The sequence below is a fragment of the Mizuhopecten yessoensis genome, unplaced genomic scaffold (genome assembly GCF_002113885.1).
Source record: "Mizuhopecten yessoensis strain PY_sf001 unplaced genomic scaffold, ASM211388v2 scaffold10969, whole genome shotgun sequence".
Taxonomy (NCBI): domain Eukaryota; kingdom Metazoa; phylum Mollusca; class Bivalvia; order Pectinida; family Pectinidae; genus Mizuhopecten; species Mizuhopecten yessoensis.
In genome coordinates this window covers 633,437-685,698 of record NW_018408812.1, presented here as the reverse complement: position 1 = coordinate 685,698, position 52,262 = coordinate 633,437, and the positions used below count along the sequence as shown (strand labels likewise).

At 36.4% G+C, this 52,262-nt stretch overlaps 3 protein-coding genes across 4 annotated transcripts; 1 reads left to right on the top strand and 2 right to left on the bottom strand.

Annotated features, from left to right (window-relative positions):
• Nucleotides 1-7,730: 7,730 nt before the first annotated feature.
• On the bottom strand, nucleotides 7,731-28,476 carry LOC110464168 (zygotic DNA replication licensing factor mcm3-like). Of its 2 annotated transcripts, XM_021519237.1 has the most exons (20): nucleotides 28,323-28,476; nucleotides 27,589-27,701; nucleotides 27,022-27,144; nucleotides 25,503-25,719; nucleotides 24,560-24,634; nucleotides 23,586-23,669; nucleotides 22,728-22,807; nucleotides 22,102-22,210; nucleotides 21,322-21,452; nucleotides 20,272-20,426; nucleotides 19,607-19,815; nucleotides 18,853-18,942; nucleotides 17,800-17,884; nucleotides 16,184-16,313; nucleotides 14,659-14,812; nucleotides 12,880-13,020; nucleotides 12,591-12,700; nucleotides 11,664-11,770; nucleotides 11,198-11,321; nucleotides 7,731-10,632 (listed from the first exon to the last, which is right to left on the bottom strand). In XM_021519237.1, the coding sequence occupies exons 1-20, from the start codon at nucleotides 28,389-28,391 to the stop codon at nucleotides 10,431-10,433; spliced, it is 2,508 nt and encodes an 835-aa protein (XP_021374912.1). In that variant the 5' UTR covers nucleotides 28,392-28,476; the 3' UTR covers nucleotides 7,731-10,430. The 2 variants fall into 2 exon arrangements, with proteins under 2 accessions (XP_021374912.1, XP_021374913.1); XM_021519238.1 differs by lacking the exons at nucleotides 27,022-27,144; nucleotides 27,589-27,701; nucleotides 28,323-28,476 and adding an exon at nucleotides 26,797-26,947.
• Nucleotides 28,477-28,742: 266 nt separating this feature from the next.
• LOC110464171 (tRNA-splicing endonuclease subunit Sen34-like) lies at nucleotides 28,743-36,950 on the top strand. Its single transcript, XM_021519243.1, has 6 exons — nucleotides 28,743-28,921; nucleotides 29,683-29,820; nucleotides 30,272-30,372; nucleotides 32,115-32,334; nucleotides 34,778-34,942; nucleotides 35,348-36,950. The coding sequence occupies exons 1-6, from the start codon at nucleotides 28,855-28,857 to the stop codon at nucleotides 35,533-35,535; spliced, it is 879 nt and encodes a 292-aa protein (XP_021374918.1). The 5' UTR covers nucleotides 28,743-28,854; the 3' UTR covers nucleotides 35,536-36,950.
• Nucleotides 36,951-38,429: 1,479 nt separating this feature from the next.
• On the bottom strand, nucleotides 38,430-44,882 carry LOC110464172 (F-box only protein 43-like). Its single transcript, XM_021519244.1, has 5 exons — nucleotides 44,692-44,882; nucleotides 42,709-43,629; nucleotides 42,262-42,379; nucleotides 41,215-41,352; nucleotides 38,430-40,850 (listed from the first exon to the last, which is right to left on the bottom strand). Exons 2-5 carry the CDS (start codon nucleotides 43,623-43,625, stop codon nucleotides 40,611-40,613), a joined length of 1,413 nt encoding a protein of 470 aa, XP_021374919.1. The 5' UTR covers nucleotides 43,626-43,629; nucleotides 44,692-44,882; the 3' UTR covers nucleotides 38,430-40,610.
• Nucleotides 44,883-52,262: the final 7,380 nt, after the last annotated feature.

The following is a 52,262-nucleotide window of genomic DNA, read 5'->3' as shown; positions in this document are numbered from 1 at the left end:
TAACATGTCTTTATTGTTAGATCACCATATCCCTTTATAATGCCAAATTTGTCCTGGACAGTATAGCATGGTTTTACCCTTGTATATAGTACACTGTATATGCCAGTATAGTATATTGTATCAGATGGCAGACATCCTGCATCCTCATTGGTTGAATCATAATCATGTGAACGTCGGTGATTTGTGGTAATGACTCAGTGTTACTATTTTTAGAATCAGCAGGTCAATATGTACTTTTATGACATCATTTCAATTGTAATGTCACAATGCTTTCTGACCAATGTAGTAGGTACTTTCCACTGTACATTTTCCCTTGTTTACTGATTAAAACATTATTAAGCATCTAATATAGCAATTAAAGACTTCTATCTCAGTGAATGTGTGGTAATATGGACCCTAGAATGTGTCTCGGTCAATATCACTTTCTCAGGTTCATGTAACCACACCTCCACCTCCACAATAATCCATAATTGAGAAGTCTATTGTACATTACATGTAATCTGTATACGCTACATAAAATACATTGCAATTATTACATTATGTATATACATCAGCGTACAACAGCATATTTTATATAAGTAACTTCTGTTCATGTATTTTGTATTATATTATTGTTTCATGGTGACTGTTAACCTCTGTTTTATGTTGTGATATGTAAATGTTCATGTTCCTGTCTTGATAAAGGGGCAGATTGCCCTGAACATTTGATCAATTTCTTTGTCTGTACTGTGGTAATTACTTCTTTGCCCATATATTTATTTAAGTAATACGCATCCAACCAACATTTGTTTGTTCGGATAAAGTGCCAGTATTGGATCATACTGTCGTTATTACTTACGAGACCTTTATATATATACATTGTATATAATTGTGTAATAATTGTATATTGTATATAAAATATAGTACATTATTTTACGTCACATTTTTATCAAGTTCCATTTAGTTTTTTGAAATGACATGATAAAGAAAATCCCCTTCTCATGCCCAGTAATATGTTTTTTTGCAATGAAGCTTTTGTTTACGTGATCTTGGAGATTGTTTATATGAAATGAATTGATTATTTCTATATAATTTGTGATATATACAATGTTACGCGATACAGGGTATATGTTGTTTTGTATTGAGCCACAACAAATTCATTATTGAAGCTTGCGAGAAAAGCATGTATGTTGATAGCAATATATCGTTCGCGGTCCGCAATTCATCTATAGTGTCTATCAACAGGGTAGAATTATATTGTTGTAAAATTTAAACTACAGAAAGTCCTCGCCGTTTCCATGTAAAGATAGAAAGAAGGTTTATAACATGGTGACAATATACTACATAGCATTTTGATGTTCACAGAATCAGAATATTTTGGTTTTGTTACTGGTACGACAGCAGGATTTCTGTTCAATTTGATACTCTAAAAGTGGAAATTTTCACTGTGTGGAAATACTTGCATTTTTTACATTGAGTAAATTAGCCCAAAATACCCACTTGAGATTATTATTTATATGTAGATCATAGATAATTAGATCATAGTTAAATAGTATATACATATTTCAGAACCAATGCCAGAAATTTCTGCTGCCCCCATTGCATGATCGTAAGAGGCGACTAAGTTTGGGATCTTATCTTTTCTCTTCTTTCTAAATAACTTTCTTCTTCCTAATGTCTCCCTTGACAATGCCTCACTTTTGGCCGTTAGTTGAGCGTTTACCCCCGTGAGGAAGGCTTCGGGTTCTGTCCCCTGGCCGAGACATACCAGAGTCTGTAAAAATGGTAGCTTCTACTCCTGCTTAACGCTCAGCTATTTAGGAGTGGGACAACTGGTTCGCCCGTTTTCAGTATAATGTGACTGGGTGGGGTGTCCTGCTGGGTGTCTTTGGCAGTATGTTTCAGTGAGGTAGCACTATAAAGACAGCATTAGTTCCGCACTATCACAAGGAGACAAACAAGAACATATCGCAGCCTCCAAAACGCATACACTATACGCATGCATCTTGCACACAGGGGAGGCCGTCCTTAAATGACCATAGCTGTTGATAGGACGTTAAACAATACTAAACCAAACCAGATCTACTCCGCAATCTATTTATAGTCAAAATGCGAATATTTCCACACATACATTTTTTTACTTTTAAAGTCGTCAGTATACTCAGATTAACTCATTGCAAAGAACCTTCACAGTATTTTGCTGCATTATTGTCTCAAAAGGGGGATATTTGTAATATTGTTTGAGTCATTTTTGATTTCATTACCCGAATGACCAGGGATGCAATAGACTCGTGGCCCCATCATGGCCGGTTGTTTAAATATTGTATTTCTCAATAATGTCTTTACTGCACCATATGTATTTATAGCAGCATCAATTGTTGTCATCATCTTGCTGTAATTTTTTGTCGTCTGTCAGGGTTTCATCTCATTCATCTTGCCAATTAAAGTGTTGTCTGATTTTATTTTGCTATTGATGAGAAATTTTACTGAAACATCTACATCCTGCAGTATGACTGAGTTGAAGAGAATGTGAAATTTGAATATATGTCAAAGCCTCAGTAATCCAGTCGCCATTGTCCCCAGCAAGACAGCATCATACTGAAACAATTTTTAATGGAAAAAGAGTTAGCTGGCCCCTAAAACATTGTCTGGATAGTGTAGCTACATGGCCCCTAAAACATTGTCTGGATAGTGTAGCTACATGATTTGAAGGGCCTGAATTTAGAGCTAAAATGTGGGGCAGCCATGCAGATAAGTGGGCGCTGCATGATAGGGGCTTAACAGTAGGGCAGCCAGATTAGTTGGTGACTGTATTTATGGAGCTGGATCGAGGGACAGCCAGATTAGTAGGGGCTGGATAGAGGGGCAGCCAGATTAGTTGGTGCCTGTTTTTAGGAAGCTGGGTTGAGGGACAGCCAGATTAGTAGGGGCTGGGTCGAGGGACAGCCAGATCAGTATTGTCTAGATGAGTATTGAGTCGGAACTGTAACTATATCTTTCTTAACTCTGTAATGTTCTTTCTGTAAACATGATACATATTATTGCTGGGAAATTGTAACTTAATTTTGAATACTATCAAATATGTCTAATTAAGGATACATGCTACCTAATTGTTACAGGAATCTCCTGCACAAAAGAGTTTTTAACAAAAAAAAAAGAATAATTAATGAAAAGTAGTTTGGACTACAGTTTATTTATAAATAAACATTTAAGGGTACACTTGAATGCCTGTATCATTATAATATAGGGGAAATAACTCCACCACAAATCAAAGACATAAGATGTGACATAGCACATATTTTTAAGGGAGATAACCCTAACACAATGTTTTAGTTAGTAGATGTCCTTATTACCAGCAATTTCATGTAGTGAAATGAAAACAGTATTTTTTCTCATCTTTCAAAATAATATATATCCATTTAAACATAAATTGATTAATGATATGCCAGTAAGGTAATCTAGCTTAAGGATATTCTGTATTGGTAAGTGTGGGATATCTTGTGTGTATTAAGTTTTTTGTTGATCAAATTATTTTTTAATGTACAGGGTGACATATTCAATATTTTGATATCAATATAGGTAGAGTATGTGGATATGAAAATGATGTTGAATGGCGATTGATTTTTTCCGTTATAGAAAACTGTCAGGCCATATATTGTACAACACATATTGTGTTATATACACTGAACTGAAAATGCAGAAAATGTTTTGAATTTACAATTTTCGTTGTTATTTTTCCCTTTGATTATTTATTATTGATGTACACATCAGTATGTAGATCATTGTTTTGTTCAAACTCTTTAGTGTATTTGAAGCCAGTCGAGTAGAATGTTCCTCCAACTTGCCTTTACTTGTCCAAGACTGGTCGACTAAAATTTGAATCCATTCATTAAAATATTTAACGTATTCCTTGCCATGTTGTTCATATTATTGCCAAATAGATAGAATCTCATGAACGCAGATAGAGTCATTGCTATTAATTTCCATAATAGAATTTCTGATCAATTTTGTCTTGTTTCTTAAAATCTAAAATTTTGGAAGTTATTAAATGTTATATATAAAACATTCAAATTGACATAAGAATAAAAACTTGAAAATTTTATTGTAAATTATATTGCAAAAGTTGTTGTTTTTGCTAAAATATGTTAGGAATCATTATAATATATGATCACGTATATGTAACTAGTCGAGCCCATTTATCTAGCTATCCTTGTTCTCAGATAAGGTGGCTCAGCTTGAACATTTTGAAATTGTAGTATAGAAAATAGGAAATATCTTCCCAGAAAGTTGAGCTGGATAGATAAGTGGCACAATAGTATTAAGGAGACTTGACTGTTCAAGTCTAATTTAGTTATAGTGTACCAACCATCAAATGGTTCATGACAAAGTATCATTATTGTAATAATCACAGCATATTATCACCCTAAGGCTGCCTTAAGTCTACAAATATTGTATGTTGCACGTATCCTATGACTGTCAAACACCTAAAAATATTGTATGTCGCACGTATCCTATGACTGTCACACACCTACAAATATTGTATTTCACACCCTATATAAGGCTGCATCAAGTCTACAAACATTGTATTTCACACCCTATATAAGGCTGCATCAAGTCTACAAACATTGTATGTCACACCCAATATAAGGCTGCATCAAGTCTACAAACATTGTATTTCACACCCTATATAAGGCTGCATCAAGTCTACAAACATTGTATTTCACACCCTATATAAGGCTGCATCAAGTCTACAAACATTGTATTACCCCCCTATGTAAGGCTGCATCAAGTCTACAAATATTGTATTTCCCCCCTATATAAGGCTACATCAAGTCTACGAATATTGTATGTACTTTATAAAGAACGAAAACTCTGGATTTGGACAAATCTTAAAACAGGTCATGATTTTGCTAAGTGTTTTGTATAAATCTTTGAGTCAGTAAGAAATCCTCAATGGTCTGAAGTTCACAGAATCGGTTAAACTTTTCTAGTTCCTATTATGTTAAAACAAACAGGGTTATAAGCTTTATAGGCCTATGAGTTTAATAATTATTTTTAAGTGTTATATTTGTTTCCCTTATTTTAGGCGAAAGTGGGGTTCAAATTTTCGTATATCCATACCAAAATGTTTCTTTAAAACAATAATGTATGCCCAATTTTCCACCAGACAAGATGAATTATACATGCGTGACCTACTTTTAAAAACCAATATCTCTGTATGTCAATTACTTTCAACCAACTTTGCAAATGGTTGCCTGCTGGGTATACTCGTAGCAAGTTGAAATGGGAATGTGGACCATGAATATTAATAAGGTTACAAACATTCTTCACCCTTCCACCCCTAGGTAAATTAAGTGGACTCTACCATGCAGTGGACTCTAGATACAGGCATTTCCGTCTAGATATTGATAAGTTTTCACAAAAGTGTTGACCCAAAATAAAAGCATTTTTTTTACATGAAGCAATTTTTGAACAAAATTGGAATTTGAAAATGAAACTGGTAAACCGATTCCAATCTCCTTATTATCATTATCATTATCAATCACAAGATTGATGGATCCTGAATTTTTGTACTGATTTCATTGTGAACCTGTTAGAGACCACCTTAGTGTTAACTCATATTTCACCCCTGAAATTTCATTAAGAACTATTCTAACCTTTGAAATGGAATAGTTCAAATGTGTCTTCATGGGTGTTCTCTTAATACATGTACGGATTTGACTGTAGTTTGTACATCCTTAGTTGTAATACTTCAGAATAATACTTGGTAATGATCCCGACTAAATGTGTAAAACGTTCATACATTCACAAAGTTTTTATATTGCACAAGCCGTAATTGATGACAGCAGTAAGACACATTGATATGGTACAACAGACAGTCTTGATGAACATTTACCTGTGTTATTTCTACATTTTGATATATATTGTTGTTGTTGTTGTTTTGTAGGTATCAAAATGGGTAAATAAAAAAATCTATTATACCAATTTGATTTGTTTTTTATATGTTTTAGTATGCGTTTATTTCATTTTTCTGCTCCACGATTTAATCTCTGAAACTGGAGGTATGCTAAGGTTGCCGTCCATCCATCCCAAACGTAAAAGAACCATTAACTCTAACAGGACAGTTTATTTCTTTGAAAATTCACTAATAGAAATTTGTGTATATCATATGAACAGATGGAATAGCACACATCATTTCAGTAATTCATAATTAACAAGGGGCCCTATAGGCAACTGGTATTAATCTCGCACCAGTAACCTCAAAAGTGGGCCAAGGGCAAACTTATTAAAAGAGCTAGGTTGAGATCCAGTCTAAACATCACAACCATGTGCCGTTTGGTGATCGAGAAAAGGTTGTATAAGATTTTAACACGGTTCACCCCTGTGACCTTGAACATCTGCCAAGGTCATTCATTTGACTAACATTGTAGCCCTTCCTAGCCATATATCATCATCCTGGGTCTTTTGGTTATTGAGAAGTTATAAAAAGAATTTAAAATATTTGATCCCTGTGACCTTGAAAAAGGGTCAAAGTCATTCATTTGGACAAACTTAGTTGCCCGTCATCCAAGCATGCTACCGGCCATGATATCATCACCGTGCCTCTTGGGTCATTTATAGAATACATTGTTCAACAAGAGGACCATGGGCCTAAAAGGTTACCTGAGTAAATTCTGAAGTAGTCTGCATGTTCTTTTTTTTTACATTAGCATTGTATGCTGTATGGTATATGAACAGATGAAGTTGTAAATGTCAAGCTAGCCAATCACAGGCCAGGTTGGCCATCTGGAATTTTACAATCAGCATGAAAAGTGACACAAACTTGGTCAAAACCTCATAAGGAACACTTCTACTAAGTTAGAAGTCAATCGGAGAAGCCTTTCTTGAGAAGTCAAAAACATCTCAGTCAATGAGAGGTCAGGATGACCATCTTGGATTTTCTTAACGGCACAAAAAGTAAGAACACTGGTTTGGAACCTCATTAAGAACATTTGTACAAATAAAGAAGTGATTTGCTGAAGATAATTTTGAAAAGTCAAAAAATGTCTGGTCTCAGCAATTCAGAGGCCAGGATCGGCTATCTAGTATTCTCTGATTGGCAAAAATTCTAAATTTCAAAGTCCCATAACTCTGCCAGTTACTGTCTGATCCGACCCATTTTCAACTTGTCCGGAGATCTTTTTGATATAATTATAAGCAGCATAGAAAAATTGATCGAAATTCATTTAGACAAGATAAAAAAATTAGCGCACGACGACTAGACGAAGACAGGTAGCAATCATAGGTCATGGTGACCTAAAAATCTTTTAACATTGGAAACCAGTGACCTTGAAAATGAGTCAATGTCATTCATATAAAGAAAAACTTGGCATCCCTTCTTCCCAGCATGCTGCTGGCCAAATATCACACTGGGCCTTTTGGTTATTTAGAAGAAGTTGTTTAAATATTGGAGAATATTGGTACACAACATCCCACTGGCATTGTACACTGTATGGTATTCTCTCAGTTTTTCTCCAAAATATCCAATCTGAACAGGTGTAGATGACTTTTCAAGGTTTTTTAGTTTGAAATTATTGTAATACAATACAATTTTCATGATCAAGTTATAGTTTTCGGACCACAATAATCAGCCCTACATCTGTCCTTTTATGCTATAATAATGTCGGTCTGACTACAAGGTTAAGGTTAGCTCAGATGACTCTAGGTTCAGTAAGAACACCACAATGATCAAAATGCAATGGACTATGAAATTTAGTTTTTAAGTTTATTAGACATGAGACATCTAATTATATACAATTTAAACTTTACTTCTTGCCTTATACATAGCTGAATATTGACAGGTCAACGTTTCACGCTGAATATTGGCAGGTCAACATTTCACGCTGAATATTGGCAGGTCAACATTTCACAATCTCCTGCCATGGCCAGTACATAGCCATGGCATTATATTTGATGTGCCATGCATGCATTCGCGAGTCTAATTCCTTACCCCCTGTACAAGTATACAGGACTCAATTTACAAAGTTCTGGGCCTGGTTCGTACCACCCTGTACAAGCATACAGGACTCAACTTACAAAGATCTGGGCCTGGTTCGTACCACCCTGTACAAGGATACAGGACTCAAATTACAAAGATCTGGGCCTGGTTCGTACCACCCTGTACAAGCATACAGGACTCAACTTACATAGATCTGGGCCTGGGTCGTACCCCCTGTACAAGCATACAGGACTGCATTTACAAAGATCTGGGCCTGTTTCGTACCACACTGTACAAGCATACATGACTCAACTTACAAAGATCTGGGCCTGTTTCGTACCACCCTGTACAAGCATACATGACTCAACTTACAAAGATCTGGGCCTGGTTCGTACCCTCTGTACAAGGATACAGGACTGAATTTACAAAGATCTTGGCCTGGTTTATCTATGCCTGGTATGCTTAATGAGTCATTATAAAATTCCAAATCAATATATTATTATCTTATAATCCTTAAAAAGGCTTTTCCAGTAAAAATATTCACCCGGCCCCAGACTCCCAAAATATATTGCCTCCATGGCTGGATTTGAACCTTCCAGTTTTTCACATTTACGCAAGTTCTGAAATCTGGAGTCCAGGAGCAAAAGAAATGTTCCCTGGAAAAGCCTTATAAATAAATCAATATATTAAATAATCTTAAATAAGAATTTTGATGTTGTTTTATTTTTTTCTAAACATAAATGTACAAGGCATAAATTTAGTGACAAGTTGTGGTTCATCTATGATAAGGCTGTGAACTGGACCCAGAATGTCAAATGAACTTGATCTATTTGGAATTAAACATGATTTCCCCCTCCTCTCAGACAGTTCTAGTGTGGGAGAACATGTATAATAGATTTCTTCATTTATGTTCTACTAGATCTTACTTTCAAAGTTAATTTCCATAGAAAGCAAATCTTAGAAGGAATTCTAGAGACACTAATGTCTTACCAGGCAGTTCATTTTATCTAGATATACCAACACTTTGACCTTATTTTTACATCCGAACAGCAGTGTCAATACTGCCTGGTTCAATATATCAGGCAATGTTCATGCAATGTAGTACACTGTATTTCTACAGGACATGTGTAAACTATATTACAAATATTTACAAAAAGCTCACACAAATTACAGTGCATAATCGAGTCAAATACTATTTTACAACTTGCAACATCAGGAAAGACAATAGAGGTGTCACGATTCACCGCGATGCACTTATGTTCGATTCGATTCAAGATATATTTTTCCAGATTTTCGATACGTCACGATCTGAATATTAGTGTATGCCGCTTCAGCCAAAACGTCTGAGATGTTCAATTTCATTGGCTGATCTTTAAACCCTCAACCAATCGGCTGCGAGGATGCAATTTTCACAAAGCATTCATAACAAAATGGCGGACCGTGGTAAAGAAATGAAAATTTGTGACACGCTGGCAAGCTTCAAATCAAAAGTGTGGAAACAGTTCGGGTTTCCGTGTATCGACGGCTTATATATGTCATTTTTTTTATATTTTAACATAAAGGTGTATCGAATCGTGGTACAAATATCAAGAAACGTATCGAATCGTGGGTAAAGTGTATCGTGACAGCTCTAAAAGACAAGTAGCACATTCACTGCAGAACATGTTTAAATTGACATCCTGATTCTCTCCTGTGAGCAAAACAATATCAAAACTTATAATATTTGTACAGGCATTGCACATATGTGAAATATTTACAATTTTACACATTGGATTAACGGTGAATGATTTGTCCTACATTAGTTGATGATAATATTACAGTTTATCGATCATTTCATAGCAACAGATACTCGGATATCAGTGAATACCACTTTTAAAAGAGTAGCCAAATGAATCACTATTGGTCGATAATAAATACTAGATTGTGGTGTTCAACTTCAAATCTATGGTATCATAATCTCCAAACCAATGTTTAAACAGCACTATATGATATTCTTGAATGAAATATTCTGTCATCTTCACTTTCAGCTTAAAAATATATATCTTTGATGGCACAATCCAAAACTGGATCAACATGAATAGTTCTGCTCTCTTAAATGACTGACATAACATGCATACATGTACATTGTGAATCAGAAGAACGACATCTATGACTGCGGTCAAAATTCAACATCTCCGATTGTTTGAAACTACTATGCATATCTCCCAATGTACGCTCAAAATCAAGAACACAACATTGGCGATTTTACGCTCAAAATGAAAACGAGATTTCTCCGCGTCAACAAATGGATACCCCTGAAAGTTACCTGCCAAGGGTAAATACAAATTCAGAACACATCTTCATTGAACGTAAATTCAAATTAAGGAACACATCACTTATAGTCTATGTTTTAGTGTATTGTTTCTGAATGAACACTCAAAGATCACTGATGATACACACTCCAAATAAGGAACAATATCACTGAACGAAGGCACTAAATAAGGAAAACTACATCATCAGCCAGCATCACCTGGTTGGCGTCCATCATTTGTTCTAGAGCGGTAAACACATTGTCCTCTGAAAAGTCACCCTCTGTAAACTCCTTGGCCATGTGTGCTTTGACCTTGTCCAAGGACACGGACTGGGCATGCTCAGCTTTGAACAAATTAAATAATGCTGCTCGGAAAGTCTTCATCCTGAATAGAAAAGGTACACAATTAATTTAAGGAATGATAGAGACATTGTTATTAGGAATTAGATGGAAATCATACATGTTGTCCCAGGGGATAGGTACCTGTGTTGCCTCTAGGGATTGGTACATACATTTTCTGTGTCCTACGAACACTTTCAAAACACCCGTTTTCTACTCCCTATGATTTTCTCATGCCAGAATCGAAGGCTTACAGTTAGCTATTTTATTGCCAGCCTCATAAACAAGGGTAACGGAACTTAGATCATCAGATAGTTATTCTGCGTAAAACCTTTAAATTGTACCGCTACGCTGCTGTGTATCACAATTATCGTTAACCTATTCGCCCCTGCATTTTTAAAATTGACTTGCCCAGTCTTTGATTTGGCAAGGTTAAATGTGACTTTAGGTGTGAATGGGTTAAATCAATAGGGTTTAGATCAGGATAGCATACATCTACTCCACACCCTTGGCTTTCTGTTACAGAATTCACCTCCTTGCAGTACCTCTATACTACGTCTAAATGCTGCATAAAACCCAATACAACGTATCAGCTTAGTGACGATACCTACCTTTTATCATCCACCTTATCAGCTTTCTGTGACGACGGTTGGGAGGACTCTGTATCCATGGCAGCATCACCGTCCTGAGATTTCGTTCGTTTCTTTCTCGGCTTTCTCTCAACCATTTCTGAATCTAAAGAATAACATGATAACAGTGAATCTTTATCCAAACTTTCTTTCTTACAAACCATACATTAAACACAGGTTAAGACATGTTCCTGAAATTGGGACCGACGCACACGGCAAATTCTCCCGACTTCATTTACAGAGTGCTGGATGGACAGAACTAGACCATGAATGAAAAGCAATATACGAATCCACATCTCATGCCAGGCTTAATAAAAATATCAAAAGATCCCCTTTTGTGAGTCAAGACTTTTAATTTATAAATTCTTTATAATGGTGTTCTTTGCCATCGGCTTAACACTTACAGTTTGATATATCCTAATAATAGGTTTGTTTATAATCGACATACCATCTTCACTGGCAGTAGCCTCACTTTCGTCAAAGTCGTAAGGGTCGTAACCCTCATCCCCCTCCTGCCTGACGGGACGCTTGGCCGACATCTCCTTCGTCTTCCTCCTACAAAATATCAATGGCACTATCAATATCAATGTCGTTTCACGGTGTAGGGATATTTAACAGAAAATATCAACAGTTTCTATACTGATGTGGATTCCCGTCTTAGAACAAGGTAAATTTTAGGGGGCTTTCTTTGCTCTGAAATTACATATTAACATGGTTGTAATGATAACACCTAACCAATTCATGGCTCTAAGAAGTCTTTCACCCAATTTATTTTGGTGGTACAAGAACTCTAATACCATGCAAGTATGAAAACTGTGCTGCATCCATTCTGCATAATGTTTCAGTCAGGTAGTGCTCTGAAGTCAGCATCAGATCTGCACTATTGCAAAGAAGCAAATACACCAACATACCGCAAACTGATATACACAACACGAACAAAGGCCCATCCTTAGATGACCTTAACTGCTAATAGGATGTTAAACCAAATTAACCAAACCACACGAGACACGGTAGTCTAGTGGTATGACGCAAGGCTCGTGACCGAAGGGTTGCGGGTTCAAGTCACCACGGCACCACTGTGGTGTATCTTTGAGCTGGATACTTTACTCCGCTTGTTCCAGTCTACTCAGCTGTAAATGAGTTCTTGGTTGGGCAGTGCTAGAATTGCTGAATGTTAGCTGTGAGTGCCGAAATGGCAGCACTGGCTGTATGCTCCCCAGGGAGTTGAAGAAGATATTGGCTGGTTGCAAAGGCCCTATAACCACGGATGATTATTTGTGAACCGCTTTGAGACAACCTACGAACAAGGTTGTGATAAAGCGGTATACAAGAACCTCAATTTTGTTGGAATAGAAATCGGAACTGGGCGACGTACTGTTTTTTCTTGGCGGGTACTTCTCCGTCAACTTCATCTGCAGCCTCATCCTGACTGCTGTCATCGGCATCGTCACTCTTCTGTCTCTTTTTTTTCGTCTTCTCCAGCACCTGTTGTATTAATCAATATTCAAGTCTTATATTCCTGATCATATTCACTTAATCGTAAAATCGGACTAAGGTTAAGTATTTTTATATTTCACTATTTTCTTTCCTACTTTTCTTATTCATTATATTTCTGTTTGGTCCTGTACATTGACATTCGCGTTGACCGGCCGTTATGTATATACCTTCTTGAAGTATGCATAATGTACAAGCTCCACACAGGCCTGGGCATCCTCCAGATCTACCGTCTTTGATAGGCGTGCCTTCGCGTGGGCGGTCGACAGACGGATCATCGTCTCCAAGGCTCGGGCTGTTACAGGCTGGGTCTGTTTCAGGTCAACAAGTTTACCATAATTATTGAACAAATTAAATCTCCATTTTCATCTGTGTAATCTTAAGTACAAAGCCTGACTACATTATTAACATTAAAGTTTAGTTAATGTTGAAGTTAGTTTCCAATACAGGAGCCGATAGAGCTACTCTACACTGGACTCAAAAATTAAACAATTGTATAATATAACGTCAAAGATCATTGTTATTTAAATTTGCCCTATAATTGTAATAAAGTTCTTCATTCTGCCAAAGTTTATCTATTCTGTTCTTAAAAGTATTGATATTTGGAGCAGGTACAACGTCCTGCAGAAGGTTGTTCCAGGTTTTGACTCTATGAAATGTGAAATAGTTTCTGCTCAGGGATGTTGTAGACTGATATGGGAATAAACAAGTAACGTTGTTCCATACATTACTCAATTTACAGTATGTGTGTTCTTAGGCCTTTAACAACTTATTGGTGAAATTAACTAGATATAATAAACACATGCCCCTGTTCCCACTTTCAGGTCAATGAAGCTGAATGAAAAGTCTAGCATATGTCAATGTAAGGGATGTCACAATACGCCAAGCGTGTATCAGTAATCACGATATATTGCAATACATATAGGATCTTACACAAGTTTCCATTTCATTTGAGATCTATGAGACAAGTCTAAGAAATTTTCAATTTAGCGAGCCTCTGTTACGAGTTTCACAAATTCCATATGACATAATAATCAGTGCAAGATCCTTTTTATCACATAATCAAGATTTGTAGCATTTATTTCTGTAAAACGACAATTTTCATGCAACCTTGAAATTCAAAAAGCCCCCATTTTGACTCCAGTGCATAAGTCTGTGACGTCATGTACTTGTCCTAGGCATGACGTCACAATTGAAACAATTGAATTTAACAACCAATCACATGGCTGATAGATCATATTACATGGTTTATAGGTAAAAATATATGACATGGGTATATTCACTGGATAACACAGTACATTATGTGATAAAGAATGAATATATTGCATGTATCCCAATATCTTGTCATAGGAAGGATTTGCTCAATTTTATAATAAGTGGTTGTCAGAATGTTATCAAACTTAATCATATATAATATGGATATAATATGGATTACATAGATTCAAGATTTTTGGCGAACCAACCATTGATAACAAAATTGGAACTATTTAAAACCTGCTTTATGCTTATTAGTATATCTGTTAGAATTTGTAGTAATTTGCAAAGTTAAAACACCAAGCAGTATATAAAAATATGCTTTTGAAAAATACTGTGATACTGCAATATACCAGTTTTCCGATATATTGTGACTGCCCTAATCAATGAAGTGGAAAACATATCAGGAAAGTACAGTATTGATCTATATTGTGTAGTACGTATCCTTATGTAATCTGTCGATCGTTCGTCTCCTTGTATTAAGAGTAATGAAGCTTAACAAAATATAACAAAGATGTACTGACTGAAACGACAAGCTTTTAACGCTCTCTCTAGCAATCGTTAATACATAGATCTATGTTGATGAACATTTATAAGTATAGTCAACTCAAAAATAAGTTCATACTTTATCACCAAGAATAAAACATTAAGTTTCATTATATGGGGCATACTGAGAATTACTGAAATATACATACCCTAGCAACGCTGTCATTTTGGAAGTTGTCTTGGTTACGGAGCTTGGCATATTCGTCTGAGAGAACCTCAGCAGCCTCTCGTGTCAGGCTTGGCTTCAGTGCCTTTGCTACATGGATGTACTTCCTCATGAACTGCATGCTCACAATACGGTGGCTAGAAAGAAAAGGTTATTCCCAAACATCAGCAATAGCCCGAAGGAATAATTCCTACCTTTATTTTAAGGTAGCAGGAGTTTTATGGAGTCGGAACATTTTGAAATTAGTCCCAGCAACTACTCACTGCTTCATAATCAAGAGGTTTCGGGGTTCAAATCTAAGTGACAAGAGTGTTTATGTGAAAAAGGAAATGATAATTAATGTATCTTCCCGTCATACATAACACTTTCCAATGGTAACTGTGCAAGTTACTAGAATTCCAATCACTTTGAAACTCTCCTTCAGTGTGACACATTTCCTGTGCTGAGACTCTCCACCTTGAGATGACAATTTTATTAAAACTTTTGTCCTTCATCTCTTTGTGATGGATACAAAGAATACTTGTATATTAAAACTGATGACCATCAGTAAGCCTGATGTAATAATAAAATATGTTTATAGTATCTACATGTCTATATATATATTTATAAATACCAATAAATATGAGGTACATGTATACTGTATACAAGATGAGAAACAGTGTTTGAGCACCAGTAGCTCCCCGGGACTTTCACCTCTGTATACAAGATAAGAAACAGTGTTTGAGCACAAGTAGCTCTCTGGGACTTTCACTACAAGATAAGAAACAGTGTTTGAGCACCAGTAGTTCTCTGGGACTTTCAACTCTGTATACAAGATAAGAAACAGCGTTTGAGCACCAGTAGCTCTCTGGGACTTTCACCTCTGTAGACAAGATAAGAAACAGTGTTTGAGCACCAGTAGCTCTCTGGGACTTTCACCACTTCTGACATAAAAGCGTTAGGGAACAGCTCAAATCTCCTTTTCATATATATATTTACAAGCCCAAAGTTCTTGGTGTGTTTTAATTTCATCAATAAGATGTGAAGACCAACTTAAAACAAGAGGCTCAGAGGGCGTGTATCGCTCACCTGAATATGTTTTAAATAATTGGTATGAAGTAAAGATATAGCACTCCATGGTAGCTAGGTGCTGTAAGTACATATGAAATTTCAGAAAGATCCATCCAGTACTTGAGATATAGCGAGAACAAACTTCAAACAGAGCCCCACTTCTATGCCCCTAGGGGGGTCATAACCATCAATTATACAAAATTGAGACCCCTTGGCCCAAGGATGATCCAGACTTAATAAGGATAAAATTCCTTAATCCCAATGGTCAAAGAAGGATTTTAACGATTTTACCTCTATTTCTCCTACTGGACCAGGTGAGCTAACTAGCAGCTTTCAATTTTCACATGGGTTCGTCAGCACTTGTTAGATTTGAACCTCAACCCACCAGCACTCAAGTTCAAACACTGACCATAGACTTGGGGTAGGTTTTGTTTTTTATGAATTAATTTTGCCTTCACCTTTTTCCCTTGTTAGCTCCATGAAGCATTTTGTCATGCTTTTCAAAAATGGGCGTTTCCTGTTCTTCATCACGATCCAGGTCTGGATCTGTTGTAGCCAGAAGGTTGAGAGAGCTTCCCAGGGGTAACGCTGTGAATAAATATCGACTTATAATTAGGAAACTTACAGCAAATTATGAAACTTTTAGTCAAATCTTTATGGAACTGATGCTGATTAATAACTGTGAAATGTATGATGTACCAACACAATGTAAATACATATGTACTGTATAACATGAAATGTTCGTCGTATATAAACATTCATGGTTTTCGTGGTTGCTATATGGAACCACAAACATAAAAACATTGAATTTGAATGATACAGGTGTCTACTGCTTGTTAATAAAGGATAACCACGAAAGTTTGTACCAGCAAACTATCTTAATGGCGTCAAACCACGAAGGAAAGGATCCACGAACATTTCATGTTATACAGAAGTTAAGTCAACTGAAATCAAAATTCCTGAGGAGACTACGACTATAACTTGTTATAACATAAACATGTCCTCCCTGAAAATCTTTTGAGAGTGACAGATATACACAAACTACATATGATGGAGATCAACCTGAAAAGGTTTCAAAATTACAGAATGAAACCCCATTTGTGACTAGTTGCCTAAAAAAAAAGGTCCAGTACACAAGAGCAGTCATGGGGACGGTATTCTTCTGAATAAGCATGCACAACTACAAAGTCTATAATTACAATGGTTGCTGTCATGGAAACTGATGGGTAAAACTGTGTCTACAGACTGACAAGCATCTAAACTAACATCACCAGTGGCGGGGTTTATACTAAGGAAGGGGAACTCGTTGCTTAATAAATTGACAAGCACCTCCCAGCCCGATTATGCATACGTACAAAATTAAACTCCTTTTCATTACAGATAACAACACAAACTCACAACTCTGATACCATTACACATGACAGTAATTTTAAATACCACTAGTCAATTGGGACAGAAGTTACCACTTGTGCAAATTCCACTAACCAATGTAATTCAACATCTAATTTTGACTAGACAACTGTGCTGCCATTTTTTAAAACCACTAGTCAAGCTAGTGATTTCACTGGTCTCAGACTATCAGCTACCATTATAGTCTAGCCCTGCAGTAGTCCAGCTAGAGATATCTCTAGTCTTAGACAATTGGTCTACCCTTAATGTCTAGCCCTGCAGTAGTCCAGCTAGAGATATCTCTAGTCTCAGACCATCGTTCTACCCTCAATGTCTAGCCCTGCAGTAGTCCAGCTAGTGATTTCACTGGTCTCAGACCATCGTTCTACCCTCATTGTCTAGCCCTGCAGTAGTCCAGCTAGAGATATCTCTAGTCTCAAACCATCATTCTACCCTCATTGTCTAGCCCTGCAGTAGTCCAGCTAGAGATATCTCTAGTCTCAGACTATCAGCCTACCCTCATTGTCTAGCCCTGTAGTAGTCCAGCTAGATATATCTCTAGTCTCAGACTATCAGCCTACCCTCATTGTCTAGCCCTGCAGTAGTCCAGCTAGAGATATCTCTAGTCTCAGACTATCAGCCTACCCTCATTGTCTAGCCCTACACAGTATACAGGTGACCTTACCATCTCCGTCTTGTTCTCCTGCCATTCTGTAGCGGTGCATTCTCAGGACGTGTTCAGCGATAGATCTATCAAACTCTGGGTCCATCTGTAAATAAACAGGAAGGTTTAGGGTGCTAGGTAACTTATTCTAATGTACAACTCCATACCAAAGATACTCGCACCAAGAAACAAAGGAAGCTCTATTTCATGGATGCTTGTTAATTATAGACACTAGACTCTCATAATTTTAAATTAAGAGATGAATTTTTGAAGGAGAAACTCTAGCATAAATTACAGGTAAAAATGAACGAAACAACATCAAGCAAAAGGAACAACTTATCTCAGGGTAAAATACAAAACGCAGAGATCACTTGCAACGAAATTGACTTCTACCTACTGTATTTCAAACAACTTGTCTAATATTTTTGTAACTGTGAACTTGACATTAAAAACTTTTAAACCCATCTTAATATCACTATGTCAAACCCATCTAAATATCACTATGTCAAACCCATCTAAATATCACTATGTCAAACCCATCTAAATATCACTATGTCAAACCCATCTAAATATCACTATGTCAAACCCATCTAAATATCACTATGTCAAACCCATCTAAATATCACTATGTCAAACCCATCTAAATATCACTATGTCAAACCCATCTAAATATCACTATGTCAAACCCATCTAAATATCACTATGTCAAACCCATCTAAATATCACTATGTCAAACCTATCTAAATATCACTGTCAAACCAATCTAAATATCACTATGTCAAACCCATCTAAATATCACTATGACAAACCTATCTAAATATCACTATGTCAAACCCATCTAAATATCACTATGCCAAACCCATCTAAATATCACTATGTCAAACTATCTAAATATCACTGTCAAACCCATCTAAATATCACTGTCAAACCCATCTAAATATCACGATGTCAAACCTATCTAAATATCACTGTCAAACCCATCTAAATATCACTATGTCAAACCCATCTAAATATCACTATGTCAAATTTCAAAAAGATTCTTTTTTTGGATACTGAGATAAAGACCTTACTCACCTTGTCGAGTACAATAAATAGAAGATCAAAACGAGAAAGCAGCGAGTCCTGGAGCCCGATGTTTTCCATTGGCGTCTTGTATTGATCATACTGTAACACAAAACAACCATTCCTGTACTCGTCATGTTGTGAATTCAACCGATTTATAATTCCTATAGATCAATGTCAGAATTGTTGAATGTCTATGAAGGACTGAATTTTGCTAGTGTACAATATTTGTTCTTTAGAGAATGGCAGGGGAGGTAGCTACTAGGGCTGCAATGATATTGTATCATATGTTATTGTGATATTTTCGTGTCAAACTGTTTCGTTTGTCTGCATCATGATACACAAACAGTACTTAAATTATCAATTAATTTTCATCAAACTGTAAAAAAGTGAACTTACATATTTCTTAATCCTTCAGTAAAGATGCGGTCTACTGTGCGTCATACCCATATAAAAAACTGTGTTTCGATAGTATTTCCTATTGAAGTCTATGAAAAAACTTGATAAAAATTTTGCACTCTATCATTATGAAGTTGACCTTTTATGCAGATATTTGTATTGTGATATGTATCGTATAGTGAGGTATGCATATCATTGGAGCCCTAGTAGCTAATCATCTTCCCAACAGACTCGATTATAAATTCATGATGTACGAAACACGATGTAAACAATGACAAGGGAGGTAATTATTTATCTTTCCACCATACACGTCACATCTATAAAGTACGAAGAAATGTTGTACACAATGACCGACAGATTAACCTACCCTGCCATACACCGGGTTAGCGGCGGCCAGGACACTACACCTGGCATTGAGTTTAGCGTGGATGCCCGCCTTGGCAATCGTCACACGGCCCTGTTCCATCACCTCGTGGATGGCGGTTCGATCCATGTCAGACATCTTGTCAAACTCATCAATACACACCACACCTCTATCTGCCAAGACCATAGCACCTGCCTCCAGTCGTCGCTCACCTAAAATGGGTTTTCAATATGTACTGAAATTAACATTGGCTAAGCCATGATCCATTTCAGTTAACATACACAGAACATTTTTTCCAATCAGTTCAAATTTTTTCTTGGTATTAATAATTCTTAAAGGTCAGTCCTTTCAGCATTCAATATAGTATGGAACTCAGAACTCTCAGAACTTTTTAAATTTGGAATCTGCAATACATTGTGATACACACATTACTGCAGTATATTGCCAAAGTTTTGTTTTCACAAATGAATATTGAATATATTGTTGTTTGATTTTTAAGATATTGTTACAATGTGTTTGTTTTGAAATAGCATACCAAATATATTATAAATCCTGCTAGTCAGTTTCAATCAGGACTTTGACAATCTGCAGAATTCTCAACTTTTTCAATATTACAGAGAGTTCTGGTTTATCTAGAAAGTGTTATCATTGCTATGGTTCTTGCTTACCGGACTCCTGATCTGTAGTGACAGCAGCTGTGAGACCAACACCTGTCGATCCTCGACCTGTAGTGGGGATGGCCCTTGGTGCCGTATGCAAAACATACCGCAGCATCTGAGATTTTGCAACTGAGGGATCTCCGATCAGTAGGATATTTATGTCTCTACAATCAGAAGCAGGGCTAGAAATTAGTTCTGATTATGACTAGTCAATTAGGGCAGTAGTTTCCAATTCGTACTAGTCCATGTGCACATTCCATTCAGGCCAAATAAAAAATATTTGGTGTTTCCGGTAACCCTACCTACTCTATTTTTTTGTGCCTACCCTAAACTGTTTAAGGCAATTTTCAAAGAAGCATTGGTAAAGTCAAGATCACTCTCCTTTACAAGAGGCCCAGAGGGCCTGTATTGCTCACCTGAATATGTTTAAAATAATTGGTATGAAGTAAAGATATAGCACTCCATGATAGGTGCTGTAAGTACATATGAAATTTCAGAAAGATCCATCCAGTACTTGAGATATAGCGAGAACAAACTTCAAACAGAATCAGTTGTAGCTCTACTGCATAGGCATTCTCGATACTCCAGGGGTTATGCTCACTTTCGCTCTCTGCATCTCTGGTATATATTATGACAAAATCCAAAGCTCGGTGTGCACCACTTCGTGGACGAACCACAAAGACTAGTTTGATCATTTGATGTACATCAAAAGAATCTTTTGATCTGGTTAGAGTTAAGTCGACTGGCTTTGAAGTCAAGTTTCGCTCCTCTGTAATCTTCAAAGGACAGCCTAGCGATTGGTAAGGCTCTTTTACCCCGAGACCAATCGAGACCAATTCAAATAGCTAGCGAGACCAATTCAAATAGCTAGCGAGACCAATTCAAATAGCTAGCGTGTGCCTTCAATTTTGCTTTGACATATTCCAGAGAAGGAGAGTGAGCGTATCCCCTGGAGTATTAAAGATGCTTCAAAGGTTGACCTACCAAGTGAAGACACAAAATAAATCTACTTCTGTGTTGGCCATCACACTGATGGGGTACACATTAGTCAGGACTTACCCCCTGATACGTGTGCCGTTTGCCAATACTTTCTCATTTCCACCCAGCAACATACACAAGACCGCCTTTTTGATGAAATCATGACCATGAATAGAGGGCGCTAAGGATCGACCAAGAACCTCAAACACATCCTGTAACAAACAATCACGGATACGTTAATTTGAAAACATCTTTTCTGTTTAAATGTTTTTTAATTTCTTTTGTCAAGCCAACAAAACAGATGATACTTGAATAAGAATTTGTATGATCATTAAAGCTGACAGTACAAGTTAAAAAGTTCTAAATTGAAATTGAAATTTTATTTTTTCCTAGTTAGGAGATTTCCCCCAGTGACAATCTCTTACGGCTGTCATATCTAAGGAAGCGCTGACATTTTACAATGTATTTTCTTGGTAACAAGTGCACTTTGTATACCCAGCGAGACCCATACTTGTTTCTTAGCAAGGACAAACTAAAAAGTCGACACTTACTTAGAAACGATAGCTATAAGAGATAGTCACTGGGGAAGATCTCAAAACCAGAAATAAAAAAATAAAAAGGTTTTTTTTAAATCTCAATAGAAAGCTTTTTAACTTGCACTGTCAGCTTTAAGTTACAGTTTCGAAGACTTAAGGATTGAACAATAAAACATCAGCAATTTTATATTTATTTGCAAAGGTGCTAGTTTTTCTTTTGGTCAGATTGATATTGCCCCAAAAAGAAAACTTAATGTTTCTTTCTGTGAGATTGCAGTTAACTGCCACATTGCTGAAAAGGGATGTTTTCTACCAACATACATACTGTGTTTTTCTGTCGGCTGAATCTCTTGATCTTGGCTACATCATCTGCAGAAAACATGGGTGCCATTTCCTTACTCAGCAGCTGGACATTGTTGGCGATCATTATTGTCCTGAAAACAAAGTTCATATATATAAAAGATTTATATATAACAAAATGACCAAGGGCTCGCATAGATGAGTGTTTAGTGTGACATTTGACCATTTAACCTTGACCAATGACCACAGAGTCAGACTGATGCACTGACGAAGTTATAGCTGATACACACTCAACTTTAACTAAAGTGCCCACGTATACAAATGATAAACAAACCACTTTTTTTTACAAACAGGCTGCAGGATTGCTTTTGAGTGCCATCAACAATTATGCCATTAATGTACAAAAGGGTACTCCAATATACCCTACATCCCAATCACACTCACACAGCTATCTTGTTTAATATTTGGCCACAATGAGCAATAATAAATTCAAAGAGCCCGGAGTGACAACTCATCTAGAAATATATTCAAAAACATTGCATTTTTGTTTTTTAATTTCAACTCAATATCTACTTTAGAATTATAGACAACTAGTACCCATACCAGTTTGTACCTTACTTAATGACCTGAAGAATCCTGTAGTGTCATTACCTGAATGTTCCTGTGGTGAAGCCATTCTTTTTTCCGGGTAAGCATCTATACATTCCGATTACCTGTATTCTGTCACCAGGCTGCAAAGGGAGGTAATAATGTAACTTAAAAACATTTTGTCATGTAAAGAGGGAAGGCTTTATTGCAGATTTTTTCTCTGAATATTGGATGTCAAAATTTGTCAAAAAAATTATGAGGGGTTATCTAAAACAGTGGTATATAGAAAACATACCAGTAGTTTACGGAAAAGGTGTGTCTTGTTTCTGTTAAAAATTAATCCTTATTTTGTGTTAGTCATATCCTGGTTCAACCTATTTTTCAAAAGCAAGTTTGTCACAGAAAAAAATGATCAGATCAACCAGTGTACTGATCTAAAGAATTAATATTCACTTTTGCATGATGTTTTAAGCCATTCACTTTAGTCTCTTAAAAAGGTTCTCCGTACCTCTGATAAAACTGGAACTAAGAATTGGACTGTTTTTAACGGCACGACTATATCTTTGATCAATCATTTTCTGTAAACAAGAGCACCGCAAATGGATGCATAATAATACGCCCATCTGACCCTATCCAATATTTTTTTGTTGTTAAATTAAATCCATATTGTCCTTGTTAGACCCCACATGAACAACATCCATGCCAAAAATTAGGACAATACCACTGAAGAAACTTGCACCTAAACTCTACCGGACAGAAGGATGGACGGAAGCAAGTGCTTTACCATAAAACGCCCATTGAAATTTTCGACGAAAGGTGAAATAAACAAAATGTAATCAACACCAGTGAATCCAACTGTCATTATATGTAAATATGGTAGAAAGTAAAACCAAGTAAGAAATAAAACACTGTACTACTCACCTTACAACTGTCTACCAGGTCATTGTCGGCAACAATATCCACCGATCTTGGCAGTTGTCCTGCAGGTGCTTTCTCTGGCATTTCCTATAATACAACACATATATAATCTTCACTTTTAGACTTCACAGAAGTGGTTTTGCTTCATTTGAATGCCAGTAAATATCATCGGATAAAATCCGTTTCTGTTACATTTAACATTCATGCTTCAATATAAACCTGAAATCCGTGATAAATAATGTGCTACTTTTTAACATTTTTTTTGGTATTTTCAAGAAATTCAGTGCTTTCAAATCTAGCCACAATCTATACCAGTACTAGACCTAGTTATATTTCACAAAATACGTGATACATGATTTTTTCTCAATTTCGATTCTGTTAAATTTTAAACATACTATTCCAGTCTTTTAACTTTAAAGTACTGAATATGATATTTTTTTTATCTTTATAACTTCCTTAAACTACTATGATGTGCACATTAGGCAGACCTCGCTGGTAGGGGGCTCCCCAACCCTTGGAAACTTGATGCACCACATGATGATTTATAATTATATATGCTCATGTGATATTTGTTTTATTTTATGTCAATCTGATTAAAATCATCTGTTACATGGCTCCGCCTGAACATCCGAATGTGCCGCGATCAGGGTCACATTCAAGTGACCTTTAGATGAACCAATCAGAGGTGCGCTGGCAAAAGTTCGGTCCCCTGAACGTGACCCTGACCGCGGCACACTCAGATGTTCAGGCGTAGTACAAATATAACAAAGCCATGTAACATATGATTTTGATCAGATTGATTTTATGTATTGTGTTTGTCTTAACTTGCATGATATTAACCATTATTTATATTTATCATCTTTGTCAAGATACAAGCTCCAGAGAGCTTATGTTTATTATTCACCCTATTTGACGTTAAATCAAGCTTCTTGTATGCTCCAGGTATATCTGTCTACAGACGACCCATATATACGTACCTGCATACTAAACGACTGGTGATCCTTGTAAACGGACAGGCCATATTCAGTCTCCAGCAGGTTTCCATCTTCATCCTGATTTATAAATATCATCACAATTGTTACAGTATGGTGGGTTTTTTTAATTTCAGCATAAGCATCAGATGTTGAGTTTGTTAATATGAATAAATGCAAATTTGAGAGTGAAATGTGTTGGAATTAAGTTTCAACTCTGAAACAGTTCTCATTCTTTCATTGGCAGGAAAGTTTTGGCACTTTATGCAGAATAGGTTAGAAAAGCTGTAACCACTTGTAAACAAAATTTTAAGCACTTGCCAGACCTGCATTGAAATAGAACAAATATGCTACTTGCCAGTTTTTATTCAAGGATTCCTAGCAACAGATTGTTTATTCCGTCTTTGCGTATTGCTGAGTTATCTTCTCTTGGGAGCAGGTATTGATTGTTACGTCACTTGTTTGTGAGAGTAACGTCATCAGTTTTTGAGAAAACGACGTAATTTTCTCGCACAAACCAATGACATTACAATCAATACCTGCTCCCAAGTGAAGATAACTCTGCAATACGCAAAGACGGAATAGAGCTTTCATCTGACCCTTAACCTTAGTGATTTCAGAAGTCAAACAGAATTTTCCCTGCAATTTGAAGAATCAAAACATATGCCAAATAGACCAATCCTTAAAATTTTTCAAGAGTCGAGGATCTACTGAAAGCCCTTGTTTACTTGAATCTTGATTAACCAGGGCTCCATTAACCCTTTCACCCCTATGTAACTTTAACAACCTCTTCCATAAACAGTTCTGGATGATTCCATTATAGTCTACAGTGTTGAAAGGGTCAACATCAAAACCATCAAAAACATCAACGAGGATTTAACTTAATTCAAAATTCTACCCTCCGACATCCAAACCTGAAAACTAAAACCACTACTTTTTGCTGTCTCACCTTTGTGGGGTAGGCTGCCGACGAAGGAAAAGCCGATAGCGATGTCATGTCGGTGTAGCGACGTTCCAGTGTTTTCTTGGTGTTCGGGCAGTAGTGGACACTTCTCACTACCTTAGGTCTGATCAGCGAGCACTTGGTCACAATGCCCTCCACACAAACCATGTTACCAAGGAAACGAGATGTCAGTGTCCTTGGAGTCACATGCTTTGCTCCAAAACTGGTAATGTAAAACATAATCATGTGTATTACACACTGAACTTCTAAAAAAAATTATCTCGTTAATAAAAATAATTTGGGTTTTCTTACCAGTATTCGTTGTTCAATTCAATCAATTTACTTAAAACACTTACAGAAATGTATACATGTATACTTCAATCGCTACTAGGCTTTTATAGTATGATGACATCAGACTCAGTGCAAACACTGCCAGGGGTTAATGCAGGAATAGAAATTTAGTAACTTTGTTGAAATATGGGAAAATGTGTGTTGTAGGTGCATGAATGACCTGTCCAGCAAGGGAGCCAGGGGGAAAGTATGAGGGGGCTGCTTTGAAATTTTATATGCCAATGAGAGTATTCTTTATTCTGGTAAGTTTACTTAACATTTCTTAAATGCGAACAATAATTATTCATTTTGTTTCATTTACCTTCTCTGAAAAGTTTTTTTTTTATATCATCATCTTTCCAACTTGATAAAGAATTCTTCATTCTGAACTGAACTCCCCTTAAAGCCAACAAAGAATTCCTCGTTCTGTTAAACTCACCTTCCCTCAAAGAATTCCTCGTTCTGTTAAACTTACCTTCCCTCAAAGCCAACAAAGAATTCCTCGTTCTGTTAAACTTACCTCCCCTCAAAGCCAAGAAAGAATTCCTTGTTCTCTTAAACTTACCTCCCTTCAAAGCCAACAACGAATTAATCGTTCTGTTAAACTGACCTCCCCTTAAAGCCAACAAAGAATTCCTCGTTCTGTTAAACTGACCTCCCCTTAAAGCCAACAAAGAATTCCTCGTTCTGTTAAACTGACCTCCCCTTAAAGCCAACAAAGAATTCCTCGTTCTGTTAAACTGACCTCCCCTTAAAGCCAACAAAGAATTCCTCGTTCTGTTAAACTGACCTCCCCTTAAAGCCAACAAAGAATTCCTCGTTCTGTTAAACTGACCTCCCCTTAAAGCCAACAAAGAATTCCTCGTTCTGTTAAACTGACCTCCCCTTAAAGCCAACAAAGAATTCCTCGTTCTGTTAAACTGACCTCCCCTTAAAGCCAACAAAGAATTCCTCGTTCTGTTAAACTTACCTCCCCTCAAAGCCAACAAAGAATTCCTCGTTCTGTTAAACTTACCTCCCCTCAAAGCCAACAAAGAATTCCTCGTTCTGTTAAACTGACCTCCCCTTAAAGCCAACAAAGAATTCCTCGTTCTGTTAAACTTACCTCCGCTCAAAGCCAACAAAGAATTCCTCGTTCTGTTAAACTTACCTCCCCTCAAAGCCAACAAAGAATTCCTTGTTCTGTTAAACTTACCTCCCCTCAAAGCCAACAAAGAATTCCTCGTTTTGCTTGCTGTATATGGGGTCTGCGGAGGCAACAAACTCCTTCAGTGCTCTTTGGAATGCCACAAGTTCTTCGAAGGACTCGTTCAACAAGCTGTGTCAAGCAACAATTTCAAGGTTAAACATTTCACAAGGTCTTAACACAACATGACATTCTAATAAATAAATAATACATCAAAAACACGAAAAAACATGTGTCAGTCTGTCAGATAACTCAAAACCAGATCCCGTTTTTTTTCATCTTAGTCTTTATAGCGAGGTTTCACTGTATGTAATTTATATATATGCCAGCACATTCTTGATCATTTACTGAAAATATTTATCCAGACTGAATTGGATGGCATTTCTCAATAATATAGATTTTAACAATTACCAATACACTATCCCCACTTAATGTTGTCATTTATAAGCAAATATTTTTGCCATTTCTTAAATCATTTATTTTCATTTTCTTTCCGAGGCTTCATTTCATTGTTCAAAATTCTGTTCATCAAAATCAGTTCTCGGCATAATTTCTTTTTAATAATCTTATATTTACCATTGAGCTCTCTTTTGATTTTTTCTTCGGAGGTCGTTGATGTTTACTGTGAGTCTGATGTTGTTATTTGTTACCATATCCCGAACTTTCTGTTGGTAAATACCTTGGTCCTCCTGAAAAATAACACAAACAATTAGACAAGAAAATATAATATGTTGACCTTATTTCTAAAATTTTACCTGTCGGTTATGAGTCAAATACTCACCTTTTTCAATTTGACTTAATTAATTTACATAGCAGGACTCTTTTCAGAACTTGATCAGATATAACTCAATATATATATGTTAAGAGGCAGATAAAACATAAATAAGGAGGAGCAAATTTTGCTAGTAAAGTATACAACATTGAATTTCTGTCATAGATTGCCATGTGAACGAAAGATGGTTTCCAGCCTGGTTCCACAACTTACAGTGGAAAGCGGAGTTTTACACCACACCGCCTCACCGGCATACGCATATTATGACGATAGCGACATAAAAAATACTCAACAGCATGATTTGTTTGCTTTTATATCTAGGTCGCATCCATTATCGTACATAATAGCAATCACAACGTCTGAATACGAGTCAAATGCTGTATATATGAGTTTCATGATAACAAAGGGTGTAAAACTGATTTTATGAAAACGTTACCGCAAACTTCGGAGTATATTCACACACGTGTGTTATGACTGTTATCCTACTTTTAGCAAAACTTTCAATGCGTTTTCTTTCTAACATCAGTTGAAAACTCACCCCATCGTCGAGAAAGTCTAGGTATTCACGTTGAATCTCAATTAATCGTTGATCAATTTCTGTTGCCATTTTTGTATGATTTTTTTTCTCTGTCTTTAGTTCCCTCTGTCGCGTTGTTGTCTTTTCTCTGTCTATTTCCCGCCGTTTGTGATCACGTGAGTTGAGAGCCCTAAAAAATCCATTCGGATCTCTTACGTGTTTCCTTCATTTGGTACGCTTATTTTAGACAGCTTCCGAGAAATAAAAACATGATAGAGTTGTAATAAACAAAAATATTATTCAAATACATTGATAAATATTAACTAACACTAAAATGTCAATATTCTAATATTAGCTGAAAGTAGATTTTAGTGAATACTTGTCTTGCAAATATACGTTTTATTTTCTTTGATAATATACTCTAGCCTATCACTCAATTCAAAACATGGCCGCGCCCAGGACAGATGTATGGGTGATGGAAGACCTATTTAAATGAGTGTTTTAGGACAAATCATGTATCAAAGATATTTACGGTTATGGTATTTTGTTTGAAATGGAAGAACAGCATCGAATTAAGCTGTTTGTTTGTAGTGACAATGTACTGGTATGGAATGCAGAAGGTAATGATTTCGCTCTGACTTACCTAAAAATTGACATACTGCAGACTAATGTTAAAATGTTTCTATAGAGATACTGTGTATAGGTCGATAACCGAACATGTACTACGGTCATCAAAGATATCGGCTTTCGAAACATAGAAGGATCTTATTTATTATTATTTTACTACGTTTAGAAATTGTATCTCTGTGCAACATTATTTAATTATTGTACCTTATTTTTTGGTGTGTCATTGTTACCCCCTTGACACACCTACACTATAATGTTTGTATTTAAAAGGGTATGTAGAAGCTCATACAAGGGGTTACTACAGTCCAGCATAAAGGTGACTCAGCTGGTGGCCCCTTTATCTGTTTGCCTCCTTCAGTCCTTGTTGTTGTTTTTTTGGTTTGAATGTTTACTTTTGTACATCTTGATTAGTTTGAATTTTAGCTCTGTTACTCTAAAACTTTAAGTAATCAAACAGTCCTCAAACTTTACACAGTTTGAGGCGTATTACATCATTGTATGGAAGTATGTCTCTGTTGTCTATACTTTCTGTTTTGTCAATTGGATTTTACTCCAGTTTTTTGCATTTGGATCATTTTCCATCTAAGCCGGCATGACTGATACTCCGCATCTTGCTTCATACAATTAGAGGCTTTACACAGGCAATGAACATATAAAAGAAAAAAACAAGTTTCTGAAATAATGTGTTTTTGAAGGGGAACTAAGGGGAACAGTTTAGCAGTATAATGTATCACCTTTTTCCCTTAATTTTCAGACGTGTCTTTTTTGAGGGATGAAATGAGAGTTGTTGGAAACCAGATTGGATGTTTGCCAAGATTCCCAAGACAGAACAGCTTTCTAGGGCTGCCACTCCTTCTGATGCCAGAAGAGGTTTCCTTACTATTAAACAAAGGTAAAGAATCGTATGGGTGATAAACCTTGTCAATTAAGACTGACTTTGGTCATTTAGGAGAGGGACTTAGAGCAATATGTAGTCACCAAACAAAGAAATCAGATATTCTAAAGGAGCCACTTGTCTCTTGTCAAATATAATATATTTACACAACATTGATGGCTATTAAACATTTTGGGTCGAAATTCTTCCCCATTATTAAAAAAAAATAACTCTATATTTTACTAATATCACTGCAAATTTTCCCAAATGTGCTTCAAAAAAAATTTTTTTTCCTGGAAAAAAAAAAAATTATGTGTCGTTCTTATCATACATGTTAGCATTAGGTTTGTGAACTGGTGTGGCATTCGATGTTGTTTGTACTTGAAATCCCTGACCTTGGTGTTGTGTATAAATCATCGACCTATTTAGATGGTTGTATTGAAACTGAAGATCACAAAATCGGTCACAGGTGTTGCAGATCTTGAAAAGGGAGATAATCCACTGGAAACTCCAACACAGCAGCAAATTGAGGAATATCATCAACTATGTGATGAAAGCTATAAGGAACAGGTAAGTTAAACTCCAAGATTACCTCCCCTGGTTTTTCTACTTAAGGATATATGTTACTTTACAGGAACATGTATCTTCATACCAAAAGAGTTCTCCTCTAAAATATGATTTCATCAAAAAATTAATGACTGATAGTGTATCTTTTTGGTAAAATATATAAGATGCATGTATTGATTAATGATAATGCTGATTTAAACGTCAAGGGAGATAACTTGTACACATCTTTGGTGTTTAATTTAAGTAGGAATATATTTTTTTAATATAAAATGATAAATATTGTACAGTATTGGAAGTAACCAGTTTCTGTTAACTCATTCACCCCTGAAATTTCATAATGAACTATTTCAACCTTTGAATTGGAAGAGTTTAAATGTGTCTTCAGGGGTGAATGAGTTAAATAACAACTCATTACCATTTGTGTTTTATCCTTTTCAACCCGGAGAGGATTTTAAAGGCCCATAGTTGAAATTTTTATCATTGCATAGGTATTAAGGTCACAGTTTTCACTTACCTATTATTTCTATGTAATCAGTTTTATGTAGGGTACTTGTCTTGATTACAGTGGCAATTTAACTTATGGTAGAAAAATTTTATAAAAAATAGATACATTAAAATTGTGCTCAAGTTCAAAGGAAACATCACCCAGTTACTGACTATAGTATGGGGTAATGGTTCTTGTAGCCATTGCCTTTGTTACCTAAATTTTACAATAGCCTGTTCCTTTATTAATTGGGTAAATATAGCATAATTTGTGTCGAAATTGGGAATATATTCCTTAGTTTTTTGTCATTATTGGAAAATAAGGCACTTTTTAGCTAGGGGATATCGCCTGTTTTTTTGTGGTAAAACTGAGGTAGCAGTGTACAGTAGAAATGGCTTGACCCTAAAAATAAAGGGCATGTCTCAGATAAACATGGATAGTGAATTCAACCTGCACCGCACACCTACATATATATACATATTTATAAACTACATTTTGATTTTATTTGGTTTAGAAGACTGAATTTTATTTCAAAAACTGTTTTCGCCAGATTTGGGACTTGTGAAAACCATGGTTACCAAATCAAAAAACACCAAAATATGCACACAAAAAAAAGATGATTTTTAAATCAAAATTTGACCCAAGCAAGTAGATATTTCTTTTCTGAAAACCTGTCTGAAATTTAATATTGCCTACTCAGTAACAGAAATACTCACGTTTTAGCATAGGTCATCCCAGTGGATTTTTCACAATATTTATACATGTGCCGAGTACAAAAATAGACTACATGAAAAGCTAGCTTTTGTTGTGTATACACAGATTTGTAAATGCCCAAAACTGTAGTCTCAAACCAAATTCAAATAAAAAAAAAATGAAACATTATGAAGCCCACATAGTCCACTTCATCATGTATATGCCAATTTTTTTTATGCATGTTATATTACAGGGGTTATTCATTGTATAAAAATATCACCCATGGCCATTGTACGCTACTGTACACTGCTACCTGAGAAAAAATAATCACTGGTATCATTCATTGTAAATCACCTCAATTGTATGAAATATGACTGGAGAACTGGCCATCAGAAAGCCATTTAGATGAAGAATATTTTAGATTTTAGATTTTGTAAAGTTGACTTCTTGTGTAGGGGTGTTACATGTTATAATGAAACACAAAGACACCATACAAAGCGTTTGCACAAAATACATGTATATATGATTGATCATATTAAAGGGTCCATTGAAATTTTTCCTAAATTAGGTGGAGCTTTTCCGAGAGGAAAGAAAAAGGGAAATAGAACAAAACCTTCCGAAAATCATAGATGGAAAGAAAGAAAAGAGAAGGAAGGAAATAGAAGAAAAGAAGAAAGCTGGAGAAGAAGTTGATGAGTCTGAGTTAGACAAGGAGATAACAATTGATGTGGACAGTATCCCCATTCCATCCCTGCCACGTAATCACGCCCTGGTCCAGCTCTTCACAGGTAAAAGAATAACAAAATGGCTACATAGAACATTTTGTAGCTTTTTTTAATGGAAAGTGACCTAGAAAAGCTGATTTGTATTTTGTTTCTATATTACTAGGTTAAGTTATAATACATCATCCAAGTTTAACTTTATACACAAACAATGTATGTTTTTAAAAAACGTTTTAAGACTGATCCAGTTGTTAAGCTCTGGCTGAGTGAGTGATTTGTATATTTTACTTGTACACCTCACTCGACCAGGACGTTTTGCCCATCAATAGAGAGCGTCTACACACTGCATCGAATATGTATAACAGTTATACATTCTTTTGTACATCTGTGCAGAAAAACACACTTTTAATTTTAGTACTGCAGTTGTCATGTACGTCAAGATTATTATTTCATTTCCAATTAACAATGATATATTTATGATCTTGTTGTGATGTTGTCATGCATTTCCATAGAGGATATTTCATATATCAAGACATAGATATTATCTTAACAGGCCCCACTTGTATAAAACATCTCAACTCTTGAGATTTTCCTCAACTTTGAGATGTTTTTTATACAAGTGGTCCCAGATCTTGGTCTCATTTTCCAAAACAAAACAAAATGTTTGTACTGGAGCTTTTTTCAGTAAAACGGGTTGCCTGTGGGATGAGATTTTAAAGGTTCAGCACTTGGAAAAGCCTCCTGCTTAATTATGTCTTCCCTTCGAATGAAGGGAGACATATATTGCATTAGTACTGATTCTTTTTCTTCTTCTTCTTCTGGTTCTGGTTCTTCTTAATCGCATCACCCACAGAAGGTGTGCAGTGCACTGGAATTAGGTCACGGTGACTTTCACCTCAAGGTCAAAGGTCAAATAAGTGCAACATTTCAGTAAATTGTTGTCCAGCCCATAAATCTTTAAACCGGTAAAGATATTTTAATCAAACTTAAAGTATACCTGCATCACCCACAGAAGGTGTGCAGTGCACTAGAATTAGGTATTGTGCCCCAATATACAGAGTTATTTCCCTTTGTTTATTTTTAATATCGAAGTTTGTCTGGAGCATAAGTTCATGTTATTTCACCTATGTTGACCAAACTTACCATAGTTATGTATCTTGGGAAGGCAGAATCACTCGCATTAAAATTGGGTCTCGTGCCCCATTATATATAGAGAAATGGCCCCTTTGTTTAATTTTTTAATTCCAAAGTTTGTCCACAGCATAACTTCTATGTTATTTCACCTATGTTGACCAAACTTGCTATAGTTATAAATCTTGGGAAGTAGGAGTGTTGCATCCTAAATTCGTGTCTTGTGCCCCAGTTTATAAAGAGATACGGCCCCTTGTTATTTTTTTATACCGAAGTTTAGCTATTGGCTAATAAGTGGAGACAGATGTTTTTGTTCACAAAAACAAGTTTCTAGTTTCAAGTATCTTACCCCTGGATTGGGATTTCTCTTCCTACATCACTTTTGTTTAGTTTGTTTGTGTTTTACGTCCTATCAACAGCTATAATCATTTGTGGCAGGTTTAAATTGTACATAGGATTAAGGTCGCCTTGACGCTTCCTGTGGTGACAGGGAGTTAGAACCTTGGTTGTGGTGTTCGAGGGCGAACACATTTAATAAGGGGGGAGTAGTGTGGCAGGGTTTAATTGCACATAGGATTAAGGTCGCCTTCTAGCTTCGAGGTAGAGGGAATTTCCATTTAGCTCAGTGGTAGAGCGTCCGACTAGGAACCCGGAGATCGAGAGTTTGATCCCCGGTGGAAGCACACTATTCTCTTTCCTGTTACAAATTTATGGATATGCCAGGCTTTGGTGGTGGAGGAAAGCCGGAGTTCCCGGAGAAAAACTACCGACCTATGGCCAGTACCTTGCGACTTCCCCACCTAGGCATGAATACACGACCCAGTGGTGGATTGCTAGTGGAAGCAGAATGTCAGACGCCCTAACCACTTGGCCACTGCTGCCCCTTCCTACATTACACAGGGGTGATAGATTCTGCTATTCTGCCAAGTTAGACAGTGATATCTACACTCCCGGTCAGGGTCATGGCAAAAATATTTTGGTCTTACCCTATGGTGAAGACGTGGGATTCCCCTGTCATAACGATTGTATGACGTCATGGAAGATTTCTCTGATCTGCAGGAAATTATGAAATCATCGTTTGTATTTCATGAAATTACCACTTGTGTTTGATGCGGGAGAAAATAGTCATTCCCCACTTTAGGAGTAAAACAGAAGAAATCCCTCTGGGTAAGATTCTTAACCCTTTCACCCCTATGTAACTTTAGTAGACATTCCATGCATTGATATGGAGGGGTCCATTATGGTCTACAGTGGTGAAAGGGTTACTAATAAAAGTCTTACCCTTTGCAAAGCCACAGGCTAACATAAAATGAACTTAATTAATAACTAGTGTAACTTGATCAAATATTTGTATATTTTTTTTTGATATTTCATCAAGAATCACCTTGGAAGGGAGAGAAATCTGGAGGAGATATGGCATCTTGGAATTTCCCGTCGACTGAGAAAGAGAAGATCCGCTGTCGTGTGTTCCAGGACCTTTGGGAGAAAGGGAACTTCCTGACGTCCGGAGCGAAGTTTGGAGGAGATTTCCTTGTCTACCCAGGTACACTGTCGGATGTTATCACTTATTGGTATTAATGCACTAAATGAACTACTGTATATGTAATCTCAAATTTATTAAAATTAATAAAATTTTGAAGTAACAGAAATTCAACCTATCTAATTAAGATGATATCTTGGCATCACTCCCGTTTACTGATATATCCTGACATATCAGTAACGAGAGCGATGTGAAGACATAATTTTAAAATAGATTGAAATTTGACCTACTGTATATGTGCAATTGCATTTATGGCTGTGATATCATTTATTTCTTATAATTACAGTAATTAATATTACTGAAGGCCGAGGGCAGAGCCATGACATTGTGGTAAATCCTGTAAGATAATCCATGTTTAGTTTGTTTACAATCTTTTTGTCAATAAAAATAAGTGTTTATTACTTACAGGGGATCCTGGCAAATTCCACTCTCACTATGTGGCTATATGTATGGAGCATCAGAAAAACTTGACCCCACTTGACCTCGTTGCCATGGGCAGATTGGGGTCAAATGTCAAGAAGACTGTAGTGTTGTGTTCATTGGACCAGGAAGACCATCTACAGTACACTTCTCTACAGTGGACTGGAATCACCTGATGTCTACAGGTTAATTGTATGCATAGATTGAAGCTTGTGCGTCATTGGTCAGCGAGGTTCTTTCCCGTTAGTACCATGTTATGTAATAACTTCCCGAAAGTTGAAAGGTTTGTTTTTTTGGGCAATCCTCGTAGTGCAAATGTCTAGGATGAACAAGCGACCTTTTGAAAGGTCAAGGTTATGTATGCCTCTGAAAAGGTGGTGATCCTGATGGGCGTCGACATGTGTTAGCAGTTGATGTGTCGTAATTATCCTGCCTACACATCCACTCCAGGGGATAGATAGCCCATGAGAGTTAAAATGTACAGCATTTTGTGAAAATATCAAATAGCCTTTTCTTGCACCTCTGACAGAGATGTCCAACGTCATAGCCCATGCTAGAATTTTCTATCTTGTCCAACCTGTCTTGTACATTGACGCGACATTTCGCAGAATTTTAACACTGTGATGTATTCATCCGCGCGTTAACTGCATGAAATTGGCAATTGGCATTATAAATGTTCTGATTTGTCGTTATATGTATAGTTTTTATGTTGTTAGATATTTGATGTTTTAGATAAAATATAATCTACACTGAAACACATTGTCGTCTATGTTAGGACAGACTACATTTTTAACTGAAAGTGTTGAAATGTAGCTGAAGAGTGAAGAGATCATTTGAGGCCCAAGACGGGATACTTAAGCTACATTTCAACGCTTCCGGGTAAAAATGCTGTTATGAGTTAATGGTAGTACATTAACTCATATAGCTCAGGGGTAGGGATACTGGGTATATGTATATGTGGAGGCATGTACACCATACCCAACATAAGTAACTTGTATTTTGCCTAATGTTTAATTTAAAAAGTAATTTTGAATTATTCAAATGATTCAAGTGCTTTTGTTTTCATTTGCCTGTAACATCTAGAACTCATTGTGTATACAAGAAAGAAAAAAAGTTTGTAGATGGCAGTTTTTACCCATTGATGTGAAAGGAAAAATCAGATTTGCCAGCTACATCTGATAGCCTGCAAGAGGCATTTTAAGATGGGAAAACCTGTAAAAGCTTGTTTAACCATTTCACCCTTATGCAACTTTAGTAGACTCTACCATGCATTGATCTGGATGAGTCCATTATGGTATACAGCGGTGAAAGGGTCATGCCCAAAAGAAATATGCAGATTATTATGGTAATTGTGTACATTATTCAAGTTCCAATGTGAAAGGTCAAGGTCAACATATCTGAAAATGATGAAGGACTGTTGAAACAGAGTTAGACATGAGTCTGATGTTGTATTGTGAATATTTTTTTAGAAATCTGCTGGTACCGTATGTGGGTATTGGGAATTCAGTCCCATAAAATTATAAACCAATTATGCAATTGATCATTGACCAGTTTACGACCTCCTATAACAAACTGATTATTGATTATGATTTTAAACTGATAGTCCATCACTATAGTCATGTGACAACTTTTATTATAATTAACATCCTAGAAATGTTGATTTGTTGTTAATCTATTAAAAATTCTCTTCAAATAAACTTTTGAAATATATTTGTGTTTTATTCTCTCGGAGTTTCAAAAACAGAAAGTATAGACTTAATTATAGGTAATTTCATTTCTTTTACTAATAAGATTTGTTCATGGCCATGGAAATTCCACACAAGGGGATTTCAAATGGCATGAAACCCAAGACTTGTCTTTGATTTTGCACTAATTTAAAATTGCACGAGTGGAATTTCCCTATCAAACACCCCCGTACATGAAAGTATTTTTGCTTTCATTCCAGTAACCAGGATTTGCTCAGAAACCACAAAACATTTGCCAGTTTTTGTATCAGAACATTCCCCATTTCATGATGTCATGATTGTTTTCTCATTGTTACGTCACACAAGTGACATGTTTTCTCATTGTTACGTCACACAAGTGATATGGGGTTTAAGATTACCGGTAATATAACTTTCTCCTACCTCACCCCCAAGGGGTTGGGAAATTCTATTATTCTAAACTTTTTTCAAGTAAGGAAATGGTTATTTTTCTCCAATCATTCCAATATTTTGTTGAAACAGTTTTGGCATTTCTGTAAGATAATTTGCTTAAATATTATTTATTTTTGATGAAACCTGGTAAGTTTGTACAGTATACAAAGACCAAGACTTTGTTTGAAGCGAATTAAAATCCATGGATATAAATCAATTAGCATACTGCACTGTGATTTGTTACTTTACTTTAATCAATATGATGGGATTTTGATGAGACTTGGTCAACCCTTGCACTATAATAAAGCCTGGCATCAAATCTGAAAGAAATCCATGCCATCAGGAATTAACTTAGTTTTGGTTGCCGGAGAGGAATAGTGAAGGGAGACAATACCTGTAATTAATAAAAAAAAATAATCAAGATTGATATCAACTCATTCACCCCTGAAGAAAAATTTAAATTTGGACTCTTCCAATTCAAAGGTTGGAATAGTTCATTATGAAATTTCAGGGGTGAATGAGTTAAAGGACATATGACATACTTTCTGCTAGTAAATAAGTTAAGTATGTTTTCTCCTTTCATTGAGTCCTGGAGATTTTAAGAAATAATTTAACTTAAAGAAGTAATTTATGTTTCAATGTGGGGGAAGAAGTTAACATTATTAAGACTGAAAGACAAATATTGTTCGGTAATTTATTTTGTTTTACGTATATAAACTCGTATCAATTTTTTTTGAGAAGATAAACAAAAACTGGGAAAAAAATAAGTGTTTCACAGATTTTCTGAGGTTGTGAAATTGAAGCTGAAAATCTGTTTTGAGTAATGCAACACCTTTTCAATTCCTAAAATTAACTTCATCCCCATGTTGATTTCTTACATGAACATCAAACTTCTGAGAACTCTGATTAGAGCAAATAAAAAAAACCAGGAAATGTTTTTATTAATAAATTAAAATTCTTTATTTTTTCATCATGTAAAAAAGTTCACATGAAACATATATAAAAAGTTTAAGGCAATGAATAATTCATATTGAACACACTGGGTGATGTAAGGACATTGATATGTCTTCAAAAGTTTGGCAAGCGGGATAACTTATATACATTTATACAAACCTGAATCTTATAATATTTAATCTTGCTCCAGTTGTCATTCATTCTATGTATATATATATATAAACTAGCATTGTAATCTATCTACAATGCTTGTTTCAACAAGTATACATACAGAGGGCCTGTATATTTTGTACATCACATTTACATTACTTTTCTCTTCATTTCTTTATAACAAAACTGACAAAAATGTCAGTCTCCATGCATGATTTTGAACTATACATATATGTAATTTGTAAATTATAAGAAGAATCTTTCTCTTTCTTCTATCATAACATTGATAGTTGTCCGATAGAACAACGAACAAATATTGCCGATATCAAAAATAAACGGAAGTTAAAAAATAATTGTTGAATATAAAAGTATTTATACATTTATATATATATATATATAATGGAATGGCTAAAATTTGATCAGAAATAATGTAATTTGTACTGTTTTGGGATTTAATTAAATGCATTTCAAATGAGGAATATTATCAAAATGTTCACCACATTTCATAAACTGTAATGTGCATTTTGTAGCTCTTTTACATCCAGGAAGAATATATAGTGTTCCAAAAAAATCAATAGACAAGGAAAATTTCATGCATCAAAAACATTTTCCCAAAAAGAATTACTTAAGAAAATATTAATACTAATTGTTATTTACTTTTAGGGACAGGATTAAAATTTGCTATGCATCAAAATTACTGCAATACCAGTTCATACGAATAGATTTGTCTACCATTAGAAAATAAATCAGATTTGTCTTCATGCAAAAATAAATCAGTAAATCTAAAATCAATGTGATCCTCATCCAATCATTTATGGTACAAATAAAATATGTTAAAAAATGAATTCAAAAGATACTGTATTTATCTCTTCAACAAGAAGAGATGATTGCACAAATAAAAATTGTACTACGCATAGTACTGGCAGGAGTCTGTACATCCTATGACACATAGTAAGTATGTGTTGGCTAGCGTTAGGGATATCATTTCCCTGTCATCAAGTTGCATCAACTAATGGACTTTGTATACTGCCGGATATCTTGACAACACTAACTAAACTATCACATTGATTGTGACAGTCAGGTATTGATATTGTCCCTGATTCAGCCAATCACAACGCTTGTACTGTCAGCTGGTGATACAACTGATTCAGCCAATCATATTGCTTGTACTGTCAGCTGATACAACTGATTCAGCCAATCACAATGCGTGTACCGTCAGCTGATACGACTGATTCAGCCAATCACATTGCTTGTTCTGTCAGCTGATGCGACTGATTCAGCCAATCACATTGTTTGTACTGTCAGCTGATACAGCTGATTCAGCCAATCACATTGTTTGTACTGTCAGCTGATACAACTGATTCAGCCAATCACATTGTTTGTACTGTCAATCAGCTGATAATGTCATTGATTCAGCCAATCACATTGCTTGTGCTGTCAGTCAGCTGATGATATAACTGATTCTGTCAATCACACTGTTTGAACTGCAGCTGATGATACTGGGATTGGATTTTAGTTGTTGAGATATCACTCTTTCAGCTGATGATGCAACTGATATGAGCCAATCACATTGTTTGTACTGTTAGCTGATGCAACTGATTCAGCCAATCACATTAATTGTACTGTTAGCTGATGTCACTGTTTCAGCCAATCAGATTACTTGTACTCTTAGCTGATGTCACTGTTTCAGCCAATTACATTGCTTGTTCTGTCAGCTGATGACAGTGTGAAAGGGTTGGAGTTGTTAAGATATTTCAGCCAATCACATTGCTTGTACTTTCAGCTGATGACAGTGTGACAGGGTTGGAGTTGTTGAGATGTTTCAGCCAATCACATTGCTTGTACTAGTACTGTCAGCTGAAGATGGCTACACCATGTGACTGATCAAATATCCATTGCCTTCTTGAGGCTGCACCATATCTGCCATTTTATTGTCACTTTTTTCTGGCTAGCACCTTTTCAACATCAATCATGAGATTGCTCATGACTTGCAACGCAAGGTTTAGCCAATGCTATAAGCGTCTTAGGTTATTTTTACTCTTGCGACCACCGATGGAAGTCTTTAACCGTTTCGTAGACGCCGGAACACAGGCTTTCTCAAAGTGGAAACTGTTAAGACATTTCACACAAAAATCAAAGCCACAATTAGTCTGAACACACATTCCTCTTTCCTGAACATCCAGCACTTTGGATGGACCCTGACACTTCGGACATCTCCGGAGGCTTTCGTAGTTGGCAAGAGTTGATGCTACCTGTAATTACACAGGAGAGTTGGATAACCCAAAGAGAATGCTTATGTAAAAGTATTGTGGTATATTCAGAAACAGAGGTAATTAAACTCATTCATCCCTGAAGACACACTTAAACTCTTCCAGTTCAAAGGTTGGAATAGTCCATTAATGAAATTTCAGTGGTGAATGAGCTAAAGGTAGAGTGATAAATTTTAATGTCATGTTTAAGTCAATGAAAGTGCTAATTCAAATGGTAAAATGGTATTTTGCAAGTTCAAGGAAAAAGTCATATTTCAATTTTACAGAGTTAATTGTGTACAAACATCTATTGGTCTATATAAGAACAATACCATGCAGAGTAGCACACGTGCTTTTATATACTAACCGAGTGAAACAGGTTCTGTGGGACCAGAGTGTTGCTGGCCCTTGACGAAGGCACTGTCTGTTGTAGCATGCCAAAGGTACGTTCTCCTCCTGTTAAACCCCTCTCTATCCGGTATTCTAGGCGCTTCCCTAGATTTTCCTGTACGAAAACAAATTTATACATTGGTATTCATCAAAAAAAATATAATACATATATACAATTTTCTGTCCTGGATCATTGCCTCCTCTACACAGAAGAATTTCTTAAAATTCAGAATACGGAAATTTATATGTATGTCTGATGCTTTTGAATTCCATGCTTTTAAGTGTACTACAGATGGTAAATGAATGCCAATTACTTATTAATATTGACCAGATTAACCTAATTGTCGTTTTCTCCTGTTTTATTTAAACATTTTCAATTACTTACAAGTGCTAAGATGAGAATAATGATGAAATAATTTAGAAAATGAGCATGGATTAATTTGATTTATTATACGCTTGAGAATATCTCGCAATCACATTGGTGGATCCGTTATACATGTGACCAGGTCTCAAAAACTTATGTAGACTGGTAATCCGGTGAAACGATTTCTAAAAATAGCCTATATGGAACATGTCGTAGTGCTTGCCCAGTTTGAGCGGAACGCGACGACAACAGAAGATGGCTGCTGGTGAATGCTTTGTCTCCGTTTCATTTGAACATTTCTAAAAACTACTCTAAGATGAAGTTAACCCAAAAACGCCACCGAACATGCAGTGCGTGTCGTCCAGGCTTATCTTAACAAAAAAACTTGACAATGTTTTTCGAAAGCCATGTATGATGCCGAACTGTTGGATTCAACCCTGTGACTGGTTCCAATAAATACGAATTCAGTACCTTGAGGCTTTTTTTTATTGTTGAAGTACATATATGTATATAATAAAACAGTTATCGGCCTTTGTGCTGGTAAATATGATGTGATATGAACCCGAAAAAGTGATATTGACAGAGGCTTATGAAATGAGACAAAGAAATATATGCTATAGTCTTCACAATTGTTATAAATGAGTATATATATATACATACCTTCTCTTGCTTACTGCCATGTGCCTTCTGCTGTCGCTGGAGGTACTGGCCACGACGATCTGTCGCCTGTTTGTCACCATCACAGATGGATTTCCAGTCCTGGCTGACTTGATAGAAACTAGAAAAAGCAAGAATTTACCATGATTATGTCTTACTTCAAGACCAGAACTTTACCTGTTGTCATAGTCTGGTATTTTTTGTACACATCTTGTGATACAACATACTAGTTTTGGATATAATTTCAGTGACTTGTAATTATAATATTTAAATGTCGAATAGACCACACCAAACTAAAAAAAAAACGCAGAACTAATCCGGTTGAAACTTGATCAAAATGCATTTCAATGAATTTATTAAAACAATGAAAAGATAAACCATTTTTTTTATCATTTTTTGATTTGTATCATTTTATGATTTGTATATATGGACCTTTTGATGTATACCAACCTGCAGAGATCTTGGGGATCTAAATAGTCAAAGATCACAGATAGAGCAGAAATGTTCCTTATGGACAGTTCCGACACTATGTCCACACACAGTAGTCCCATCTTGCGGCCTATCAAACGATCCGGTTCCTTCGGTGAAAATTTCTGCAATATTTCATTGAACCGGTCTGCTAGACTAGAATCACTCACACTGGTACATGTAGATTTGAGTTCACTTCCTTTAGATGTACATGGGTTGTTTGTACAGTTGCATTCGCCCGAAACTTCCTGGTCACCTTCAAAACTCAGTCGCAAATGTGGAGAATCTGTCAGCAATATCTGTGATTCCGGACTTTGGATTTTTGGATCAGTTATTCGTTCTTCAAAACTTGACGTTTCTTCCAAGTCAGTATTGTTTCCATCATCTGAACAGTCGGCATCTTCGCCCTCAAAGTTCAGTCTATATTGCGGTATAGATCTGTAAGAGGACAGGCTAAATTCAAGCTTGTCAACCAAACTCACATCTCGCATTTCCCAATCAGTATCATTTTGAGGGTCTAGCCTGCTACTGACTTCAGAAAATGATGGATGATACTCGACAGTTCTTTCACATGGGACTGGACTGAGAGGAGTAAAGGCTAGCTGACGTCCAGGATGCTGGAAAGGCGCACAACACACTGGTGTTTGAAATTCATGTAGACTAGAATTATCGCTACTCCCAAAGCTATTGAGCGAGGTGTATCCACTGTCGTTCCTCGGAGACAGCGAGTTGAGGTGGTGACCATAGTTACGTTTGTGGTAAGGGGTACTTGTCACACTCTGAGTACGAAATCTGAGGTCAATGTCAACTTGATTTCGTTTCTCCAAATTTAAAACAGCACAAGAAGACTGGTTACTGTTTATGCGTGGGTAAAATGTGTGAACCGGTATTCCAGACATCGTGCTGCAAACAAAAAAGAAAATCTTTGATTTAGTTGATTTTTTAAGAGGAATCCACAATACAGACAGTTAAGCAGAGAAAAAAAATGTTTTGGTGGTCATTACTTAGGTTTTAGAGGTAATAGATTGTAAATATCAAATAGTGTTCAAATAGAATCTACAACCATCAAATCTACGCCACTGTACCCAAAGCAGGACACTTTTTAGATAAATATTTATGTACTATATATATATGCATACTATCAATTCCAAAAATGTAGGCCCTTGAACAGGTGTTACTGTATCCTGTAAGGAATACTTTGGTAATTGGCTAATATTGGGACCAATATAGCGGCCAATAAAGCTTATATACAGTTATTTTGTCATAAAAGTGTCATCAAGTGTAAATTGCATACATAAAAGTACTTCTTTGCATTGCATGGCAGTTGCTTTGGCCGGGTACAATGAGGCTTACCCTTCTCTCCATATTCGTTTAGGGCTGATTAGGGCCGGCTGATTATACCCATTACAGGAAATCAAAAGTTTTAGTTTAAAGTTTATGTGGGCCAGGCCAGTGAGCATGAAGGACCAGTGTTTGTGAATGACATATTGTCATACCAAAGTTCTGTCTCTACGAGTCAGATCTGCTGAAATTTAATATAGTTTAGTAATTGTGTAAATTTATCTATTTTATATGTTGAACATAAAAAATGTGAAATTTATCATTTGTCCAGACCAAAGTCGATAGTTCGCGTTATATGTTTGTTCACAAATAGTACCATGATTTTTCTTTTTCACAATTTCAAAACAAGCATGCGTCAAAGTTGGATGCTTACGATGGGCGGGCGCGAATATATCAGCCACGTCAAAATATTTATGTATTATTTCAAGACCAAGCTCTTTTATTCGGTAAATTAAATTGTATTTGATTCGGTTATACATATTTTTAATCTTCAATGGGGTTTTTTTATGATCGAGAAAATGATAAGTGTTAATTAAACAAACGTTTACGCAAGCGAGCGGGAATGCTATGTAGGGCAATGATAGATATGAATGAGGTTGCAAGGCTCGAACAGGAGAAACTCACCTTCAATGAAAAATGATTTTCTGACATAAATATCGATAATCGTAACACTTCAAAGGGATACATGGACATAAAATGTAATAATATGTTGCTGAATCGATCCGATCAGTGTTATTTGAAGAATAATCTTAGTAGCGTCCTCTCCTGTTGTTGTCATAAAATTTTGTGTTCAAATCGGTCGCCAAAAACGTTGAACCAATCAGAATCCAGGATTGAACTGACACAAGGGTTTCTAGACTGTTGTTCCTTTGGGATGATAAAGTTAGAGAGGTCCGAAAACCCATATGTTTACATCTCGCGAGAATCAGTCTCGAGAATTAGTAAAGAAAGCTTCCGGTTGTAAACTCACATGTTGAGATTACAACTAATTGCGAAGAAAAACTTTCCTCTGCCAATATACAGAACTTTATAGGGTAAGTAACATTATCTACTGTTTCATGGATACAAAACAGCTCAAACACAAATCACAACAAATAAAAAACCCCACATACAACATAATTAAAATCGTGAATTTACAACACAACAAAAAAATAAATCCACATAAATNAGTATTGGGTGGTATTGGGTAGTATTGGGTAATTAGACGCGCCCGGAAGATCCTGTTTTTACCTTTTTTGCTTTTTCCGGTTGACTGGTAATCAACATCCGAAGATTATCACCAGGTGCGCGAAAGGGAAAAATAAAGCAAAGTTTGATCTAAAGCATAGGAAGGTGTGAATATATAGGGAAGGAAGGAGAAAAGGAAAGATGAAAGTATGAGGCGACAGTGGTTGATTTTCGAGACATCTCCAGGGTTTGGGCATTGCACACATCTCTTGGCAAGCTGTTCTACTGGATTACAGTCCGAGGGTTGAAAGAGAATCTGGTAAAGTCTTTGGTGGTTTGGATCTGCCGGTACTGGTCTTCACGGCCTCTGCTCCGAGATTAGCTGATCCTTCGGGTTGATGGATACCATGTTGTACTGGATTTTATAAAATACTGTCAGTCTGGCGTCAGCACGTCAGTGTTCCAGTGTCCTCCATCCTAGATCTGATAGCATGTCCGTGACACTGGAGGTGTTATTATGTCTATTGAAGACCCACCAGGCTGCACGTCGCTGAACCATTTCGATCTTATCCACTTGGGCATGTTTCTTGTTGGAGTGTGGGTGGAAGTCTCTCACTGCTTTTCGGTCGAACCAGTCCCAAATAGGCCCTTTCCTTTACCTTCTTGGATCGGACCTTTAGGTTTCTTTTAAGAAACCCAAGCGTCTGGTTGGCCTTTCTGGTTATGGAACTGATGTGATTGTTTCACGTCAAGTCTTTGGTGATTGTAATTCCAAGATACTTGATGGCTGGTAATGTATTTAGCTGTCGACTGTACAAGAAATAAGTATGGCGGATGGTGTTAGTTTTTCTGGAGATGGTCATGACTTCACATTTTTCCGGATGAAACTCCATTTGCCATCTATCTGACAAGTTTGCTAGTCTGTCGAGGTCGGATTGGGGCTTGCGAATGTCTTGAGTGTCTTCATTCGTTTTTATGGTAAGATACATCAGTGTATTGTCCGCAAAGATTCTGATGGTACTATGCATTACATTCTCCAGTAGATCGTTGATGTACGCTAGGAACAAGGCAGGTCCGAGGACCGAGCCCTGTGGCACGCCGGATAGAACTGGGGTTTCTTCAGAGGCTTTTCCATTAAGGATGACTTTGTCTGTTATCTGCCACTGAGGAAAGATCGTGTCCATCCTAGTGTGTTACCCTTCACACCATACTTCGTCAGTTTGAATAGGAGATTATTGTGAGCCACTTTGTCAAAAGCCTTCGAGAAATCTGTCCCAATTACATCGGTCTGAATTCCTTTTTCCATGCTGTTGACATATTCCGATGTGTATTCATTAAGTTGTGACTCAGAACTCTTCTTCGCTCTGAATCCGTGCTGGAGTAGGTGAAAAATAGCCTCTTCTTCACAAAAAATGCTGTTCCTGCACCAATCTCCCCTTCAAACTATGTCCATAATCATCATTATTGATGGAGGGTATAACTCGTATGACGGATGAACAGCTCTGTTTCTGTATTCATACGTTGTAGTTCCCGGTTCTAGTTTTTATACAGCTCTAACTATATCCCAGAATATAATTTAGGTTAATCACAGCAGACGACAAAAAGTTAAGCATTTTTGTCTCACCGCCACGATGTGGAAACAAGAGTTAGGTGTTGCTTTTCCAGCGACGGCATCAACATTAAGTTTCTATGTCTACCAAATAATTGACCTACTTCATCACATTGAAGATTATGTCAATGTAGGGTTGTGAGGGTGTGTGCATGACAAAGAAGGATGTGTAGTCGTGTGTATAAAATACTAATGATTTTGAGAGTGAAGTATGGTTTTAAAGGTGTCAATCGATTCTAAAGTTACCAGGTCAGGAGGCAATTTATTCCACTCTGGGATAGTTCTAGGAAAGAAAGAGAATTTACGACAGACAGCTTTAATTTACAGTGAGGAATCTGATAGGAGAGATGATGGGAATGTCAGGATTGTCGTAACTGTGGTGTCAATTGGAGGTCTTTATTGATGGCAACTTTACTGTGTGATATTTTATACACCATAGTAAGATGGGCGTCCTTACGTCTATCAGCGAGGCTGGGCCAGTTAAGATGATGGATCATGTCACTAGCGCTTGAGGTGTTATGATAGCGGTTAGTGACAAATCTTGCAGCTCTACGCTGTACCATATCAAGTTTGTTTATATTACCTTTTTGGTAAGGATCCCACACAGAACTAGCATATTTTAAATATGGGCGCACTAGAGATTTGTATGCTTGTTCTTTAATATTTTTGGAGTTTTTGCGTTTAAGTTAGTTTCTCTGAAAGTATAAGTGCTAAACCAACCAAACTTTGACCATATATGCATCTTAGGTAGTACATCTTAACCCATGCATTAAATGCTGGATGCAGCCTACTTTTCATGGTCCATTGACTTTGTCAGCATCTCCATCAACATTAAATTTTTGCTTTTATGTTAGTTTCTCTGATATGTGCATTGATGGTCAAAGCGGGGCATAGATACGCGAGACACATTAATCAGAATGGCTTGTTTGTTTAATTCCTCAACCTGAAAAAATTATTATATTATACATGTATAACATCTATTCTCGTTTAACAATTTATTTAATCTATACACTGGTTAAATTCACACTGATCTCAGATGGTATAGAAGTTTTGCATTCCAACAATATAATCTTAAACAGACCTATTTCCTTCTGTCAAATTTCATAACAATTTTGTGTAAAATGAGAAAGAGAACTGCAACAGCCAGACTGGGCTTCGAATCCTGGACTCTGAACTGTAGACGGACGCTTTACCAATTGACTTCCTGGTTGCTGATGGATGACCCAATCCAGTTCTGCTACAATCCTCTTTCCTTTTTCTGAGTTTTCCCTCACCCCCTTCCCTATGACATCACTATTTACAACCCAGGTTCGGGTATCACCTTGCCAAGGCTAAGTAAAACCCAATGTTTGAAAAAAGGGTCAGCAAGCTTGCCAATTTCGTAACAAGGAGAAAGAGAAATGCAGCGGCCAGACCTGACCATGATTCGAACCTAGGAACCTCTGAACGCTAGACAGATTTAGCTCTACCAATTGAGATACCAGGTCGCTGATCGACCCAGTCAAGCTCCGCTACATATGTATAACATTTATCTTATTCAGATAAGAAGATATGGACCAAGCGAAAGATGATGCTGCCAAAACTGCTATCCCAGGGAAGCAAGCGACCATGATTTACATCTGTGGAGGTATGGTACACATAATTCCCCTAATCTGCTGAATATTTTGTATGCACAATATGGATATCATGACATTGAATGTACATTATGAAGACAAAATTTATAACTAGGACAGAATTCAAAAATATGTAAGGTATATGAATTCAATACAATTCCTGGTCTTTATTATCCCCTCACAACGAAAGTTCAAGGGGAAATAGGATTCCGTTCGTACGTGTTACACTCTTTGTCATCGCTCTAGCGACTTCATTCCTTCACAGATTTTCTTGACACTTCATACAAGTGTGTAGTATGACAATGCCTTGAACAAGTGCATGTTTCCGGTTTCTATGTTCAAGGTCAAGGTTACTGCTACTATTTTTAGAAAAACTTTGTCATCGCTCTACCGACTTCATTCCTTAAGGCAATTTCAACAAACTTCATACAAGTGTTTGATATGGCAATGCCTTGAACAAGTTCACGTTTCAGGTTTCTACGTTGATGGTCAAGATCACTGTTACTATTTTTAGAAAAAAAACTTTGTCTTAGCTCTAGCGACTTCATCGCCTGTTACATATTTCACAATGTGTGAATGGGAAGGAGTTTGTATCACTTGTGAAGCCTTGTTTAATCATGTATTGTTTGTTTTCTAGAATGTCACCAAGAGAATGAGATTAAGGCACGTGATCCTATCCGATGTCGAGAATGTGGATACAGAATCATGTACAAGAAAAGGACAAAGCGGAGTATCCTTGACTTAGTTTACAGAATATATACTTACCCTGATTTCTTGGTTTTACAATCCACCATCTCCTGTTATGACCGTTGTCTGCACGTACATCCCTGCAGCCAGGAATGCTGTTATACTTGTGTCATCACAATCCTGTAGTGTTTCTGTTTCATTCTACAATAAACCACTAGCCTCTTGTTTTCAATTTTGATATGCCCGTTAATGGCATGATGTATTTGGTATTGCAATGTCCGCCTAACAAGGTATTATCAATATCTTTGTTATCACCTACATTCGGTCACATGTCCCACTATATACAGTATTATGTAATAGGAGAGGGGGGGAAATGAATGGCCAGACTGGGATTTGAATCTGGGACCAGCCGAACTCTTGACAGACACTTTAGCCAATTGAGCTACCTGGTTGCCAGATATTGATCCAGTCCAGTTCTGTTACATTCCTCCTTCATTTTACAAAGTCTTCCACCCCAAAAACACACAAGACCCTTTACCACCTTCTGAATGTATATGTTGTTGGGTACCGTCTAAATTTAATGTTCATTAATAAGAGACCAGGATTCAAATTTCGGGACCTTCCAATCTCTAGGCAGACGCTCTACCAATTGAGCTGCTGGTTTGTTCATTTTGTTCTGGCAAAGTTTTTCAATCATACTTGCCAACCCTCCCGATTTGGAGTGAGGCTCTCAATTTTGGACTCTAAACTAGAACATTTTCATCCAGTGAATTTATTTAACAATATCTTTGTTCTAAAATCTAACGATTTCATCTGAAAAGACGCCATTTTAAAGTGTTATTTTTTTATGAGGGGATATTTATTATTATTACACACAATCTTTGTTCACTTGGTCCCAAGGGACAAATGAGCTTATGTGGTGGTGCAATGTCTGTCTATTGTCTGTGAAGCATCAACTCTTTTTTTTAAACAACAACCTCCCAATAACCAATAGATCTGGGGTGATGGTATTTGGCCAGTATTCGGCTCACTTTCAAGGTCACTGGCAGTCCATGCGAACTAAGGTAGAAAATGTTTGCCGGACATTTGGTCTGGAATTGCGATAGTGATTACCGGACCGGCAGTATTTTTTATCAGACAAATCCGTTGGACCAGCATATTTTGCATGGACTACACTGGGGTCTAATGTTCAGGGAGGTCAGATGGGGCAGAGGACAAAGCACCTGCCTTTCATCATGACATGTCACTAGCATATGTATTATTTTTCCTCCTGCAGAATTCTTGTTCTGTAGTAGCCTGCAGTATTCTACTTTGATTATTGTCAGATAGGTTATTCAGCTTAAACCTAGAATGTACATGTAAGTCAATCGTATGTCGGTCATCCGTCCTTAATCAATCCTTGTTAACACTATTTCTCAGAAACTACTCGGGGATCTTCCTCAAATTTATTATGTAGGTTACCTTTGGTCCTTTATTTTGCATGTTTACTTTTGAGAGTGATTTGATAAACAAAATGGCCGACAGGCAGCGATCTTGGATTTTGACCATTAAGGTTTCTTATTGTGTTTTCACAGAAAGTGCTGGATTGATCTTTCTCAAATTTGTTATCTAGGTTTGTCTTGGTCCTCTATTGTGCATGTTTGCTTTTAAGATTGATTGAATAATCAAATTGGTTTTAAAATCACTTTGAAAGTTGTCTGTTATACACAGCAGTATGTAGTTTAGATCAAAAGTTACATCAAGGTGCATTTACTGTTAACATGACTCAATCAAACAGATAAGAGAAAAGGAGAGAAAAGATCAAACTGACATAGAACTAATGAAGATGGTACAATGGTGGGTGCCAAGATCCCTCTGGGATCTCTTGTTAAATATGTATGGAGAATTGGTGGTTAGATTTTCACAGTCTTTCAGTTGCAGGTGAAAAATATATTTCTGATTTCAAACCATATTGTCCTTAACTCATTCCTCAGTGATTGTGTTTGATGCAAGATGAAAGAAAGAAAACAACAACAACGTCAATTTATACATACGCATGTAAAGTTCTGACACGAAGAAATGAAAAGTGCCAACAGGGATTGGGGTGACTGATAACTGATGGGATTCTGTGTTAAACAAAACTTTGACATTATCAAAACAAAACAAAAAAATTGAAATGAGAAACATTCATCTTTGGTGATACAGGGAATAGGTACTTTTGATTTTGTCAATACTCATATGAGGGGAGAAAAAAATATTTTGTTATTTTTTTCCAGTCTTCAAAGAATGAAAACAAATTTTGACTTGTTTGTATAGACTTAACAAAATATCTACCGTATCTTTATGTGTTCCTCATCTTTGAAAAAAAATGTTTTGCATGAAAGTAGACATCATTTAACAGTATCATTTTGTTTAAAAGTCATCGATCATTTTGAAATTTGAAGAGTATATCATATCTAATTCATTGTTAAAATGTCCACTACAGAATGCCTATGAAAGATTCAATGTTGAAATGTTGTAATTATGTGTGCTGTGTGCTACAGGATGAATAAGGATGAATAAATGAATGAGAGATCAGCTTCTTAACTGTGTTTTTAATTATTTTTATTCGTGCATATAGTATTATTTATAGGCCTCTGAAGAAAGCATTCTTTTAAGCAAGGGTAACTCCAGAAAGGTTCTTTGTAACAAGAGTAACTCCAGAAAGGTTCTCTGTAACAAGGGTAACTCCAGAAGTAAGGGTTCTCTATAGCAAGGGTAACTCCAAAAATAAGGGTTCTCTGAAACAAGGGTAACTCCAGAAGTAAGGGTTATCTGTAACAAGAGTAACTTAAGAAGTAAGGGTTCTCTGTAACATGGGTAACTCCAGAAAGGTTCTCTGTTGGGAGGGTAACTCCAGAGGTAAGGGTTCTTTGTAACAGGTGTAACTTCAGAAGTAAGGGTATGTTGTAGTAAGGGTATCTATAGAAGTAAGGGTTTGTTGTAGTAAGGGTAACTACAGAAGTAAGGGTTGGTTGTAGTAAGGGTAACTACAGAAGTAAGGGTTGGTTGTAGTACGGGTAACTACAGAAGTAAGGGTTTGTTGAAGTAAGGGTAACTACAGAAGTAAGGGTTTGTTGTAGTAAGGGTAACTACAGAAG

Coding starts and splice junctions, on each gene's coding strand:
- LOC110464168 (XM_021519237.1), bottom strand. CDS start 28,391: ATGGCAACAGAAATTGATCAACGATTAATTGAGATTCAACGTGAATAC. Junction 18,943..19,606: donor CTAACCCGGTGTATGGCAGG/GTAGGTTAATCT, acceptor TTTGTGTTACAG/TATGATCAATACAAGACGCC. Junction 10,633..11,197: donor GATAAGGTGGATGATAAAAG/GTAGGTATCGTC, acceptor TTTTCTATTCAG/GATGAAGACTTTCCGAGCAG.
- LOC110464171 (XM_021519243.1), top strand. CDS start 28,855: ATGGAAGAACAGCATCGAATTAAGCTGTTTGTTTGTAGTGACAATGTA. Junction 32,335..34,777: donor CCTGGTCCAGCTCTTCACAG/GTAAAAGAATAA, acceptor TATTTCATCAAG/AATCACCTTGGAAGGGAGAG. Junction 34,943..35,347: donor AGATTTCCTTGTCTACCCAG/GTACACTGTCGG, acceptor TATTACTTACAG/GGGATCCTGGCAAATTCCAC.
- LOC110464172 (XM_021519244.1), bottom strand. CDS start 43,625: ATGTCTGGAATACCGGTTCACACATTTTACCCACGCATAAACAGTAAC. Junction 42,380..42,708: donor GATCCCCAAGATCTCTGCAG/GTTGGTATACAT, acceptor TGCTTTTTCTAG/TTTCTATCAAGTCAGCCAGG. Junction 41,353..42,261: donor ATGGCAGTAAGCAAGAGAAG/GTATGTATATAT, acceptor GTTTTCGTACAG/GAAAATCTAGGGAAGCGCCT.